The 72,089-nt window shown below is 42.8% G+C and overlaps 2 protein-coding genes across 2 annotated transcripts in view; both read left to right on the top strand.

The window, feature by feature from the left end:
• Positions 1-13,483, top strand: part of LOC118207048 (IgGFc-binding protein-like) — a 31,497-nt gene extending 18,014 nt beyond the window's left edge. The window contains exons 14-23 of the mRNA XM_035380330.1: positions 881-1,457; positions 1,890-2,491; positions 3,167-3,734; positions 4,138-4,553; positions 5,096-5,278; positions 6,941-7,508; positions 8,345-8,544; positions 9,055-9,435; positions 9,901-10,187; positions 13,104-13,483. Of these exons, the coding sequence (XP_035236221.1) occupies positions 881-1,457; positions 1,890-2,491; positions 3,167-3,734; positions 4,138-4,553; positions 5,096-5,278; positions 6,941-7,508; positions 8,345-8,544; positions 9,055-9,435; positions 9,901-10,187; positions 13,104-13,113 (3,792 nt within the window). The 3' untranslated portion in view covers positions 13,114-13,483. The remainder of the gene's footprint in view (positions 1-880; positions 1,458-1,889; positions 2,492-3,166; positions 3,735-4,137; positions 4,554-5,095; positions 5,279-6,940; positions 7,509-8,344; positions 8,545-9,054; positions 9,436-9,900; positions 10,188-13,103) is intronic.
• Positions 13,484-24,516: 11,033 nt separating this feature from the next.
• LOC118206988 (IgGFc-binding protein-like) lies at positions 24,517-55,758 on the top strand. Its single transcript, XM_035380223.1, has 24 exons — positions 24,517-24,522; positions 25,888-25,938; positions 28,397-29,632; positions 29,992-30,341; positions 31,552-31,821; positions 31,982-32,291; positions 33,724-34,322; positions 34,644-35,211; positions 35,586-35,851; positions 36,609-36,947; positions 37,392-37,965; positions 38,716-38,915; positions 41,058-41,199; positions 41,564-41,892; positions 44,196-44,772; positions 45,244-45,845; positions 46,525-47,092; positions 47,518-47,933; positions 48,443-48,625; positions 50,076-50,643; positions 51,475-51,674; positions 52,202-52,582; positions 53,053-53,339; positions 55,414-55,758. The coding sequence occupies exons 2-24, from the start codon at positions 25,890-25,892 to the stop codon at positions 55,421-55,423; spliced, it is 9,024 nt and encodes a 3,007-aa protein (XP_035236114.1). The 5' UTR covers positions 24,517-24,522; positions 25,888-25,889; the 3' UTR covers positions 55,424-55,758.
• Positions 55,759-72,089: the final 16,331 nt, after the last annotated feature.

Below are 72,089 nucleotides of genomic sequence, written 5' to 3'. Positions count from 1 at the left end.
TATTTGATTGGAACAAAAAAATCCCTTTCGACTGGTTTTAGTCTCTCTTTGGGATATCTCTGAACACTCAAGCAACTTGCATTTCTATTATTGAGGGTTTAAAGTAATCAGTGCTTTTTAGATTAAATTTATTCAGTCTGGATATTTGTCTGGATACTAGTGGAGACTAGTGGCTTAAATATTTCTAGCTTTCCTTATTTATTAATGACAAATTATACTGATTTATAGCATAAGGTCTTTTTTCCAATATTAACGCAGAATAACAGTTGATAGACACCCCATGGATATCGCAGGAGAGGAAGTTTGTTAAATGAAGAGAGTTACTTAATTAAAAAAAAAAAATCTTGTTGCCATTTTTCTCCCATTTTCTCCCCAATGTAGTCGTTATACCAATTCCCCGTGTGAATCACGGTCCTGGTCTAAGCGCTATCCTCTGTTGGGAGGGTGTAGACTACCACATGCCTCCTCCGATACATGTGGAGTCGCCAGCCGCTTCTTTTCACCTGACAGCGAGGAGTTTCACTGGGAGAGCGTAACGCGTGCGGAGGTTCACGCTATCTCCCCCAGATCCCCTCCCTGCTGAACAGGCGCCCCAAACAACCAGTAGGAGTCGCTAATGCAACGATCAGGACTCATAACCTCACCGGCTTCCCACCCGCGAATACTGCCAAATTTGTTCATAGGAACCTCTGACCAAGCCGAAAGTACTGCTGCCGGAGATTGAACCCGGGTCTCTGCGGTGGTAGGCAAGTGCTTATACCTCTACACTACCCAGACGGCCCCATTTAAAATATTAATTAAATGTTAATTATTATTCTTTTCTGTTAACACAACTATGAGTTGAGTTTGAAGGAATCTGGCAATCCTTTCTGTCCCACAGGTGGATAATGAGTTACTGAACCTCCCCCTGGAAATGGGACAGAATCTGGTGACGGTGACCCAGTTGGGCTACACGACGGTGCTGCTGACGAACTTCGGCCTGCGTGTTTCCTATGACGGATTTTCCATGGTGATCATCCAGCTTCCCAGCAGTTACTATGGCAGCGTGTGTGGGCTGTGCGGCAACTTCAATGGCGATTTCAAGGACGAGCTCCGCAACCCCGCTGGACAACCCGTCCCCTCCATCATCGACTGGGGCAAGAGCTGGAGGGTGCCGGACCCCCAGGACCCCAACTGCTGGGACAACTGTCAGGTCGGCTGTCCCACCTGCGATGGTAACCTCCTGAAGCTCTACGAGACGGAGGCCTACTGTGGGGCCCTCACCAACAAGGTGGACAGCGTCTTCCAGAAGTGCCACGACAAGGTGGATCCAAAGACCTTCATGGAGAACTGTGTCTATGACGTGTGCCTCCACAAGGGTGACAAAAAGATGCTGTGCCAGGCGCTCACTTCTTACAGCGAGATGTGCCTGAAGGAGGGCATCGTCCTGAAGGGCTGGAGGACCAAGTTTGGCTGCCGTAAGTGTTGGGGGGAGGGGGCGCATCTGATGAGATAAATACTTAAGTGTCGGGTAATACAGAAAGACTGTTTGCACATCCAGTTTGAGTATTTATGATGCAAACTCAACAAAAAGCTCCAGGGTCAAAATGAGAACTGGTTGTTTTTATTGCTCGATTCAATGGAGAAGTCAAATGTAGGAAGGCTATTTTCCTTTTTCATGTTTATCCTTGAAATGGTACAAAAAAGCCCACAAAAATGGCCCAATACCTTTATTTAGCCAAATGGTATAACTTTTAGTTACTCCTGATTTGGTGCAAAGGTGAATTATTGAGGTTTTGTTAATGTCCACATTTGTATCTGATCGGTGGCATGTATACCTCAGCTTTGACATGTCCTATCATAGTCAAGGGGTCGATTCCTCTTCTTTTCTTTGTCCCTGGTTCCCACAGCTATGAGTTGCCAGCCCCACAGTCATTACGAGGCCTGTGCCAGCCCCTGCCCCTTAACCTGCCCGATCACAGAGCAGGACCGTCCGGTCTGCCAGGGGGTATGCTCCGAGGGCTGTGTGTGCGACAAAGGCTACGCCCTGAGCGCTGGCAAGTGCGTGCCCGCCAAGGAGTGCGGCTGCTCCTACCAAGGCCGCTACTATGAACCCGGTCAGAGCTTCTGGGGCGATGAGGGCTGCCAACAGCTGTGCATGTGTGACCAGGCCCTGGGCATGGTGGTGTGTCGCCCGGCGGGCTGCAAGGCCACCGAACGCTGCACGGTGGAGGGCGGAGTTCGCGCCTGCCGCCCACTCAGCTACTCCACCTGCACGGCCGCCGGTGACCCCCATTACCGCACCTTCGATGGCCGACGCTTCAACTTCCAGGGCACCTGCATCTACCAGCTGGTGGCGCTGTGCTCCAAAGACCCAAGCCTCACAGCCTTTGAGGTGACAGTGCAGAACGACCACCGCGGGAGCAAGGCGGTGTCCTACACCAAGGTGGTGACGGTGCAGGTGTACGGCATTATCATCACGATCAGCAAGGACTACCCTTTCAAGATCATGGTGAGGGCCAGGGAGCGGTGGCAGCATTTGTGTGTCTGTGTTACAGATTAACCTCTTTTAATCAATCACAGATTTTTCCTAATTTGAAAATTGCTGAGGATACACTTGTTTTCCAAGACTCCTTTGAATGGTCTGTTAAAAGGCCCTCGGGGCTGGGTTTCTTTAGCTGATAATTATTTAAATGGTCCAGCCAAATGGAAACAGCTGCTGAAGTATTAAAATGATTAAATAGCACCTTTACAAGCAAAACTGCTTTATACCTTCTGTGCTCTGTGCAGCCTGTTGAAAAGAGAGTATTCAAAATGTAAACATTTTCAGCTCTCTTTTGAAGGTCCTTTTTAATCCACTATCATCTCTTAATGCATCAACTCCAGCAGTTCTGCTTCCAAGTGAAGGATTTTGTTTTGGGGGTTGAAAGGCTGTCTAGTCTGTGAAGCATATAGTGACTAATGTAGTAGTCACTTAGTCAAGTACATATCAATCAGTCCTGAAGAATTACTAACATTAATTACTAAGTTTCCTCGCTTGAAAGAAGAATTTAGATTTGACTGTTTGTGAAAATCATTTTTTTTGTTTCCACCTGTCAGTAATATTCTGAAAATTTCAAAAAGTTTGTTCTACTGAGTCTAGAGTGCTACTTTTCCCCTGATTGGTTCTCTCTCTCTTTCTGACTAGGTGGATGGCCAGTTCACCTCCATGCCATTCCAGTATGAAGATAAGTTGGTGGTGTTCCGCAGCGGCTGGACAGCCGTGGTGGAGACGGCGTTCGGCATGCGGGTGACCTTCGACTGGAACAGCGTGGTGACCGTCACCCTCCCCAACACCTACCAGGGTGCCGTCTGTGGCCTCTGTGGCAACTACAACCAGAACCCTAGCGACGATGGAACGCTGCGCGATGGGAAGGCAGCAGCGACCGAGTCCCAGCTTGGGGAGAGCTGGAAGGTAGGCGTGGTCCCTGGATGCACCTCCGGCTGCACGGGGCCCGAGTGCAAGGCCTGCTCCGACTCCCAAATCGACGCCTACCGGGCCCAACGCTACTGCGGAATCATCGCCGACAAGACTGGGCCCTTCCGAGATTGCCACGCCCGAGTGGACCCCGCCCTTTACCTGGAGGACTGCGCGTTCGACGCCTGCCACTATAAAGGCCGCAATTCTGCTGTCTGTGAGGCTATTGCTGCTTACGTGTCCGCCTGTCAGAGCGAGGGAGTGGTCATCCAGTCCTGGAGGAGTGATTCTTTCTGCCGTGAGTCTGGTCTAATCATCTGACCAGTAGGGCTTCTACAGCGCAGAAAGCCATTTTCTTTAAAGAAATCAGAAGAAATTTCTTATAAACAAGTAATAATTAATATTGGGAATATTGCCAATAGTTTTTGGTATCATTCTTGTTTTGAGATTATCTTGTCAAAAGGATAATTTTCCAAAGTGTATTTCGTATTTAAATGATCCTAAGTGGACACGTTGCACATTTTCTAATGCTCAAATCTGTTGTAATGTAAGTGTTGAACATGCCAGAATGACCCTACTGAAACTTCATTCACTTCAATGGTCAAAAGGTTTTAAAAAAATGCAATGCAAAGGGTTAACATCAAGAGCAGTGCTGAACACAGAATGACCTTTGACCCTTTGTGTCGCTTCCCCTCCTGTAGCGGTCTCCTGCCCCAAAAACAGCCACTATGAGCTCTGCTCCTCGGGCTGCCCCGCCACCTGCGCCAGCACGTCCGCGGCTGCCCGCTGCCACCTGCCCTGTCGGGAGGGCTGCCTGTGCGACGAGGGGCACCTGCTGAGCGGGGATGCCTGTGTTCCCGTGGCCGAGTGCGGCTGCTCCTACGGCGGGCGCTATTACAAGAAGTGTGAGGTGTTCTACCCCCTCGGCCAGTGCCAGGAGCAGTGCAAGTGCGGCGAGAACGGGGCCATCGAATGCCAGAAGTTCAAGTGCGGCCCCGGGGAGGCCTGCAAGGTGGTGGGCGGAGTCAACGGGTGTCACCCAGTGAGTGAGAGAAAGTGCGTGGCCTCCGGTGACCCGCACTACATCTCATTTGACGGGCGGCGCTTCGACTTCCAGGTAGGGTTGGGGAGGTTTTCCTGCCTCATTACATTGGCTGCCAGTTACTTTGGGAATAGACTTCATTTATGACACTGAAAGCACTGTGTGGCCAAGCCTCTGAGCACATGTAGAACTGCTGACTCCTACTCCGCCTGATCAGAATCTCCAGTCCTCATATAAAAGACATTATTTTTGTACATCTGATATGAGCCATTTAAAAAGGAAAGGTGACAAAGCCTTCGCTGTGCAGCCTCCTGCAATGTAGAGCTGCCTAAAGCTGAACACAATCATCTGTTTCCTTTAAGTCTCTTATACATACAAGTCACAGATTTCATTATTATTGATTATGTTACTATTGATTGTAGACAGCATTTGCGATGCACAGTATCCATATTGAAACCTAATCGTGATTGGGTCACCTGCTTTGTTTTTTTAGTGTGTGTCCCAGTAATTAAGTGAAGGCAGAAAAAATGTATGGGATGTTGCTTGGGAAATACGAGACAATGGCTGTTCTGTATGGGACACAAGACATTATTTTAATTTGCCCCCGCTACTTCCAGGGCACCTGCGTCTACACTCTGGCCAAGGTGTGTGACACGAACGGGAAGCGACTGGTCTTCTTTGCGGTGGAAGAGAGCAACGAGAAATATGGCAATGGCAAGGTTGCTGTTACCAAGGCGGTGGCGGTGGTGGTCTACGGCTATGTCATCACCATTGAGCAGGGCATGCGATGGAGAGTGATCGTGAGTTAACCGCCGTTTATTTTGTTTGGTTTTAATTAAAAATCAGAATACAGTATGTTCTATCTTACCTGAAAATGAAATAATGTGACCTGTAAGTTGTGTGTCAAAATCATCAGAAAAATCTATTTGTCTGCAAAAGCAAATTGAACTGATGTTTCTGGACGCAACTCTTCCTCTTATTTTTCATGCAGGCCATCTTATAAATTATAGAATATTGTGTAATGGCAACTAACCAATTTGTTTCCCAATATTGCTCTGTGTTGTCAGTCACAATATTTGTATAACAGAATATTTGGAGTACTTTTTCTCATATACAGACTACAGATTGACACGAATATGCATAAGTCAAGCCTACACTAAATTTTCTCCACTAAAATAAATCCACTACCATCAGTGTAAGAAAGTCAATTCATTTGTTGTGGGCTAAAGATTAATTTGTACTTTGTCGCACGACCCTCGCGACAAGTGTCGTGCATGACAAAAATGACGTATTTTCAACAGAAAAAAGTGTCACACACACCTCTAGAATTTTGTTATGTTGCAGAACTTCATACTCTGTCACACAGTGCTGATTGGACAGCAAGATGGAACACTGAAATTTATTGTCATGGATACGTGTTATTTCACTGAGCACTGAAAATGCAACGTTAAACTGTCAAACAAACTGTTAGGAGTTTGCCGTATCGTTACCATAGAGACAATAGAACCCTCATCAGAGGCCTTCGCAGAAGTATAAATGCAAAATGTTGTGCGACTTTCGTTTTTGTCTCACAACACTTGTCGAAATGGTCGTGCGAGGATGTATGAATCAGGCTTAAGGTTTTACATGTGATACACACAAGAGAGAGAAATAATTTTAAGGTAATGATCAACATATGAATAACTGAAGTTCCCCTTCCCCTTGAATTTAACCATACATTGGCTTATGATACAAGAGATTTGTGAATTTAACCATACATTGGCTTATGACACAAGTTATATGTGAAGTTAACCTAACATTGAAACAGATGCCGTTAGACCAACAGTTCTCCACCAAAACATGAAATAATTTGACACCCTTACCTATATAATGGTACCTTCTGTTACACATTTGAGGGACCAAGTAGAAAAAATAGTGACTCCCTTGGATCTGAGTGCAAAAAGGATTACCTGGGTTTCAAAAAAATTAATTACAGAATCACAGAGGACAAGCACAGCTGAAAAGCAGACCTTCTCAGCTACAGACTAAATGTCATGAACTCACCTTGTTCTTAGTAGTCTTTAGTAGGATTGTAGGATAGAAAGTCTTTAGTCTTTAAATGGTAAATGGACTGCATTTATATAGCGCTTTTATCCAAAGCGCTTTACAATTGATGCCTCTCATTCGCCAGAGCAGTTAGGGGTTAGGGGTTAGGTGTCTTGCTCAAGGACACTTCGACACTTTATTTTCTGTTGAGTGTTATTTTTGACTTGTAAATGATTGTCTTGGCTGTGCACTTACCCATTCCAACAGCTAGGCTGAAGTGTCTATTGTAGAGTGAAGGCAGTGCTTCTATATGGATCTGCATGCCTTATTGCATGCATTCAGACCCTTGTTGACCTGTCCGGTCTGCTGAATGACGCAGTGTCGCCTCTGTCAGTTTCCTCCGAGAGTCGTTACCTACTTTCTCTTTCGCGGACCAGGTTGATGATGAGGAGCTGAACCTGCCACTGTCTCTGGATGAGGGCCGGATCACCGTAAACCAGGAGGGCAGCAACATCATCGTGCGCACAGACTTTGGTCTGCAAGTGCTGTACGACACCGTGTACTATGTGGAGGTGGTGGTGCCCTCCACCTATGAAGGAAAGATGTGCGGCCTGTGCGGGAACTACAACGGCAACAGCAATGACGACTTCCTGTTGCCGAGCGGCCAACAGGCAGGCAACGTGGACGATTTTGGCAAAGCCTGGACCGCGGACCTCCCGGGGCTGGTTTGCGCGGGTTGCGGGGGGCAGTGTCCCGTCTGCAAAGCGGCCGAGGCAGCCAAACACAGCCAGCCCGACTCCTGTGGCATCATTGGCTTGGACAGCGGACCTTTCCGGGCCTGCCACAGCAAGGTGGACCCAAAGCCCTACCTCCAGCACTGCGTGTTCGATGTGTGTGCCCTGGACGGGGACCGGGGAATCCTGTGCAAAAGCGTCCAAGCGTATGCCATCGCCTGCCAGCATGCCGGCGCCGAGATCCGGCCCTGGAGAACCGCCTCCTTTTGCCGTGAGTCTAACAGGGGCGGAGCCTCTCTCAGCCTGCTCTTTTAAGTGGAGATGAAAGGGTTTGTGCATTTTGCGGTGATGTGGATTTCTTCGTTTCAGAGCTGGCTGTGCTGGTTGATTGAGTACTTTTTATACATTCACTTTTTTGGGGGGTGGAAGAGGGAGGTGGTCATTCTGCACACTATTTCAAAATCCACACATGCTGATAACTGTTGATACTGTTGGCTTGGTGGATTGTCAGTCAGGTGAATAGGTTTTAGGTTTTTATTGTGCAGTTATAATTGTTGATAATCTCGTAAATGGTGCCGGAGAGCTCTGAAACATAGAAATCCTGTCAGGTCTTCCTTTCCTGCTGAATTGGAGCTGAAATATGAATCACAGGAACAGAACTGAATCCGATTTTCTTCCTAATGAAATCATTAAGAGCACAGGTTTTCATGAAACCCAAAACTGGTACAGCCCCTTTGGCTCACCCCTATTCTATGAGGAGGGGGATACCACTCCTAGAAGAATGTGTCAGTGGCGCCATTTGACGGGAATGTTCCAATGAGCCCCCTTAGAGACACATTACATTCCCTATAAATCTGCCTCCCATGCTGGACTGGTACGTAAAATAAAAATCTTCCCGTATGACTGTTCCCCCAGGAACAATGGACATAATAATGTGGGAGAAGCACAGCATGAGGCACTGCACATTTCAGCAGGGCTAACTGCAAAATGGCCTTTAGTCTGGACAGCTGTAACGCCTCAGACTGTCATTGTCTCTCCCACCGCCTCTTTCTCTGTCTCCTCTTTCTCTACTCTCACACTCTCTCTCTCTCTTTCTGCTCCCTCCAGCGGCCTCATGCCCGGCGAACAGTCACTACGAGGTGTGTGCAGACACCTGTGGCACCAGCTGTGCCAGCCTGGCTGGCCCTGGCACCTGCTCCAACACCTGTTTTGAGGGCTGCCAGTGCGACCCTGGCTTTGTCTCTGATGGCGACAAGTGTGTGTCCATGGATACCTGTGGGTGCATCTACGAAGGCAGATATGTGAAGGTGGATTCATCTCTCTTTCTCCCCCTCTCTTTCCTTCTCCATTCCTCCCTTCTTTGTTTCCCACCAGGTTTGCTTGAATTGACATTGCAGAGCTCATGTTGGTGAAACAAAAGTCACTGAATTCTTTTTGTTTTGTGGTCTATCACTCCATTAAGTAACACATTTGCTCAAATGATAGGAGCTGACACTATTTTGCCCTGAACTACAGATATATTGTACTTAAGCAGCCATATTTAATCCTGTTAGCCTAGCTATTTTTAAATTACTTTTTAGCTGATTTGAGGTTTATTGGAATGTTTTTTCAAAATTCTAAGCCAATGTTCTGGAACTCCATTGATTTCAATTACCAGTAGTGATTGTTACATTAACATTAGAATTTTCAGTTATGAACATTCTAATCACATATTTGTGATCTTACACCCTAAAGGGTTTTAAATATAATGGTTATTTTCACTCAGAACATATATGCAAATACATAGCAGTGACATGATTTTGTTTTGTCTCTGCCAGTCTGGCCAATCGGTTGTGAGCAAGGACTGTGACTCAGTGTGTACGTGCCACCCCTCCGGGGCGGTGCTCTGCAAGAAGCTCCAGTGCGGCAGCGAGGAGACCTGTCGCGTTCAGGATGGGGCGAGGGGCTGCCACCCCAAAGAGGGCATCTGCTCTGTCAAACTCGGGGGCCAGTTTGCCTCCTTCGACGGCTTGGCGGGGACGACGAGCCAGCTCGGGGCCTTTGAGATGGCGGCGCTCTGCGACCAGAACTCGGCGCAGTGGTTCCGCGTGGTGGTGGACGTCCGGCTATGCGAGACGGGAGATCGGTCTGCTGTGGCTGCCGTCTACGTCTTCTTCAAGGACACGGTCATTGCTGTCAACAGCCAGCGGGAAGCCTGGGTGGGTGGCTACTGTCAGTCATGGGTGTGGGTGTGGAGAGTACTGTAGACTTAGCTGAGATGGGCATGTGTTTGGAACAAGTCGTGCGTGATAATGGTCTAGCCCATTTTTTTGGTTCTGTTTTGACCTTTAAAAAAATCACCAAGCAGATGCAAAAAAACACAGATATGGTGAGTTAACTGTGAACCACCGCTCTCCCCCAATCACCCCTCAAAACTCTCTGAAGAGTAAGTTTTTTTGGAATGTTTTCTAAATTCCAAGCCAGTGTTCTCCATTGATTGATACATCAGCATTAGAATGTTTAGTTAAGAACGTTCCAATCATATATATTTGTGGTCTTACATCTTAAAGGGTGAGGCTGAATTAAGCAGGTGATTTCGTATGTAGAGACTCTGATGTCAGGTAGTCATGTGATCACACTGACCAGAACCTCGCAATTCTCCTCTTCCTGTTGCCCCCACACAGGCTAACGGCAGGAAGGTGTCTCTGCCCAGCACGCCGGTAAATGACCTGTCTGTCCACGTGACTGACAGAGCGGTGTTGGTGGAGCGGTGGTCATCGATGCGCGTGTCGTTCTCCTTCACCCAAGAGGTCAGGGTGACCGTCAGCGTCCACCTGGCCGGCAAAGTGTGCGGCGCCTGCGGCAACTACAACGGCAACGCCAAGGACGACATGACCACTGCTGCTGGCAAGGTGACCGTCAGCGTGTCCGAGGTCATCGGGTCCTGGCGTGCCGGCGATTTCTCTGGCTGGTGAGTGTGCAGCAGAGCGGGGGTTTCCAAACTGCACTGGAGAACCGCGGGGTCTGCCGGTTTTTTCTCGCTAGACAGAGCTGGCCACTCCTGTTGCAGTGGCTATTTACCTTATTGTTACTACTCTTGCTGAAAATCAGAGTCATAACTTCTCATCTCTGGCCCCTGCTTCTTTATCTGCAAAGTCATTTAATATATTGTTGTGTTTTTTTGCTGACCGTTTGTACACTGCGTCTGTATGAAAGAAGGTACAAGCATCCGTCACACAGTGACTCTTTTCTGTTTGTGACCATGCACTGAGTGCAATTTAAGCCAAGCTTCTGCACTGCTGTGATCTGTTTGTGAGTCAAAGAACCTAGCCGCTGGCTGGCAGCAATCACTGGAGAGTGTGGGAGAATGTACGTGAGTGAGTGGTTCATTGTACAAGTTGGAAAAAAATGTGAATAATATGAACATTCAAGATGCCTTTTAATATCTACACGCAGTACACATTTTTAATCAGGTTGACACAGATAGCCAACTTATCCACAGCCAAACGCTTTAAATGCTTAGCAATTTTATGTCAGACTCGTGATGAAAATCATACCTAAAAATTGATACGTACTTAAACATGATTCAATAAAATTTTTATCTTTTTGCTGTGCATGCAGGCTACTTGCAAACTTACGTCAAACCCCTGTTTATGATGCTTTTGTTTAAATAAGGCACACAATTTAGGGAAATGTGACAAATAGGAATTTTTGATCCTGATTGATAATTTACAAGTGCTTTTAAGTGAAAAGTGAAAAGTATACTTTGTAGGACCTTTTGGAAAGGGACTTAAGATCAGCATTGATTTGACTTTACCCTATCCCAAAACTCGAGAATTCCCAAAACTGTAGTGTGGAAAAAGAAATTGGTAAAATAAACTTAACTGGTTAATGTCAGGCAGTGCAAGTTATTGGCTGAAACACCAACGGTCCACTTGCGAAGAAACCTGTGGCAATTTTTATATTCACTTAAAGGGGAATTGCACTTTATAACACTTCTGCTTCTCATGACTGATATGGTCCTTCTAATGAATGTGTCGCCCTTCATTTTTCAATTAGTTATTTCATTATGTTAATATTTTACGCTGTTTTGTTGTTCTCCTTTATAAATGCAGGAAGTAGACCCAGGCAGTTTAATGCTGAACTCGAGGATCCATATCGTTGCGTGACTTCTGATGTGGGCATACCTGCAGACAATATCATTAAGTTGGTCTAGAAATAGTGTTGTATGACTACTAGCTAGCAAAACCAAAAATATCTGAGGACAAAGGAGATTTTGTTTTTGATCATGGGATTGTTGTGCCCTATCGATTCGAGCTGGAATACACAGAAGAAGAGCTGGCTAATTTGCAGGCTGATCGTGCGAGAGCGAGTCAGGAGCGGGCCGAGATTGAGGAACCACAGGCTATTCCCAGGACAAACGGCAACTGGTGGTAGACAGACGCGATAGCGTTAGCCAGCCTGCATAGTACCTACCTCGAGCGGTTCAACCAACGATGGGAAAACGGTGGGTACAGCTCCAGGCTTCAGACGGTCACCTTGGTATTCGGTGCGTTCAAAGTGGTCACTGCATATCCTTAGTCCTCGTTTGCGAACTTCTTCGGCTGTTATGTTGGGGTGTCTAATTACATCCAGCCACGTCTGGCACAAATTTGCATCGCGTGGAAAACTATGAAAATGTGCTTTCAAGTGAAGTTTAACGGGGGCATTATAACAACCAGGAACAATGCACCTCATTATTACACCGATATCGCATCAAACAAAAGCTAGCAGACGTTAGTTTGATCGATTTCAACGCTAAGTTAACGGTATGTTTTGCTTCTCTCCTTCTCGATTTTGCCGCGAAACGAAACCGAAGAAGAAAAAACCAGAAACGGTACTACTATGTGGACTTGTGGTAAAAAAAAATAGGTCTTTGTTTCTAACGTCAAACATTTAAAATGAAATTACTAATCGAAAAATGAAGGACGACATTCATTAGGACAATATCAGTCACGAGAAGCAGAAGTGTTATAAAGTACAATTCCCCTTTAATTCACTAATCACTAAATTTACTACATTCCCAGCAGAGGAAAAAATGTGCTCTAACTGCAACAACCCATAAAGCCCAGCGACTTCCATTTTCAACAGAAAAGGTGATAAACCTAACCCTAACATAACCAAGCATGAAAGGAAGACTGCTGTTAAAGACATGCTGCATTCATTTCCTTTCAGATTTCAATATTAATGTTTATGCTTCATTGTCAGTTTTTCTAACAATTTGAATAGCATTCCAATATCAAACCATCGTTTGACAGGCCTAGTGTGCATCTGCCAGTGTGTATGTATGGTTCTCTTTCACTCTGCAGGCTTGTGTGCGTCTGTATGTGCGTTTGTGTGCATGCTTGTGCGTCTCTTGCAGTCCGGCCTGTGTTGCATGTGCTGTGTGCTTCTGCCTCATGGCTCTTTGCTAAACAGTCACGGGAATCTTGGCCATACTCCAGGTTCTCACCCTCTCAGCTTCTCTTTCATTCCCAATCCTTCCCATTGCACTTGCACCACAAAATGCTCCTGCTTTTATCCTCATGAGCCAATCTGCTGCCTGTCTTAAGCAGCTCAGCAAAAACACCATTACATCCTCTCAATAGACGTGCAGTCCTTCCTCTGTCTTTCATCACTTGTGCAACACATCTCATGTACAGTGGCCTACAGCAGTGGCTCACAGACTCTGTCCTGGAAACCCAGTATGTATTCTGTTTCCTGAGATTGGTTGCGGCAGAATCAGGCATGCCCACTGGGCCGAGTTTCAGAACCACTAGCTTACAGTACTGCACAGATGAGCACCATGCAAAAGGTCCCTTCAAAGCAAGCATATCGTGATCATCATTATGCTTCTCCTTTGTTCCAGTGGCCTGTGAGACCAACATGGATAACCCGGCTTCCAGAACCACCCACATCTGACATCACCGACTAAGCCACCTCCCCTTTATAATGTTGGTTTCATCATTAATTGCTTCTTGTAAAGCAGTAGGCTTGTCACTTTTTCACTCCATTTTGGTTTCCCCACCTGAGGGCCTTGTTTCAGAACTCTTCTCATTTATCACTATGTAAGGAGTGGGTAGGGCAGGGATTGGATGGAGTTTTATTGTACATCGTTTTTAACTAGGTTTTCTAATTGTATGGGGGTAGTGGACCTGAATTTTTCATTTTCTGTCTTCAGTTTATAGAAGTAGTAATTTCTTGTACTGTTTACTGGAACCAACAAATAAAGAGATACATGCCATTGAACCAGCTCCTCTTTTTTTTTTTTTTTAAAGACATCACTGTTATAAAATCTGAACTTGTAGGTTTAAACAGGATTCCAGCATGTCAGGTCTCCAGATGTGAGAAGTATGTTTGTGTTTTCATGTCTTTATACTTCATTTAAAAAAAAGATCTGGAATCAGAAATAAGCATATCAATGACGATGTCATTGAATGAAGACTGAACTTTTTATATGCTGTACCTGTAGTTTTATCATGACCTTGGGTAATATAGTCATAGATTTTTGTTTAACATAGATGCCTTCTGTTTAAATTCCCATTCAACAGATTTTGTTACCCAATCAGAACAAACTGAAACATGGATGATGTTTCCATCTAGTGGACATGCTAACAATTACAACAGTGAACATATGAGACAACCTCCAGGCATATCCATGCCGTGTATTTGCCGTGAAGTTACTAAATATACACACTTCACAAGTTATATCAATCATTTGGTTATAGACGTACCACTTTTGAGCCGATATAAAATTGTGTATTAACAGACTCTGAGGACACAGAGAAAATCTGGGGAAGAAAAATGGGCCACCAGGCTCAGCCAGGGCACTCAAACAGTCATGGAGGCCAGGAGTCTCTGCTGGTCTTTGTGATTTCCTTCAGACCAGTAGCCAATTTATACCCTGGAAACAGCCTTAATTTTGTTGAAGGCTAGTCATATTTAATCTCTGAGCAGATTGTTTATGCACTTATTCCCTCAGCAACAATTTCTTGGGTTCAAGTTCTGTAAGGTAATGAAATCCCTTGTTTTGTGCTACAGGCAAAAAAAACTGCAAGCATTTATAATTTTATCTCATAGAAAACATTGACCTACTTGCATATTTTTCATTTCAAGACCTGACAGTGTAAATAAAGTCACGAAGGCTCAGCTCAGTCTTCGAAGGCAACTGGAAGATCTGAGCACCAAGAGGCAGAGTTTGAACTGACAGAAATTTAGCCGATTTTTTTCCCCCTCTTGGGAATCCGCCGGCCTTGTCGCTTTAAAACCTTTCTGGAATGTTCCCCGGGGTCATTCTGGCATGACAGGACAACGGCTTATTCACAGACACTACAACTGCAGACGTTTCACCGCCGAACTGCCTCACACACCCTTTATTTGGAACGTTTGACCCCCGTGCTCCTTGTTTGGCATGACAATTCCAGATGTGTGTGTGTGTGTGTGTGTGTGTGTGTGTGTGTGTGTGTTGCATTAGCGGGATACATTTTATGCACAGCTGGTGCACACACAATGCAGGTGCCCATCTGACCAGCAGGGGTGCTGGTACACATACATTACATTACAGGCATTACATTACAGGCATACATTACAGTCAGGTACTGGTTGCATCTGAAATCTGCAGCCCTGGCACCTAGTAAAAAACTTCACCTGGTCCACATGCAGTAATTCAGAATAGTAAAATTAGGAAGAAAGATGGGGAGGCAGAAGACAGCTTAAGACTTAAGAGCATGCCTGTTTTACTTAGTAAAGCAGGCTTATTCTGTGTGTGGTTCACTGCTAAAGGGTAAGTTACTACGTACAGTGGATTGATTACCTTGCAAGCTCAAAACATGTTTTGCTTAGTTGAATGTTTTGAGGTAATCAGTTATTGTTCACAATACATTTGACAGCTAATTGCATATCACAATACATTTAACAGTTCATTGCATATCATGTCTGTGATGTACTGTCTGACGAGGATGTACACATCCACACTTGGACAAAGGTTTAGTCATTTTTCCACAGCTTCTGACTGCAAATCATATGCAACCATTTATCCACTTTAGCTTGTTAGGAGGTTTTTAATGCAAACAAGATAATCTGAGGCTATAACTTTAACCCATTATGGTGTTAGATCACAAATATGTGATTAGAATGTTCTTAACTGAAAATTTGAATGCTGATGTAGCCTGTCTACCCCTCATTTTGTATTTGATATGGACTTATAAAATCTACAAAATGACCTTGTGGAAGAACTGACATTTTTTGGGTCAAAATACATGTATAAGAAAATGGTGAATTATGCATTTAAGCAGAATGAGTCACCCAGCAGCCCCTGGACCTTTCAAAGGCATTGGGTTATAAATCATCGCCCACAAAGTTACAGGTCAGCAGGGCTTGCACACACTGTACTTAGGCACTTTCCAGGATTACCTACAGAAATGATTGTGATGACTAATTTTACCCAATTTTATCACATCGCCACCATAATCTGCTGTCAGTCCAGCAGTCCGCTTCATACTGCACCTCAAGGAGAACTCAAGGTCATGGACCACCACAAATTCTGATTTCAGAGTCACACCCTCCTAACCATACAGAATCCCAAATAAAGGTGTAACTTGTTCCTCAAGAAATCTTCTCTCGTTTCCTGCATCTCCACACACCCAGCCTTAGTTCAAAAATTGTTTTTTGCTACAGCTTATTTTCACTCAGTTCATTCAATTTAATCACTGCTTTAATTAAACATAAGCAGTGTATAATGCCCCCTCTGTAAGCTCACATACAGTGGCAATATGTACAGGCTACCTGTCCAGCCAACACATACAGCAAATGCAAAAAAGCATACTAACAAAAACAAAATAGAAAACTACACATGTACAGGTTGTCCGCTTTCATTAAGGAAACCCTTAATTATTATTTACTATTTTATTATTTTACTATGTATTCGAACTATGATTTTATAGCTTCAGTGACAAAAAATAATCATGTATGAATCCCCTGCTGAAAATTTTATTTTGAACCAGCCTAAACTGGTTTAAGCTGTGTTTTTGACACTTTTAGCTGACCAACCTATATATTCCACTAAACCACCAGTTGACCACCAGGTTACTCTACAATCTTTGACCAGCTATAACCAGCTAGAAGTGTTGAAAACACATCTTAAACCATCTTAAACCAGCGTGGAATCCCATCTGCTCTAAGCTGCCATCTTCAGCAGGATCTTGTCTATCAAAGGCCGGACAAATGTTTTCAGTATAAAAACGAAAGTCACTCCTATAAAAAGTTATGTACTCTACACATCTTCAATAAACCCATATGATACTTAGTGAAATTTGTCTTCCTGCAAAAATACCGCTTTAAAAATATCATTCCACGTTACACTACTTTTACAAAGCACAATTCCGAAGCAATGCTACAGGCCATTTCGCTACATTTGTTCATGTAACTTGTGATACGAATACTCCGTTGGTGAAAACCTACTCTGCTCAGAACATGTGGAAGTACTGAGAGCCCTGCTGACCCAGTGGTTCTGTGGAACACGTGAGTCCAGTCCATTGGTCCAGGAGTCAAATGATCCTGGGGAAGTGAACTTCATGACCATAGTGGAGAAGACGTTAATAATGCCTACAAGTAGGCCTATCAGTGAGCCAGCAATGGCCGCCCACAATCATAGATACTGTGTGTGGGGGTAGCGCAGGATGGCGCTGCGTATGAAGTATTCTTAATTTTAATTAGGTACAAAAAAAGGAACCACTATCTATTGAAATATACCGTATTCATCAAAACAGTATATCTTGCTGAACGTCTTGTGATAAGAAACAAAAAAACAAAAAAATGTTGTATGTGTGTTTGTAACGGGCTACACACCATATGGTACACACTGTAGATGGTAAACTGTAAATGTTAATGCAAGTATGCACGTCTGACCATGTGCATCACATTTCAAGTAATAACTCATAAAAATAGTAATAACTGCTGAAAAATAACTGCCATTATTTCCAAATGTGCAAAAATGGACATTGGTATTCAGAGTGTGTGTGTTTGTATTTCTGGAATATATATATGGTAATTTTAATGCTTATTTGATTAAATTAAGAAGTCAAATGGTCATTTTTCACATGGATGGAAATAACATAATTACCTTTTTATTTATGCAATTTCACTAGATACTAAAGTTTTACAGCCATATTTTCCATCAGTAGCACAATACATATTGTCTTTTTTTCCCCACAGACAATATTTCTGCACATTAATGAATAACCTTTCTAAAGAGGGACAAAGAACCCATGAAACTGTGTTAAATACTGAAAAATTAAACTGGTCTTGTCAACCGTCACACTGGTATGTATAATATGTGCCGAGCTTGAACCTTGGAAGCGCTTTTTCAAGTTATCGAACACGATTAGAGTTTATTCAGTTTTATTCAGGCTGCACCTCTCCCCATCCCTCCCTACCCCCCTGTAAATGACTGTCAGCTTAGGGTTGTAACTAGGCAGCTGTTTCGTAGGTGACTTAGGTGCATTAACTGTCTTAACTACTGCTTGTATTTTTTCCATAGACTGCGTTGTTGCCGTTCTCGTTTGCGTTAGTGTTAATCAGTTTAACCTTCGGGGTCCAAGTTGAACTACGCGGTTGTTCCCTGCACTCGGACCGGCACTTCTCTCTAGGGTTTTCGTCATACTTGCTCCTGGTGATGATTATACACTTTGTTGTACGTCGCTCTGGATAAGAGCGTCTGCCAAATGCCTGTAATGTAATGTAATGTTATTGCTGTGTCCACTTCAGCTAGTGGCACAGCAAGTATAGTTGAAAGGCTGTAGCTCCGTCAGTTGCAATATCCACCGTCAGGTGAAATATTTTTCATTTAACAAAACAAAATCGTACCATGTTGGTTTCCATTTGAAACTGAAACTGATTCTAAAATTACATTATCTATGTAGACAGTAAGATTTTCTCTCAGTGATTTCAATTAAATGTCACAGATTATATTCAAATGTAAAAGGAATGTGGATCTTTGTGCAACATATAGCCACGCAGTGTCTCTTGAGTGTTTGAGTTTCCTCCAAAAGTCAATAAAGCCATAAAACTTTCACAGGAGAGAAAACCCTCCAGGACACCCTAGTTAGAAGTCCTCCATGGTGACCCTACTTGCCCAAGGATGTTTCCTTGAGGTCTGTGGAACAGAGAGTGGGGAGAGAGAAAACAAAAACACTTATATGGTCACACAGGGCAAGTTTGCCTTTTAAAATGATATTGTCTGTTTCTCTAAGGTGATAATGTAAGAACTATATATCCGGCGGCAACCATACTAAGATGCCACCATAAAATAATACTGCAGCATGTCAGTTTTAAGGAGGACTGAAGGTGTAAATGTCTCATACTAAACATGACATTTGGCCACCCTGGGCTTCATCAGAAACTTTGTTTTCAATAATAAGTGAACACATTTTTTTTATGAGCAAAAATATATTTTTCTATGGGCACCTGTTATTCAAACTACATAGAGGATTGTCATTTTAAGACAGCACCCTCGTTGAACAGTTTAAGCACAAAGGCACTGATTCAGATATAGAATGGATATGGAAATCTTAAGCTTCTTTGCAATTTCTTACTCGGAACAACCTAGCCACAATATGTTCACTTTGTTCCGCACATCTAAGCACCCCCTCACCCCTTCCCCACAATAATTTGTTTAATTATAATTAAAGCGAGGAAAGTTGCATATAAAAACTTTCTAAGAATGCAGTTTGGAAATGAATAGAGCAAGATTTGTAAATGCTGAACTTAAATACAAAGCCGAACAGAATGGACTGAATTGTTCTCTACATTTTGAGAATCGTTTTTTCTTTACTTTTGAGTTGTGTTCAGATCCCATCTGATCCCACTGCTGGCACTGTGCCCTACGGCTGGCCCCGAAACCCTGCTTTATTTAATGTACTCATGATGGGAAAAATTAGCATTATCATTGACAATACAACTTTATTGTCCAAACAAGGATGGAAAATTGTCTTTGGCCTCAATCTCACGAGCATTAAAAATCGATCACATATCACAAACACATTTCATGTGACATTACATAAAATATGGCTTCTGAGAAACATTCATTAGTGTTTGTATGCTATATTAGTACATTAAAGCTTGCTTGTAGTGGGAAAAGAATAGGCAATGATGCAGCTCCCATCATTTCAAGTGGCTTTGGAGACTCGTGGAGCTTTGAAACCCAGCTGGCTGATGTACTTTAACCATGTGTGCACCGTTCTGTGAATCTGGTCATATGGTGCAATAAAGATTTTAAACCCATGCCCAGCAGTGTCCCTCTGATGTCCTGCCTCTGTCATGTCGATTGTCATGTCATGTCATGTTGGTAAATCCAGCTTTGGTTTCCCACTTGTTCCTTAACATCTTATATTTTGAATGCAAATCATCACCTGTAGCTTCTCCAGTGAGGTGATGAGGAAAGAAATGACCCACATGTGGTTTTGAATGCTCCCAGAACAACATTTTGACCTACAACTTTTCCTTGGGGAAAGCTATAACGTGAAACAAAGATGTTGTATAACTGGTCACAAGAAAAAGATGGATCCTCAAGATCCTCATCACATGTAAATGCAACATCATAAAAAATTTAATAAATACCCAATGCTAATGCACTGCTGAAGAAACAAAGTAGAAAAAAATTAAAAATAGTCTTGATATCCCCTTAGGGAATACATACCCACTGAAAAAACAGCCTATCTTTACCTGAATGTTGGCTAATTCATGGTGTGAAGGCATCATTGCCAAAAAATGATCGTGACTGCCAAAACTTTCACTGGGTAATGAGTCGGAACGAAAAGGAGGGGACAATATGCATGTAAATGCACATTAACAAGAAAGGTTATAAATCAAATTTCCAAATACAACGGCCATGAGGTCCCATTGTATTATTAAAAAGGAATCTAAAATGATTCCCATTAATTGGTATACCTTATGTGCTTATAAAAAGACTGTTTAAAAATCGATCCATATCCCTGCTCCCCAAGCATCCTTGTCTAAACGGCAAAGCTAAAGGAACTAGATATTTTCAATTCTGATTTGGGTGACATTTGTATGTAGTCCTAAATCCTATTCATATCTGACATCTGGACACAGGACTTGTCTGACCAGTCAAGTCAGTTCTTTTATTCCCCATCCTTTCATGAAGAAGGAACTGCGATCAAATACTTATTTATTTTTTGGTCATGTTTTATTTGGTTATGGGTTGTCCTCCCCTACTAAAACATCAGTGTGTATTTTACTTGGACCTTATCAAGTAAAGTACACATATGTCGAGGAAGTGAGGATTAATTCAAATATGTTTATTTTCTGAAGACAGCAGTTTTAACAGCTAACACCCTTGTTGAAATTCCGGCACAAGACAGAACTCAAGTATAAAACTTCACTTCTCCAACATGTAAAATATGTTTATTTGATTTAATTTGGAAATTATCAATTAAATTACCAAATTTGTTGATAGGCAAAGAAACCTGTTGGATCAACCTTTATTAAAATGTACAACTCACAACCAGATTAAAATGAAGAAATCTTTTAAATAACAACAAATATTCATGTCTAATCTAAAGACGACGTTCAGCTACCTTAAAAAACAACAAAGGGTACAGTCATGGACAGGATATAGTCACAAAAGGAATGAATGAAAAAACCCCAACCACAGCTGTTTCTCCCACGTTAATCCAAAGCTTGTGCCAAGACTGACATTCAAAACCAAAAGACAGCAGAAACACCAGAGATGAAATGTAGAATGCCAGACCTAGTTGTAGGACTCAGATGCCCACTTCCGAACACCTATTAAAAACTTATTCCAACAAAAACGAACACATTTTATTTACTGAAAGAGAGGAGGGGGATGACCTTCTCCTGGACTTCGCATACTTAACAATAAAGGGAAGATCCAAGGAGTACTGATTTATTTATTTTTATATATCATCATTGGTCCAGGTCAAGTTACAGTACAGCACATATTTTTAAGGTTACAAGGAAATTGACTCTCTGCTGGTAAGCATTACAGTGACATCGAATATTAATATTTTGAGATCTTTTTGAGAGGGACAGCTTCAGCCATTATGGGAATGTTTGTGAGCTACTATGTGGAGTCACTAGATTAGGCAACCTTTAAACCAAGCTACAAAGTCAGCAGTAAACCCTGTTATCTAACATAGTGCCTGTCAATGTATTAACCTATTTTTTTAAAGATACAGAATCCTATAAAGAATTCCAGGCCAGCCCTGTTGATACACATACACCCACTCACACACACATTCATAACTCAAATGGCTACCTCCCTGTAGGCTACCTGTTCTTTGTGTCGTTTCTCCAAGCTAGGTAGTTTCCCAACACACTTTAGTCCAAGCCTTTTATTATTCTGCTAACTCCTTCCACCCTCATCACAGGCCCTTAATCCTTATCCAGAAAGGGCTGGTGTGGGTGCAGCTTTCATTCCAACCAAGCAGTTCCATGCCTGATTCTACTAATCAACCACTACACTCTTTGCGAAGAACCTCGATTAGTACAACCTGGTGTGTACAATCAACTGCTTGTTGAGACAAAAACCAGCATCCAAACCAGCCCCTTCTGAACAAGATTGAGGACCCCATGCTCTACATCAACAGAATCTGCTGTTAACAATTTAGATTTTTTTTTTCATATGTCATGAAGCTGAACTCCTCTCCACCTCATGGATGGACTTGTCCCCTTATATTCCACACAATTCCAGGAAACTGCATTTGCCTTAAGATTTGAAAAGTCTGGTCCATGGTGCAGTGAATACTTTGGTCCTTTGTTACGCTATGTTCTGTTGGTGGTTACATCTTTCCGTTCTCTAAGTACTCAAAATGCACCAGTTCATGATTAAGAAACCATTGTCCCTTGACCTGGTTTGAGCGTCTTTCTACCTAACTTGTGTCTAATGATTCTAATGATTCAAAGTGCAGTTTATCCCCCTCTATGTGAAGGCTCTGATGGGAACATAATCATGCATTGATAGGGACCATTATAAAGAACCATTGCCATCACACAATTGGCACTCTTGATCCTTTGATCAGCTGAGGATTTTATGTACATTGTGCAGCCAATACCTACACAACTACATTAGCGTCGATGGCTTGTGGTTTAAAGGTTGACCATTTATTCTGTATCGGGGTGTGATACTCAGTTCCTGGAAGGCTTCAGCGTCTGCAAATTTTGTGGTTTCCTTATAATCGGCAAGCAATTTGGTTGTGTGAAACATGCTGGGCTGCAGCAGAAATGATTTTGGAGCCTTTTTCTGATGGCCGCTGAACTCCAAGCCAGAACAACAAGTTGCAGGAAGTCACATTTGTTTGCAAAGACTTTTCTCAGGGCCTCCCGTAAAACGTGTGAGGCGACCTGCCTCTCCCCGTGAAAAGTAAATGTAAACGCCCCACCGAGCAATAGCATGCTCCATTTCACATAAATGAGAAATATTTGGCCAATATATTGATCTAACACTAAATGAATATTTAGAAGGATTATGCGATTACACGGAACCGTATGAGACATGTTTGCCTTAAATGCAAATAAGCATAGCCTACGCCATGAATCAACTGCAGCTGCAATCCTTGAACAATATAGTCCGAAGAAGAGACTGGACAGTGATGTACCAAATATCTTAAACTGTCATTTCTGCAATGTTCTGCTCTATCAATCCAAAATTACATATGGTTTCCAAAGTATCTTTGATTTACTTGTCAATTTATGGTTTGTTGAAAGATATGAAAGGCTGTAGAGGGAAAGGACAAATTTAAACCTTAAAATGCTGATTTAACGTATTTGTCAAGTCAAGAGCCTGAAACTGGTGGATATACGAAAACACTAGTATTTTCCCCTTCCTCAGGTTTAAAAAACTTTCAATCAGTCTGGTCATATGGTACACTGTATGAAAGTGTTACATCTCATGGTTCTATCTCTATAAACTAGATTACCATGCCAATGTTTTAGTGACAACGGTTTCTAATTATGTAAGGTAGGGTGGCAAAACAAAGCTTGGGAGGTCCTCGTCTTCTTTATATTTTGGAACTCCACAGACAACACAATCACAATAAAGTCGATATGCTTGCCACAGCAATAATCCAGCAAAAAAAAAAAAAGGTTATTTTTTGTCCCAGAAACGTGCTAACTTGGAGAAGCCTTGATAGAATGTCCATTTTTTGCTTGGAAATTCACTGGAAAAATTAGCATTGTTGTCCGATTGACAATTGCATACACGCCAAAAATATTGTATCTCCAGTTTGTATACATTCTCTGGAATAAAACAAGCTGACCAGTACTTGCCCAGCAGTCCTTCAGTACAGCCAATGGGACCTGGAACTACTTGGACAGTATAACTTCTACCCAGTACACTGCCAGCCAGGGGCAAGCTATTATAGTGATGGCTGAGAAGAATTTTAGATAATGAGGTTACATTCTTAAACGAGTATCGGTTGTTCGGCTTGAATAATTTTTCTATACTTATCTTTACAAAAGTAAAAACTTAAAATTGAATTAAGTAGATTGTAGAATACTGGGTAAGGAACTGGTCTTGCAACCTGAAGGTTGCAGGTTCAGTTCCTGGGTAGGACACTGTTGTTGTACCCTTGAGCAAGGTACGAAAACTGCATTGCTTCAGCTTATATCCAGCTGTATAAATGGATGTAATACGCCACGTAAAAAGTTGTGTAAGTTGCTATGGATAAGAGTGTCTGCTAAGTGCCTGCAATGTAATCAGTAACGAAAGTAGCCTCCTACTAATCTGCTCATATAAATGTTTTTGTTCGGGTTAGATGTGCTGGGTCCCATTTTAGATGATACAGGGGTTTGTGCTGCGGGAGTGGAACACAGCAATCTTTTTTCTTTTCAATTCTGACCCCCTACGAAGTTGGAATGCACTGAAAATGAGTTGAAATAAAAGGTACCGTCTCAACCACAACGACAATTCATGGCAAGTATGCAAGTTATTGCTGCTTTCTGAAAGCATATTACAGTGTAAGCTTTATTTAAAATATATTGCAGTATATTCCATGAATATAAAATATGAGGGATAGGTCCCAACCCCTCCGCCTTTCATACTCGACAGTCTGTGTGTGTGTGTGTGTGTGTGTGTGTGTTTTGTTATGATTAAGAAAAGGAATGTGTCAACAGGTAGTGTGTTTATAGGGCATGTCATCTTTTGAAGACACTGGTGTTCAAGCATTCTGATTGGATGCCAGGACACAGCCCAGGAGTGTATTTAAGGATGGCACGCAAAGGGTTTTGTCATATCAGCGGGCCCTCTTCAAGTGAGTATGCTTTCATTCTTGCTACTGCAGTCTGTTCTATTGCATCCATCTCTGCCACTGATTTAAATTCACTAGTTAGCCAGGGTATTTCCTGGATCAAAATTGGGCTTAGGTGTTGACTGAGTGACAGTAACTATGGTCGGTCCAGCTTTACAGCCACTGTCAACTCAATGCATCGTATTGCTATATTTAGCTACATTTAGAATGTAAAGTTCTGGTCTTCAAGAGACCACCAAAATGCATTGAATTGTAGGCTATAATTTTTTTTTTTTTTTTTTACATGTGACATATACATTTTTAAAAATAATTTATTTATTGAAGGATTACATATTGTAACTGCCAGAATTTTGGGGGACATAAAGTCTATACTGAAGGATTTACACATTGTAAGGGGGTCAATCTACAGGAATAGTGGTCTTTGGAATTGTAATATGCCTTGAAATAAGTTTAATTTTTGTCACTCAAAACATAGGGTACAATATCATCCTTTCTGTCCCTGTGTTACTTGTACCTTACACAACAATAAAGGCTTTAAATTAAATTAAATTAAATTGTATTTTTCTGTTAAATCTGCACAGGCAAAACAGTGTAGGCTAATACAGTAGAATCCATTTACTGTACTTGCATAATGGATTATCACATAATTTGAGTATTTGCATATTATTTACCGAATCCTGAATCCCGATAGCATATTTGCACAAATCATTAACACAATTTCAGATATCTTCATGGAGTTATGTCTGATTACATCACAAAATGATCTATACGTACACGTTAAAAGTCTGCAGATGTTGCACAAGTAAACCTGTCCTATAGACACAACACCACTAATATTTTCAAATATAGGCAGTTTTTGAAAATCATGTTGATAGCAGATGCCTGAGTCCATTTCATTCTTTTATGCAATTAAGCAGATTCTACTGTAGTTAATTTAGTATGTCTAAAGTTGTGCATATACTTTAAAGCAGTCAAAATTTTTAAAACTTAAAATGCAGTATCATTCACGACCAAATTGTACCAATAAATTCACAGACCATTTCTGATAGTTCTACAGTTTTTTGCTCGATTTCTCCTATAAGCAGCTTGAAAAAACAACAAGGCAGCCTGTCTAATTTCATTTCAATGCAGGAAAAACCCTATGACCACAATTTTACTGTTTAATGTTCCATTATTCATGCATGTTTATTATAGGAATTGCTTCATCATCATGAGACATATTATACATTAAACAAGTCAGGACTCACATGAATTCATATTATGGGAGTGTATCAGTGTTCAGGTCTATGCTGACAGGGTTACATTGTCTGTCTATTGGCAAGAACTGCTGATGAACAGGGACATTAATATGTTGTTCATGTGTTTCAGCCATGGGGACCAAACTGTTACTGCCTTGTTTTGTGGCTCTGCTGTCATGTGGTAAGTGAAATATACATGTTTTAATTGGCAGTAGCCTGGGTAACACTGTAAATTCTTATTGTTTGATACTCAGCAATGAGACTAGTGCTAGTAAACTGATGAAAAACGCGTTTTCAACGTACAAAAATGGCAACTTACTTACAAAACAATGCTACCCAGTGTTTCCTAAATTGTTTCTTTATTTTAGATTGTTTTTGCAATTGTGTTACAGTTTGTAGTCCTAAAACCCGGAAGTAAGTTGGCATTGGGTTCTCTCGTCAGATTTCCAACGCATTTTTCCCTTGGGGATTTAGTTTTCTGCCGAAAGTAAGGTTTGTGGTGAACGTAAGCCTAAATGAGCTTCACGTTTGTTCTACGAGATAAAATACACCCATTAATAGCCTATGTCAACCGTAGATTTCTAAGCTGTCATGTGCGTTTGAAAAGTAGACTAAGTTTCTATATTGAAACTACAAGAGCGGTCACATTTTTGCAATAGCCACTCTTGTTTTACTAGCTTGCATGCACGCTGAGCGTCGAACGCTAAGCGTGAATGAGCGTCGAACCCCTAGAACTTGTAAAACAAAATGTAAAACTGTTTTAGGCATAAATTAACCATAGGCCTTATTTTTGGAAGAAAACTAAATCCCTATTGGAAAAATGCATTGGCAATCTGCCGAGGGAACCCATGGCGGAAGAAACGTCCGGGTCCGGCCTATAAAAATATTTTTTAAGATCACATATTTAAAACATTATATAATTTATTCTTCAAAATAAACATAAACATTTATTTCTAATAACAAAATAAATAAAACATTCGTACAAATAAAAATGCAACAGCGTGTCCACCTCGATGAAAAGTGAATCCTTGCGCCTCCTGGTGTGGTGAAGGAAAACTGACTCCTTAGTCTGAAGACGGCCGTAATTTAACAACACTGTTATAACACACACGGAAGTGAAATAAGGTGTTTTTAACATTTTCCAAACGTGACTTTGACATTCCTACTACGCTGGTACGTAAAGAACAAATATTTAGGAAAAGTCAGTGAATGCGGATGATGTAGCTTGCTAGTAACTAAATGAAAAAGAATCCTAAACTCCGAAATATCTCAGTTTGGGACAAACTGACCCGTCACGGCGCTTCTAGTGTTAAGGCTGTCCTATTGTCAAAACTGCTTTTCTGCGAGGGCTATCGTGCAGACTTTTTGTGCCCTCTGTCTACCCTTCTGTTAAGTCTGCATCATTGCCCAAAATTCAGATGATGACAATGACGTAGGACATACCAGGCTTTTTTGTTTTTTTGTAGGTAAGCAACGGATAAGATTTGCAAATAAAAATTGTGAAACATGCTCTTTCCTTTGGTGATGGACCAAACTGTACCTCCACTAGCCTATCAATTCATTTCACTCACATTTGTTACTAGCTAATTTTTTTTGTAACTTCAAGCACTTGTCAGGCAATTGCTAATACAGTTGCTGATGTAATTTCAATCATTTTCCACGGCTGCACATGAGATATTGGTTAATTTAATAACATATTTAAAGCACTTTAATTGCCTTGGTACTGTTTTCACTGCTGCACAACCAATTGCCCCCCTGGGGACAAATAAAGTTCTACTTGACTTGACTTGACTTGACAATTGATCTGTGATTTTTGTCTTTTTTCATTTTTCCGTGATTTTCAACAACTTTCCTATGACTGCTCCATTAGCCAATATTTTCCACTGACAAATATGCCCCGCCTCATTCATCTTGTAATTTCTTAACACTACATGAATTTGAAAAAAATGTCATGTCATTTTTCTTTCAATTTTCCTGAAACACTCATCAGTGCAACCCCTGGCAATTTACAGATCCTCTGAGCCTGGTTCAGGTGGCGGATGGCTCACCTTTTCCTTTGTTGTCATATAAATTTGAGTAAGGTTGTGTCTCCATCTCTCAGAAATGTGTGTCTCCATCTCTCAGAATGGGTGATGTCGGAAGTCTTGTTTAATTTCACCCTTTGTATATCTCTCAAGCCCTTGTCAAAACGTGGACTCATTCATCCCCAAAAAAATGCCATTTGTCAAAATGTCTTTGAGTCCATAGACCACGAGTCCAGAGAGCTCTGTCTGGGATTGGGTCACATTCTCTCATTCTTGACTCCGAACGGTCAAATAGTGCTTCCAAAGTGAAACCAACATTCCACCAAAACTACAGGCACCATATATCCGCTCGTCATGATGTCATAGAACTTTTTTGTAGAAGAGACATGCAAGGGCTTAGAATTGTAAAAAATAAAAATGTTTGGGTTGATAGTCAATACCTCAAGGTAAGAGCTTGACATCACTGAACTATCAATACTAGTTATATGCTACTGTAGTACTAAGCTTGATTTAAAATGGGGTTTGTTCTACCATAAACCTTTCCCCATTTGCAATGTCTGCTTCTGAATAAAGTTGAAGGAGTGTTTATTCATCCTCCCTTTGGGTGTCTTCCAGAACTCTGCCATGCTGGGTTGGCAGGGAAAGAGTTTGCTACAGTCTTCATGCAAAACAACCAGCCAGACTACAAGGATGCCTCTTTCCAGATCCAAATCTCTGCTCTGCATGCCAACACTAAGGTCAAGGTGAGCGTTCCCCAGATGGGCTTCGTTCAGGAGCGGACGCTCGGGGCTGGCGAAGGCACAACCATCCAGATGCCTTCCAAAGTTGAGATGTATGCCTCTCAGAAGTCATGTAAAACGGTCCAGATCGAGGCCACTCAGGAAGTTGTGGTAGCCTCCCTTAACTACAAGCTGTACACCGCTGACACCTCATTGGTCTACCCCGTGACAGAGTGGGGGACAGAATACTATGTCTTCACTCCCTCTACCTCCCCCGATCAAACCTTCAAAGAATTCTCCGTCACCAACCACAAGCAGCGCAACACAGTTCAAATCTTCCCCTTGGTGCCGGTGAGGTTCCAGGGAGAGACATTTATCCCCGGCAGTAAGATCAATGTGGAGCTTGAGCCTTTTGAGAGTCTGCAGATCCAGAGCTACCATGATCTAACGGGCACCCGGGTACTCTCCACTCTCCCGGTGGCAGTCTCCAGTGGCCACACCTGCACCTGGAAGTTCTCCAAGTGCAACCATGTGTATGAACAGCTGCTGCCTGTCCAGAACTGGGGCAAGAGTTTCCTGGTGGCACCCCTGTGCTTCCAGACCCGCTATGACAGTGTCTATGTACAGGCCTCTCAGACTACTCGGGTGGTGATCAAATCGGGTGGCCAGGACAAGGTGATGCTTCTGAACAAGGGTCAGATTGAAGAGTTCCGCATTGAGATGAACAACGGTGCCCTCATCACTGCCGACCAAGGCATCCAGGTCCTCTACCTGTTCAATGGAGTCCGTCTGAGAAGTTCCCTGATGTATGACCCGTTCCTCATGATGGTGTTGCCCACTGACCGCTTCTGCTCCTCGTACACCCTGAATGGGCAGGCCGGATTTGACAACAAGGCCCTCTTCCTGGTTCGTAATAGCGACCTGCCCGGGCTCAGGTTTGACAATGCCCCCCTGCCCAGCAATGTGCAGTTCACACCAATAGGCGGGTCCGAGTTCTCCTGGGCCGAGGTACCCTTCAAGGCTGATGCAGGCCAACATAGTGCCACCCACCCCACCGCGTCCTTTGCAGTCTACAGCATTGGCGTGAGGGAGCGAAATGGGTATGGAGCCCCAGCACTCTGTGGCCAATCAGGTAGGGCCACCATATTACCCCAACATGATGAGTCTCCAACTGCTGCTTGTCACTTTAATTCTTACCTTAATTGTTTCCTTTAGAGCATGAAAGAAATCATGTATACCTTTATTCTTTTTAAAATTTACAATGATCCTATTACACTAGTGAATGTATCTGTCTTTTATTCAACAACGTTGATCAATGGATCCAGTTCTTATTCTCAGTTATTCTCCAAATTTTGATTACCGTGCACCCTCCGTCTCTCACTCCCTCTCTCTCTGCCTTTTTCCCCTCTGTCTCTCTTGCTCCCACGCTTTCCTTCTCACTCTCTCCCTCTGTCTATTTCTCTCTATCCCTTTCTCATTCCCTCTCTCCAGGTGGAGGTCCTTCCCCACCTTCCTGCAGTACCATAACATGCAGCACAGACCAGGAATGCCAGATGAAAGACGGATATCCAACCTGTGTCAAAAAACGCCCACCAGGCACCTGCTGGGCAATGGGCGACCCGCACTACCGCACATTTGATGGGCGCTACTTCAACTTTATGGGCACCTGCACCTACATCATCGCGAAGAACTGCCAGGCCAACAATGACCTGCCACCGTTCGAGGTCGAGACTCAGAACGAGAACCGCGGGAACGTCCAAGTCTCCTATGTGGGCCTGGTCACAGTTAAGGTGTATGGAGTCACCATCAATGTGGCCCGCTCCGAGAATGGACTTGTTAGGGTAAATATTTCTTTTTGCATCAATGTTTATTGAAAAGGGTGATGGGCAAAAGGGGCCATTTAAGAGGGTGATGGGCACAAGGGGCCATTAACATTTCTGGATTTTATATCAACTTCTGCTCTCAATTATTTAACTAACCCAGTTGTTTACATCATCTGAAATTTTAGCTATATTACTTGAAAGTCTCAGAAATTACAGCTGAAGACTGCTGTTCTCATGCCTCTACACTATATTATGTACAATGGTCTAATCTACCGATGAACCAGTATTCAGGGTTTTTCCTGCATCGAAATGACAGTGCCACCTGTTGTCTCTGATGTTACCTTAGGGGAAGAAGCCCTAGGCATCAACACTGTTGACAAGGGTCATCAAACATCTGATTGAAACAAGGTTCAAGAACTGAAGAACCTTGATCCCAACACAGTCCAGAATTTGTTGATATTATTTTCTCGCAGCATTTGGCAAAAGGCTATTGTTGAAATGTGTAAGCCAATGCAAATGACACCGTTGGCTACATTAAAGTTAACAGTTACCATTAAAAACCCCTGAAAAATCACGGAAAGGACTAAAAATAGACAAAATCACGAAAATGGCAAAAAGTCACAGAATCTTTGGCACCCAGCCATACCAATATGTATCTCAATCACATCATGAGATCCCCATCTTTATTATTTTAAGCTATTTTTCTCATCATCATGCACATGCAATTTAAGTGTTACTTGGCCGGTTTCGTATTATTGGGGGGATTGTAACTCCCCTATTCCCTTGGGAATTACACCCTTGCATATTAAAATTCCAAATGTCATTATTCCAGTAGAATGAGCCCCTTTCAATGTGTAAAATCTTTCAATATAGGCTATATATTTCCCACCTACATCTCAATGTTTTGTGATGGGATCTTTAAGAAAATTTTACGTAGTAAATGTAGCTAAATATAGTGAGACAACACGTCAAGTTGATGAAAGCAGTACAGCTGGACCAACTGCAGTTGCTGGCACACTAAGCGACCACCTAAGCACCACTTTCAGCCGGGAAAATTTGGTATTGGTGTGTACATTTTTTTTAAATAGAGCCCATATAATTGGTTGAAATGCAACAGGTTGGCTACGTCCTAGTGGAATTTCCCACCCATTTCAGATACTGGCTTTACACATTCACTTTCAATTTCTAGACTATAATAATGGCTGCTCTGTTTTCTAATGTCTTCCAGGTTGACTACAGCCCCTACAGACTGCCAGTGGCCCTGAAACAGGATAAGTTGAAGCTGTTCCAGAGGGGGCAATCTGTAGTGATTGAGACGGAGTTTGGCCTGACGGTGCAGTACGACTGGGAGTCTTACATTGTGGTCACCCTCTCAGGTGCCTTTGCCGGCAAAGTGTGCGGCATGTGTGGCAACTTCAATGGCAATCCCAATGATGACTTTGCCACGCCCAGCGGCTCACAGGCACCCAATGATGTTGACTTTGGACGCAGCTGGAAGGTTCGTACCTTCATATTTCCAATTTGCACATGAATGAACTCCTATGTGCTCTTTGTGCTACTGGCTAAGGAGTTAGACAGTTTTCCACAAACTCATTGATAATCTTGGGTGGTGTTTGAGGGACACCCACCACTGATAACCCATGAGGTCAACATTACAGGTCCCAGGTCTGGCCGGTGATGTGCTCTGCCGAGACGAGTGCTCGGGACAATGCGAGAAGTGCGAGCACAACCTGCTGAAGCTCTGGGAGGGCGAGGTCTTCTGTGGCCTCCTCACCAGCATCACGGATGGGCCCTTCCACTTGTGCCACGCCGCCATCGACCCGCACATCTACCTGGAAAACTGCGTGTACGACGTGTGCATGGGCAACGGGCTGAGACACTTCCTGTGCCAGGCTTTGGAGGGCTATGTCAGTGCCTGCCAGGCAGCCGGCATCAAAGTGTTCGACTGGAGGAACAAGGCCCGATGCCGTGAGTAGCTACATTTGTGTATGTGTGCACTTGAATTTGGGTGTTCTGTGTGATCGGCTCCCTCAGTCTAAAGAACTTTCCTTTCACTGCCTACTCGGTTATGGTGCCTGTAGTCCTTATGTGACTGACAACAAGCAGAGAAAGACATCTAGGAAAGTTGTGAAACATGGGAACACCAAAAATGAGACAGTAAGCAAACAGAAGCCTAATGCTCCTGCAGCAATAGCTCCACCAAACATAAGTAGTCATTGTGATTAAAATATCAGTTTAACATTAAATTAATGCATTATGGACAAAATTCTTAATATGATATAGTCCACTGATGTTCTGCGATTTTTAAACTCACATTTTGCTCAATAATGAATCAATTATAAGAATAGGACTAAATAAAGTTACCAGAAACCGACTGCCCAGATGCTATTTAAATTACGTCACATCGCTTGTCCGCTTTCAAAGTCAATGACTATTCAGAAAATATATGGCATTTATGATAAATTGAATTTCATCTTCTACTGGGGCTTGTGCCGTTTATTAAGGGTGAGACATACATTTTTGTACTTGAAAGAGACACTAGCTGCTGTTTAATGTTAACTATTAAATTCTTGAAAGCTACATACCAGTTTTTGAAGTATAAAATTTTTTAGAATGTTTTCTCAAAACTTAAACCGTGTTCTAGAACAGCGGTGCACAAACTGAGTCACGACTGATATCTATTAGGATGTGAAATCATCATCAGTTTCCCAGGACTTACACCAAACACTGCATTCCTGCGAGGCTCTCACCGGAAGTCGTTTATCTTCAATGGAGAGCGAGGCGACCCATGCAATTCCTACAGTACTCTGCAGGATAGCGTCAATTAACCAAACTGCTTACAACAATTGTCCTTGATGCTCTTGCCAGGCTAGCGAGTAGGCTACAGCAACAATAGAATACAATCAGGTCTGTATGGAAAAAGTCGTTAGTATTCATTATTATTCTGTGTACAAATAAATGCTCAATAGGAAAACTAGTAAAACACATTTTTATTGTTTGCATTTTACGGTGTATTTCATATGATCACGTAAATGCCTGCATTATGTTGACTGGTGTGTCATTCCAGCTGCACTCCACGAGATAGAGCCGATTCTACCTAACTAACTTGTTTATGGCTCATACAACATCGTGACATCCCTAGTTCGGGGGAAATTCCGTTTCAATTGCGTCAATCTAGAACATTTATTGAATTACAATTGCTTGAAAAATTCCAGTAATGTTCTGACGATTTCAGTTTCTTTCCTGAACTGAATGAAATGACATGGAGTCAAACCCAACCCTAAACACAGTATGTAGCAACAAATTCCAATGCTGAACAACAGAGATCCAATTTTTTTTATCATAAGTTTCTCATTGTTTCCTGTTGCATATTAACTCTCCCATTCTCATGCCCTCCCAGCGGCCAAGTGTCCGGCACACAGCCACTACGAGCTGTGTGGGACTGCCTGCCCTGCCACCTGCGTTGACCCCAGCGCCCCATCCAAATGTAAAGCCCTCTGTGTGGAGAGCTGCACCTGTGACGATGGCTTCCTCCTGAGCGGTGGCAAATGCGTGCCCAAGCAGAGCTGCGGCTGCCCCTACGAAGGCCGGCATATTCCACCCGGAGAGTCCGTCTGGGCAGACGACGGCTGCCACAAACGGTGCTACTGCAACCCCACCAGCAATCAGGTGGAGTGCAAGGACACCGGGTGCAAGGCCGGGGAACAGTGCCAGGTGGTAAACGGCATCAGGGACTGCCACCCGGTGTCCTACAGCACCTGCTCAGCCATCGGGGACCCCCACTACAACACCTTTGACGGGCAACGCTACGACTTCCAGGGCACATGCGTGTACCAGCTGGTGGGCGTTTGCTCCAATGACCCCAGCCTTGTGCACTTCGAGGTGCTGGTGCAGAATGACTTCCGAGGCAGTAGGGTAGTGTCCTTCACCAAGCTGGTAGAGATTAAAGTGTACGGTCTGAGAATCGACATCAGTAAGGAGAACAGTGGGGAAATCATGGTGAGTCCTTCTCTTTTAAATTTGTGACTACTGATTTGTGCAGGCTAATGCTATCAAATCACACACAAATTCTGCATCATATCATTGTGTGCTAACATGACCTTCATTTGGCAGACCTCATCCAGAGCAACATAAAATATACCGTAACTCTTCAGTTGCAAAGCAAAATTAAATTTAGATTTCCTAAGTAAAGTTTATTAATTGATAAGCAGATGTTGCAAAAAAATGTATAAATGGGTGAATGTAAAGTTTTTTTTTTACCCTCTATGGGATAATGAACATGACATACACCATTTATTAAACTTGATATTTACCGTGCAGGTGAATGGAGAGCTCACACACTTGCCTGTGTACCTGGCTGATGGCAATGTGTACATCTACAAGAGTGGCTGGTATGCAGTGGTCAAGACTAACTTCGGGCTGAAGGTGTCATTTGACTGGAACAGCGCGGTCTCTGTCACCCTCCCCAGCACCTACAAGGGTGCCGTGTGCGGCCTGTGTGGTAACTACAACGGCAAACAGCAGGACGACCTGACAGAGAAGGATGGCAAGGTCTCAGCTAACCCCACCGAATTCGGCAAGAGCTGGCAGGTGGCGGAGATCCCAGGCTGCGTCCACGGCTGCAAGGGGGCCTGCCCTGACTGTGACATCACGCAGAAGCGCGAGTATGAAACCAATGATTTCTGTGGGCTCCTGCGCGATCCCAAGGGGCCCTTCCGTGACTGTCACGCCAATGTGGACCCCAGCGGCGCCTTCCAGGACTGTGTCTACGACGTCTGCCTCTACAAGGGCCGGAAGGACGTGCTGTGCAAGGCCATCACTGACTACACCAGAGCCTGCCAGGAGAGCGGGGCCAAGGTCTACCCCTGGCGCTCTGAAAAGTTCTGTCGTGAGTGTTTTGTCTGTAGGGTGCATCCTCTATCTTTTATTAGTCTCTTATTAGTTTTTACATTTATTATTCGGACAGAAAGCAGAGAGAGTAACAGATAGAGAAGGGAACGCAGCTCAGATGGTAGGGGATCAAACCCTCCCCTGCACATGGGTGTATTTGGCTTGAGAGTCAGCCACCCTATGGACTGTAGCACACGCCTCACCTTTTGCTGTTAAATGTAATTAATCAGTGTAACACAATAATGACTAATACTTATTAGCCAGAGTAAGCAGATCAAACCTTCGGGACCTTTAATGTGATTAAAATGGCATCTCCATCTCATATGAAATGTGATTATAAACGCAGTCCATTTGATTACTTCCATCCTTCAGCTACCAAATGCCCATTAAACAGCCACTACGAGGTGTGCGGTGCCGGCTGCCCAACCACCTGCCAGAGCCTGTCTCCACCCCTGGGCTGTGATTCGCAGTGCCAGGAGGGCTGCACCTGCGACGAGGGCTTCATCCTGAGCGGCGACCGCTGTGTGCCCTTCTCCCAGTGCGGCTGCGTCTACAATGACCGCTACTACAGGATCGGCGAGACCTTCTACCCCAACGGGAAGTGCGAGGAGGAGTGCACCTGCTCGCAGGATGGGGAGGTATGACCCGGTGGAGGGAGTGGGTTACACTTTCTTTCCCAGATTATCTCTTAACAGATGATCCTCAATGTGCCCATCGGCTTTATCGCCAATTCGAAACACACACTGCTAGACTAACTGCTGGGCTGCCAACATACCACCAATGGGAACCTGTATGCTTGCTAGCTCGTTTAAGGCACCTAACAAACTTAAAGGACTTTTTCCCTCCTTAGACTTTAATCATACTTGATTTTGAAGTTCCTTTATTTATTGTATGCATTTTATATAAAGATATATTGAAAAATCCCTATTTTTTGGGAATCCTATGGGTGTTTTTTTCAATTCACATAATTTTGCTTATAGCACACCCGTTAGTCCAGGGTTTCCCAAACCTGTTCCTGGAGCTCTACCATCCTGTACATTTTCATATCAGCCCTAATTTCACACACATGATTCTACTAATTAGCAGCTCAATAAAATCCCACTGTTGATTAAGGTGTTCTTTGTTGGGGTCAGAGTGAAACCTACAGGAATAGGGTTGGGCAGACCTGCGTCAGGGTATGGGATATTCAAAAAATCTATTCCAAATTCCTTTGTAAGAATAATAGGTCAATAGGTCATTGAGTCTTCCTCTTGCACCTGCGAATGCAGGTAACCTTATATTGTAGGGTGATGTAATGACTGCTACTATCAGCGGAGACACTGATAACCTGGTGTCATCTCTGCTCATAAATCGTTTTGAATGTATGGGGTAATGTCTTCATGTAAATGTTGGCAGGTGAAATGCAAGAAGTTCTCCTGCGGGCCGAATGAGAAGTGTGAGGTGGCGGACGGAGTGCGCAAGTGCCAGCCCGTTGGGTCAGGCGTGTGTGTGGCGTCCGGGGACCCCCACTACACCTCCTTCGACGGCTACCACTTTGACTTCCAAGGCACCTGCACCTACACCCTGTCCAAGGGGTGTGGCCTGGAGGGAACGCACCTGGTCCCATTCTCGGTGCAGGTGGAGAACGAGAGGTGGAGGCCTGCCTGGTGGAGTAAGGTCGCCGTCACAGAGCTAGTGGCTGTGGAGGTCTATGGCTACATACTGATCATGCGGGAGAACATGCGTGGCGTTTTGGTGAGTGAGAGGGTACCTCTGCCTTGGCTATGGAATTATTTTTAAGATATGTCATTTAATACTAAATTTATTTTAGGTGACCTAATTGTGTGACTTGTTTTTGTAAAACAATTGAATAACATGTTGATGGCCTGTCTTTTCATTAAATCCTCTTGTTTTTGGTTTATTTTAAGTGCCTTGGACAAACTTGAAAACCCATGTCCTAGAACACCTAATTTCTTTGATATTATTTTATTGCATATATCTTAATTAATCAAGTCTTGAGTTCTGAGTGTAATTTTGCAGTTGTCCCTGTCTGAAACAAGAAAAATGCAACATTTATTCCCAAACGTTGCGTAAAGACCAAGGTAGTAGAAAAACAAGTCGAGCAGTAGACAGTTGTGAAAAAATTTAGGAGAAAATAAATTGTACTGACAAGCTACCATCACCTCCCACCAAAACCAGGTCAATGGGGTGTTCAACAATGTACCACTGAATCTTAATGATGGAGCGGTGGAGGTCTACCTGGACGGCAGGGACTACACTGTGAAGACCAACTTTGGCCTCGTAGTGACCTATGACCTTGTGTACCACATCACTGTCACGGTCCCTGGCAACTACCGTGGGAAAACCTGCGGCCTGTGTGGAAACTTCAATGGAAATAAGAATGACGAGTTCCGCCTGCCTGATGGAAGGCTTGTCGGGGACGTCAATGTCTTTGGGGCAGCGTGGAAGGTGGCCATCCCTGGCGTAGTGTGTGATGATGGTTGCTCTGGCAACAACTGCCCCAAGTGCGACCCCAAGCAGAAGGAAGTCTTCCAGAAGCCTAGCTACTGCGGCATCCTCACGGATCCCAAAGGACCCTTTGCCGTGTGTCACGCCAAGCTGGACCCGGTCCCCTACTTCAACGACTGCATCTTCGACATCTGCACGTCCAATGGTGACCGCAAGGTGCTGTGTGACAGCGCCGCCTCCTACGCGCTCAACTGCCACATCGCCGGAACCGACATCAAGAACTGGAGGACTCCATCCTTCTGTCGTAAGTGAAACCAAACCTGCATTCTGAGCTAATGTATTGCAAAATATAACTTAAACTAATCAGGTTGGCTTGACCAAAACCAGCTTTCACAGTGGTCCCCTGGACTAGTTTTGAAAGCTCTGCTCTAACTTAAAGCCCGAGTCAAGCTGATAGTTTTGAGTGATCAGCACATGCTGGGATGAATTAGAATCAGAAGATAAGTGTCCAGTTCTGCTTTTGCCGGCGCTTTCCCCCTGCTCCATGCACTGTGTTCCTGTCATAGGCACTTCCGTGAGAAACGAACACAAACTGGTAATGAGCTAAAAGAAAATGCAGAATGATGAAACAGAAATATTGCTAGCTTGATTCCTGTTTCAGAATTGATTGCATTTTCTGTTAATAAAATTATAAAAATTTGAGGTGTTTATTGGCAACCACACTGAAGCACTGCTCTCTGGAATTGCTGGCTCAATGGCTCAAGTCTCAGTTACTGCTGAAGGGCTGCTGTCTGTTTTTGCATGTAGAGGGTGTAGTTTTCATGGTTGTTAATGTGGACTGATATATTCACATAAGTGAAAGCCGTAGGTTCAAGCAAAACAATTAGAAAAACTATAGCGACGTACAAATGCAACAAATGGGAGATAAATTTACTGATATCTGCATTTTAAGTTATTTCTTCCTTTCCAGAGAAAGGTTCTGTAAAACTGGAAAGCGTGATTCATTTTCAGTCTGCAGACCTTCTGAGGATCTCCAATCTTTTTCCCGTTCCAGCAATGTCCTGCCCGTCCAACAGCCATTACGAGATCTGTGCGGAAACCTGTGCCAACTCCTGCCCGGGCCTCTCAGACATTGTCGAGTGCTCCAGCACCTGTGCAGAAGGCTGTGACTGCGACGAAGGCTTCCTCTTCAATGGGGAGAGCTGCATCCTGGCCGAGCAGTGTGGCTGCTATGACAACGGACGCAGCTACAAGGTGGGCTGTGGTTCTTCTGCATGTGTGCACTACCCCAGGTTCTCGATAATAACCAGATGGTCACCTTTTATGTTTCATTTCTCTGCTCTCCTCTCCACACCATAAAGTCACATTTGAGAGTTTTGTTACTTGTGAATATACATTGACAAGCGTGCTCAAAGGCAACCTGCGGCCTCTGGAATCGTTCTTGGCCGCAACTCTTAGTTAATATTCATGTGTACATTTATGAAAATTTGAGCATCAACTGGAGAATAACGAAACCTTCTGGGTAGCATACATTACATTGCACTACAAAAACTTACTGTGACTTACTGAAGTGGAGAACATCAGTGTAACTATCAAAAATACAAAAATATAGTATTACCTGGAAGACATGACAGGCCATTAATAACCAATAAGTGGAAAAGACAAATTGTATTGTAACTAAAAAAGTAACACTAGACAGATAACATACAGCTGAGGCCAAAAATGTACGTACACCTAGGCTAAAGACATTCAAACTCAATTTTGTACGACTCCACACATTTCATATTACCATACATTTCCAGTGTTAAGTCAATTAGGGTATCTATTTTATTTCCAGAAGAGGACATTTCAAAATAATAGCTAAGAGACAGATTTATTTCAGCTTTTATGAACTGTATCAGATTTTTAGTGGGTCAAAAGTTTACATATACTTTGTTAGCATTTGGAGGCATTGCCTTTCAATTGCTTAACTTGAATCAAATGCTTGGGGTAGCCTTCGCATTACTTTGCCAGAATTTTTGCCAATTCCTCCAGACAGAACTGGTGTAACTCAGTCAGGTTTGTGGGCCTCCTTGCTCAGACATGCTTTTTTAGTTCAGTCCACAAATGTTCTATGGGATTCAGGGCAGCGCTTTGTGATGGCCACTCCAATACTTTCACTTTGTTGTCTTTAAGCCATTTTGTTACAACTTTGGAGGTATACTTTGGATCACTGGCTTGCTGGAAGATCCAGCTGCGACCAAGTTTTAACTTTCTAGCTGATGTCTTAAGGTGTTGTTGTAAGGTGTATTTCTAGATAATGCTCCTTCCTCATGATGCCATCTATTTTCAGAAGTGCCCTATTCCCTTTTCCAGCAAAACACCCTCACAACATGATGCTCCCACCCCCATGCTTCACAGCTGGGATGGTGTTCTTCGGATTCAAAGCCTCACCCTTTTTCCTCCATACATAGCTCTGATCATTATGGCCAAACTGTTCAATTTTTGTTTCATCTGACCAGAGAACACTCCTCCAAAAGGCTAGGTCTTCATCCTGGTGATCACCTGCAAACTTCATTCTGGCTTTTTTATGCTGGTCTTGGAGTAGGTGTTTCTTCCTCGCACAACAGCCTTTCAGGCCATGGCGATGTAGGATTCTCTTAATGATGGATGTAGATAATTTGGTACTTGATGCCTCCGACTCCTTCACCAGTTCCTTTGTTGTTGTCTTCAGGTTCAGTTGAATCTTTCGGACCAAAGTGCATTCAGCCCTGAGAGTTAATTTGTATAATGCAGTGTCCCATGGTATCAAGGGCAAAAAGGTAGTGGCTCTAAAGGTAGGCCCATAAATACAGGCACAGGTGCCAATGAACTCCCAGTTAACTCCTAATTATGGCAATTGGCCAATCATAAGCTTCTAAAAAGTCATTACATCAATTTCTGGAATCTTCCAGACTGTTTAAAGAGACAGTCAACTTGGTGTACGTGAACTTTTGACCCACTGGAATTCTGATATAGTGAATTAAAGCTGAAATAAATCTGTCTGTAATCGATTGTTTTAAAATGACCGTTGATATGAACAAAGTAGATGCCCTAATTGACTTGCCAAAAGAAATGTATGGTAACATGAAATGTGCAGAGTTTGAATATATTTATCCTAGGTGTACATGTAAACTTTTGGCCACAACTGTATTTTTAAACAGGTGCAACTAGCATTATTCAAAAAAAATTCCAAGAAAGAAACGATTATCTTGAAGGGTTTAGGAGCTATGGTTCAATCTGAATAGTCTCAATAGTTTCTGCTGTTGTAAATGCAGGGGGGGCCATCAGGGAGGAGGGAGGGGGCGACCAGAACCTGTGGCATTTCAGATCCAGGATGTGAGTCATGTGATCACTGTTGTTTGTGGGTTTCCTCAGCCAGGGGAAGTGGTGTACGATGACGACTGCAAGCAGGTGTGCACGTGCGACGCCGTTAAAGGCCTGAGCTGCCAGGCCCACACTTGTCCCAGTGGAACCAAGTGTCTCGTCAGGAAGGGGGTCAAGGCGTGCTTCAGTACAGGTAAGATCACAGAATCTCACCCAACAACCCTTACTGATGTGAAACTCACTCATCCTGCATCACATTAAGTGCAGCCAGCTTCCAAGAGTGGTAGTTCAGGGGTTACGCGTGGGTTTGCAAAGGAGATTGAAGGTGCAAATCCTAGGTGGGTGTACTGCTGTTGTACTCTTCAACAAGGAACATGCCCTGAATAGTTTCTGTAAGTTTCAGCTGTATCACTGAAATATTTATTTTAAAAATTCATTATAAAGCATCAGATACACAAATGTATAATGTAATAATAAAGATCTACAGTCAACTTCAATGCAAATGAAACTGAAAATGTATTTCTAGATGAGGATAATCTCTCTTTGGTACCATGCAGATCCTTGCAAGGACGCCAAGTGCCGTGTGAAAGAGACGTGCCGGGTAGAGAAGGGCGAAGCTGTGTGTGTACCCCAATACACCGGCACCTGCTGGGCCTGGGGTGACCCCCACTACCACACCTTCGACGGGTTCAACTATGACTTCCAGGGCACCTGCAAGTACACTATCTCCAAGACCTGTGGTGACGTGGCGGGCCTGGTGCCCTTCTCCATAGAGGAGAGGAATGACAACCGTGGCAGCACTGCCGTCTCCTTCGTCAGGGAGGTGGACGTGACTGTGTACGGCTACACTTTCACCATGATCAAGTATCAATGGGGGCGAATCATGGTAAGCACTCAAAGTTGGGGGCTTCCCTATAAGCAAATTCGTTACCAGGAAATAATGAGATTTCCAGCCCTAAATATCTCTCTGGGGGACCCATTGGAATCTGGATTTATTGCTGAATGTTCTCTCCTGGTTTCATCAATTAAGGCTCTTGATGGATGTGCTCATGACATACCCAAGCCTTCTGACTTTGTTGGTATGAAAATTGGCGTTTTCTCACTAAAAAAAACACATGCCTAATACTGCACTGCTGAACTCAAGCCAGGGCAGGCTTAAGGCTACGTGAGCTATGAAACCTTTAGCACAGAAAAGCATAAGTGTTAGGTTTAGTCCTGCCACCTAAGTTCCAGATCAAATGTTGCCAAATCAATAACAGCTCACATCTCAGAATTATTTCTACCATGAGTCAACCGTGTACGATGGAGGAGCAACAGCTCCTGAATGTGAATGCATAATCAATACGCTGCCTATGTGTAAGCCTAAGCTGACTGCTACTCAACTAACAGCTCACACACAAAGAGCACATCAATCAGAGCTTGCAGTCAGTTGCAACTCAACAATATAATCATCAGCACAATAATATTGCATACCATAAGAATCAGCACGGAGTCAAATCCAAATGAAAATGGACACCAGCACAATAAGCACAGGCCTATACAGCAGAGCAGTCACCTGCTTATAAGCCCAAGTCTGATACACCGAATAATCTAAATAATAACATTGCATTAACATTCCAAGTAGGTCAGGGCTTTAATAAAACACGACAAGGGTAGCCTACAAATTTAGAAGCTCTTGCTTTTCAAGCTGAGAAGTCTGTAATGATATCACTAATATCAGTGAGTTTAGAAAATTAATGGTCCCCAGATGCTTATGTCACAGGCATAACTGTAAACAGATTCTCAAGGCAATGTCAACATTCGGTAAAATATGGGGTAATGTTCCTTTTTATAAGCTGTGTTGTAAAACTTCCCGTGCACCTTCTTGTAGCTCATTTGGCTGGTGGTTATGAGTGAAACGTGACATCAGCAGGGAATTGAGTGTGCAATCTAGCTAAGGTTTGGGCAATTTGCTGAAATCGTGAAATAGCTAACATTTGCAAAATTATGTTTATTATGGGATGCAGTGGATGTTTTCAGATATTAGTTTGAGTCTGCCCTCTTGGTTTCCCAGGCAAAGAGTGTAGGAGGTGTAGCTTGGCTTGATCACTAGTACAGTACAGTAAAGATGAGGTGAAGTGAAGGTCTTGTAGCAGGTTACTGTGACAACACTCTCTGGCAATGCAACCCTCAAATGGAAAAAATGACTTTGCCCTTGTCTAGGAGTCGTTTTTCATTTAGCTGACTGGCAATTCATTTGCCTAGGAAATTAGCTAGCTAGGTGGATACATGTATAAACCAAGTGTTTTTTCATGAAACCCCAAAAGCAAGCTAGAATTCAAGTTATTAGTTTGCTTGCTATCTATCTGCTATCTAACTTTGCTATTTCAGTATCCATTCAGCTTTGACTAACTACTTAGCTTGTAGTGCTATACTTTTATCGAACAGACTAGTGACTTTATGCATTTTTATTTTGTTAATAACATTTTCATTCTGGGACCAGTCTGTGCTCCTTAATGTTTTGGGCCCCTTGGCAGCAGCCTCTGTAGGCTATTAGGATAAGACAGCCCTGCTACTGTCATAGTGGGTCTTTAAAAAGGAAAAAAATAAGGAAGCAATACTTCCATAAATACCATAATTGTTACAATGCAAGAATATTTGTGCTTTGTTCCAGCATAACACAGCAGTTTACAGTTTGCATATTCAAACATGCATGAACATAAATGTTTGACTGTTTGACAAATCCAAAAAATCACTTTCAACTTGTTTTAGTACATTGTAAAAGCACATCCATTTTCTCTTTGGGATATCTCTGAACACTCAAGAAACTTGCACTATTGTCATTGAGGGTTTAAAGTAATCCATGTTTTTTAGATTAAATTTATTCAGTCTGGATATTTGTCTGGCTACTAGATCAGACTAGTGGCTTAATTTTTTCCAACTTTCCTTATTTATTAATGACACAAATCCTTATTTATAACATAAGGTTTTTTCCCATACTCACACAATTTTAATAACAGTAGATAAGACACTCCATGGCTATCGTAAGACAGTAAGTTGGTTAAATGAAGAGAGTTACTTCATTTTGAATATTCATTACATGTCAATTATTATGATGACAAGTAAGGCAACCAAAATGATTCTTTTCTGTTAACACAACACAACTATGAGTTGAGTTTGAGGAATCTGGCAATCCTTTCTGTCCCACAGGTGGATAATGAGTTATTGAACCTCCCCCTAGAAATGGGGCAGAATCTGGTGACGGTGACCCAGTTGGGCTACACGACGGTGCTGCTGACGAACTTCGGCCTGCGTGTTTCCTATGACGGATTTTCCATGGTGATCATCCAGCTTCCCAGCAGTTACTATGGCAGCGTGTGTGGGCTGTGCGGCAACTTCAATGGCGATTTCAAGGACGAGCTCCGCAACCCCGCTGGACAACCCGTCCCCTCCATCATCGACTGGGGCAAGAGCTGGAGGGTGCCGGACCCCCAGGACCCCAACTGCTGGGACAACTGTCAGGTCGGCTGCCCCACCTGCGATGGTAACCTCCTGAAGCTCTACGAGACGGAGGCCTACTGCGGGGCCCTCACCAACAAGGTGGACAGCGTCTTCCAGAAGTGCCACGACAAGGTGGATCCAAAGACCTTCATGGAGAACTGTGTCTATGACGTGTGCCTCCACAAGGGCGACAAAAAGATGCTGTGCCAGGCGCTCACTTCTTACAGCGAGATGTGCCTGAAGGAGGGCATCGTCCTGAAGGACTGGAGGACCAAGTTTGGCTGCCGTAAGTGTTGGGGGGAGGGGGCGCATCTGATGAGATAAATACTTATGTGAAGGGTAATACAGAAAGACTGTTTGCACATCCAGTTTGAGTATTTATGATGCAAACTCAACACAAAGCTCCAGGGTCAGAATGAGAACCGGTTGTTTTTATTGCTCGATTTAATGGTGTCAGATGTAGGATGGCCATTTTCCTTTTTCATGTTTATCCTTGACCTGGTACAAAAATTGCCCAATGCCTTTATTTAGTCAAATGGTATACATTTTAGTTACTCCTGATTAGGTGCAAAGGTGAAATATTAAGAGATTTTGTTAATGTGCACATTTGCCTCTGATTGGTGGCATGTATACCTCAGCTTTGACATGTCCTATCATAGTCAAGGACTCAATTCCTCTTTACTTCATATGTCCATAATGGTCCATGAGGATTTTTGGTTTGGATTTCAGGCCTTTTCTTTGTCGCTGGTTCCCACAGCTATGAGTTGCCAGCCCTACAGTCATTACGAGGCCTGTGCCAGCCCCTGCCCCTTAACCTGCCCGATCACGAAGCAGGACCGTCCGGTCTGCCAGGGGGTATGCTCCGAGGGCTGTGTGTGCGACAAAGGCTACGCCCTGAGCGCTGGCAAGTGCGTGCCCGCCAAGGAGTGCGGCTGCTCCTACCAAGGCCGCTACTATGAACCCGGTCAGAGCTTCTGGGGCGAAGAGGGCTGCCAACAGCTGTGCATGTGTGACCAGGCCCTGGGCATGGTGGTGTGCCGCCCGGCGGGCTGCAAGGCCACCGAACGCTGCGCGGTGGAGGACGGAGTTCGCGCCTGCCGCCCACTCAGCTACTCCACCTGCACGGCCGCCGGTGACCCCCATTACCGCACCTTCGATGGCCGACGCTTCAACTTCCAGGGCACCTGCATCTACCAGCTGGTGGCGCTGTGCTCCAAAGACCCAAGCCTCACAGCCTTTGAGGTGACAGTGCAGAACGACCACCGCGGGAGCAAGGCGGTGTCCTACACCAAGGTGGTGACGGTGGAGGTGTACGGCATTACCATCACGATCAGCAAGGATTACCGTTTCAAGATCATGGTGAGCAGCCGGAAGAGCATGGGAAGAGGTGGCAGCGTTTGTGTGTCTGTGGTACCGATTAACCTCTTCTAATCGATCACAGATTTTTCCATTTGCTTCTAATTTGAAAACCACTGTGGCTACACTTGCTTTCCAAGACTCCTTTGAAGGCCCTCGGGGCTGAGTTTCTTTAGCTAATTATTTAAGTGGAATCTTTGGGGGTCTGGCCAAATGGAAACAGCTGCTAAAACATTAAAATTATTAAATTGCACCTTTACGAGCAGAACTGCTTCATCCCTTCTGTGCTCTGTGCAGACTTTTGAAAAGAGAGTATTGAAACATTTAAACATTTTCAGCTCTCTTTTGAAGGTCTTTTTTAATCTGCCATCATCTCTTAATTAATCAACTCCAGCAGTTCTGCTTCCAAGTAAAGGATTTTGTTTTGGGGGGTGAAAGGCTGTCTGGCCTATAAAGCATATAGTGACTAATGTAGTAGTCACTTAGTCAAGTACATATCATATCATGAACATCAGTTCACCAAACATGCCTTACTTGAAAGAAGAATTTTGTTTTGACTGTTTGTGAAAATCATTTTTTTGTTTCCACCTGTCAGTAACATTCTGAAAATTTTCTGGAATTAAAAAATGTGTTGTAGTAAGTGCTACTTTTCCCCTGATTGGTTCTCTCTCTTTCTGACCAGGTGGATGGCCAGTTCACCTCCATGCCATTCCAGTATGAAGACAAGTTGGTGGTGTTCCGCAGCGGCTGGATCGCAGTGGTGGAGACGGCATTCGGCATGCGGGTGACCTTCGACTGGAACAGCGTGGTGACTGTGACCCTCCCCAACACGTACCAGGGTGCCGTCTGCGGCCTCTGTGGCAACTACAACCAGAACCCTAGCGACGATGGAACACAGCGCGATGGGCAGGCAGCAGCAAGTGAGTCCCAGCTTGGGGAGAGCTGGAAGGTAGGCGTGGTTCCTGGATGCACCTCCGGCTGCACGGAGCCCGAGTGCAAGGCCTGCTCCGACTCCCAAATCGACGCCTACCGGGCCCAACGCTACTGCGGAATCATTGCCAACAAGACTGGGCCATTCCGTGACTGCCATGCCCGAGTGAACCCCGCTCCTTACCTGGAGGACTGCGCGTTCGACGCCTGCCACTTTAAAGGCCGCCATTCTGCTGTTTGCGAGGCTGTTGCTGCCTACGTGTCTGCCTGTCAGAGTGAGGGTGTGGCCATCCAGTCCTGGAGGAGTGATTCTTTCTGCCGTGAGTCTTGTCTAACCATCTGACCAGTAGGGCTTCTACACTGCAGAAAACCATTTTCTTTAAAGAAATTAGAAGAAGTTTCTTATACACAAGTAATAATGAATACGAGGAATATTCATTTGCTCATAGTGTTTTAAATAATTCTTATTGTGAGATAACCTTGTCAGAAGAATAGTTTTCCAGAGTGTAGATCTTATTTAAATTATTTGAAGTGGAAAGGTTTGCAAGTTTTATAATGCTCAAGAGCTGTTGTAATGTCAGTGTTGAACATGCCAGAATGACCTTTGAGTCCCACTATTCATTCACTCCAAATGTCAAAACGTTTTTAAAAGTTTCACTAATTCAAAGGGTTAACATCAAGGGCAGTGTTGAACACAGAAGAATGACCTTTGACCTTTTGTGTCACCTCCCCCTCCCTCCTGTAGCGGCCTTCTGCCCCAAAAACAGCCACTACGAGCTCTGCTCCTCGGGGTGCCCCGCCACCTGCGCCATCACGTCCGCGGCCGCCCGCTGCCACCTGCCCTGCCAGGAGGGCTGCCAGTGCGACGAGGGGCACCTGCTGAGCGGGGATGCCTGTGTTCCCGTGGCCGAGTGCGGCTGCTCCTACGGCGGGCGCTACTACAAGAAGTGCGAGGTGTTCTACCCCCTCGGCCAGTGCCAGGAGCAGTGCAAGTGCGGCGAGAACGGCGCCATCGAATGCCAGAAGTTCAAGTGCGGCCCCGGTGAGGCCTGCAAGGTGGTGGGCGGAGTCAACGGGTGTCACCCAGTGAGTGAGAGAAAGTGCGTGGCCTCCGGTGACCCTCACTACATCTCATTTGACGGGCGGCGCTTCGACTTCCAGGTAGGGTTTGGGAGGTTTTCCTGCCTCATTACATTGGCTGCCAGTTACTTTCGGAATAGACTTCATTTAGGACACTGAAAACACTGTGTAGCCAAGCCTCTGAGCACATGTAGAACTGCTGACTCCTACTCCGCCTGATCAGAATCTCCAGTCCTCATATAAAAGACATTATTTTTGTACATCTGATATGAGCCATTTAAAAAGGAATGGTGACAAAGCCTTCGCTGTGCAGCCTCCTGCAATGTAGAGCTGCCTAAAACTGAACACGATCATCTGCTTCCTTTAAGTCTCGCAGATTGCATTATTATTGATTATTGACAGCATTTGCGATGCACAGTATCCATATCGAAACCTAATCGTGATTTGGTCACCTGCTTTGTTGTTTTAGTGCGTAGCCCAGTAGTTAAGTGAAGGCAAAAAAAAAAAATTGTAGGATGTTGCTTGAGAATTACGAGGCTGTTCTGTATGGGACACAAGCCATTATTTTAATTTGGTCCCCCTACTTCCAGGGCACCTGTGTCTACACTCTGGCCAAGGTGTGTGACATGGGTGAGAAGCGGCTGGTCTCCTTTACTGTGGAAGAGAGCAACGAGAAATACGGCAATGGCAAGGTTGCTGTTACCAAGGCGGTGGCAGTGGTGGTCTATGGCTATGTCATCACCATTGAGCAGGGCATGCGATGGAGAGTGATCGTGAGTTAACCGCCATTTTGTTTTGTTTGTTTATTTTAAATTAAAAATAAGAATATGGCATGTTCTATTTTATATAAAAATGAAGTAATGTGACCTGTAAGTTCTGTCAAAAGCAACTTATAAGAAAAATCTATTCATTGTGTCTGCAGAGGCAAATTGAACTGATGTTTCTGGATGAAACACTTCCTCTTATTATCAATGCAGGCCATCTTACAAAATGTAGAATACTGTGCAATGGCAATTAACCAATTTTGTTCTCCAATATTGCTCTGTGTTCTCAGTCACAATATTTAAGACATAACAGAACATTTCAGAGTATTGTTTCTCACATACAGACTGCAGATTCACACGTACAAACATACGAATATGCGTAAGTCAAGCCTGCACCAAAATTTATCAGTCCACTCCCATCAGTGTAAGAAAGTACATATAGGCTATTTATTGTGGACTAAGGTTTCACATGTGATACACATTAGAAATGAGAGAGAAAACACTTTAGAGTGAGGACCAACGTATGAATAACTGAAGTTCCCCTTAAACCAAATAATACATGAATATATTCACTTCTCAATTCAAGAAATGCAATTAATTTTGAATGAAACTAGTACAAGCCTAATTCGAGAAGAAAACGTGACTGTCATCAAATACAAATTGCTTTACACAAGAACCATCAGAACAGTATTTTATGGTGATTGTAATGAATTTTCTATTAAAATAAATTTCTGAAACCCTATAATCACATCCTTTTCTGCAGTGCATTTCATAAAGGGATGCTGATATCAGTTCAGCACTAAAATAATAACTCTTCTGATATTTTTTGTTTCCCGTGGTTTATGCTTAATTGACCAAATGAGTGATATGTGAATTTAATCAACAAATACCATTAGACCAACACTTCTTCACCAAAACAACATGAAATAATTTGATACCCTTATCCATATAATGGTACCCTCTGTCACACATTTGAGGGACCATGTAAAAAAAATAGTGACTCCCTTGGATCTGAGTGCAAAAAGAAGGGTTACCTGGGTTTTTAAAAAATGAATTGCAGAATCAGAGGATGAACACGGCTGAAAAACAGAGAGATTTAAAGCTACAGACTAGATTTCATGTAGAAGAAGACTGAAGTTTCAATGACTGCCATGGCTTCTTTAGATTCAGGCTTGAACCGATTTCCTCATTCTTAGTAGCCTTCAGTTAGGATAGTCTTTATTTTCTGTTGAGTGTTATTTTTGTCTTGTAAATGATTGTCTTGGCTGTGCATTTAGCCATTCCAACAGCTAGGCTGAAGTGTCTATTGTAGAGTGAAGGCAGTGCTTCTATATGGATCTGCGTGCCTTATTGCATGCATTCAGACCCTTGTTGACCTGTCTGGTCTGCTGAATGAAGCAGTGTCGCCTCTGTCAGTTTCCTCCGAGAGTCGTTACCTACTTTCTCTTTCGCGGACCAGGTTGATGATGAGGAGCTGAACCTGCCACTGTCTCTGGATGAGGGCCGGATCACCGTAAACCAGGAGGGCAGCAACATCATCGTGCGCACAGACTTTGGTCTGCGAGTGCTGTACGACACCGTGTACTATGTGGAGGTGGTGGTGCCCTCCACCTATGCAGGAAAGATGTGCGGCCTCTGCGGCAACTACAACGGCAACAGCAATGACGACTTCCTGTTGCCAAGCGGCCAACAGACAGGCAACGTGGACGATTTTGGCAAAGCCTGGACCGTGGACCTCCCGGGGCTGGTTTGCGCGGGTTGCGGGGGGCAGTGTCCCGTCTGCAAAGTGGCCGAGGCAGCCAAACACAGCCAGCCCGACTCCTGTGGCATCATTGGCTTGGACAGCGGACCTTTCCGGGCCTGCCACAGCAAGGTGGACCCAAAGCCCTACCTCCAGCACTGCGTGTTCGATGTGTGTGCCCTGGACGGGGACCGGGGAATCCTGTGCAAAAGCGTCCAAGCGTATGCCATCGCCTGCCAGCATGCCGGCGCCGAGATCCGTCCCTGGAGAACCGCCTCCTTTTGCCGTGAGTCTAACGGGCGGAGCCTCTCTCAGCCTGCTCTTTTAAGTGGAGATGAAAGGGTTTGTGCATTTTGCGGTGATGTGGATTTCTTCGTTTCAGAGCTGGCTGTGCTGGTTGATTGAGTACTTTTTATACATTCACTTTTTTGGGGGGTGGAAGAGGGAGGTGGTCATTCTGCACTCTATTTCAAAATCCACACATGCTGATAACTGCTGATACTGTTGGCTTGGTGGATTGTCAGTCAGGTGAATAGGTTTTAGGTTTTTATTGTGCAGTTACAGTTGTTGATAATCTCGTAAATGGTGCCGGAGAGCTCTGAAACATAGAAATCCTGTCAGGTCTTCCTGTCCTGTTGAATTGGAGCTATGAATCACAGGAACAGAACTGAATCCGATTTTCTTCCTAATGAAATCATTAAGAGCACAGGTTTTCATGAAACCCAAAACTGGTACAGCCCCTTTGGCTCACCCCTATTCTATGAGGAGGGGGATACCACTCCTAGAAGAATGTGTCAATGGCGCCATTTGACGGGAATGTTCCAATGAGCCCCCTTAGAGACACATTACATTCCCTATAAATCTGCCTCCCATGCTGGACTGGTACGTAAAATAAAAATCTTCCTGTATGACTGTTCCCCCAGGAACAATGGACATAATAATGTGGGAGAAGCACAGCATGAGGCACTGCACATTTCAGCAGGGCTAACTGCAAAATGGCCTTCACTCTGGAAAGCTGTAATGCCTCAGACTGTCATTGTCTCTCCCACCGCCTCTTTCTCTCTCTCTCCTCTTTCTCTACTCTCACACTCTCTCCCTCTCTTTCTGCTCCCTCCAGCGGCCTCATGCCCGGCGAACAGTCACTACGAGGTGTGTGCAGACACCTGTGGCACCAGCTGTGCCAGCCTGGCTGGCCCTGGCACCTGCTCCAACACCTGTTTTGAGGGCTGCCAGTGCGACCCTGGCTTTGTCTCTGATGGCGACAAGTGTGTGTCCATGGATACCTGTGGGTGCATCTACGAGGGCAGATATGTGAAGGTGGATTCATCTCTCTTTCTCCCCCTCTCTGTCCTTCTCCATTCCTCCCTTCTTTGTTTCCCACCAGGTTTGATTGATTTATTTACTAATTGACATTGCAGAGCTCACGTTGGTGAAACAAAAGTCACTGAATTCTTTTTGTTTTGTGGTCTATCACTCCATTAAGTAACACATTTGCTCAAATGATAGGAGCTGACACTATTTTGCCCTGAACTACAGATATATTGTACTTAAGCAGCCATATTTAATCCTGTTAGCCTAGCCATTTTTAAATTACTTTTTAACTGATTTGAAAAGTAGGTTTATTGGAATGTTTTTTCAAAATTCTAAGTCAATGTTCTGGAACTCCATTGATTTCAATTACCAGTAGTGATTGTTACATTAACATTAGAATTTTCAGTTATGAACATTCTAATCACATATTTGTGAGCTTACACCTTACAGGGTTTTAAATATAACGGTTATTTTCACTCAGAACATATATGCAAATACATAGCAGTGACATGATTTTGTTTTGTCTCTGCCAGTCTGGCCAATCGGTTGTGAGCAAAGACTGTGACTCAGTGTGTACATGCCACCCCTCGGGGGCGGTGCTCTGCAAGAAGCTCCAGTGCGGCAGCGAGGAGACCTGTCGCGTTCAGGATGGGGCGAGGGGCTGCCACCCCAAAGAGGGCATCTGCTCTGTCAAACCCGGGGGCCAGTTTGCCTCCTTCGACGGCTTGGCGGGGACGACGAGCCAGCTCGGGGCCTTTGAGATGGCGGCGCTCTGCGACCAGAACTCGGCGCAGTGGTTCCGCGTGGTGGTGGACGTCCAGCTATGCGAGACGAGAGATCGGTCCGCTGTGGCTGCCGTCTACGTCTTCTTCAAGGACACGGTCATTGCTGTCAACAGCCAGCGGGAAGCCTGGGTGGGTGGCTACTGTCAGTCATGGGTGTGGGTGTGGAGAGTACAACTGTAGACTTAGCTGTGATGGGCATGTGTTTGGAGCAGGGGGCATTTTTTTTTGGTTTTGTTTTGACCTTTAAAAAATCACCAAGCAGGTGCAAAAAAAACACAGATGTTGTGAGTTAAATGAACCACCCCCCTCCCCCAATCAACTTGCAAAAGTCAATGTATTTAACTCTTTGAAGAAGAAGTTTTTTAGAATGTGGTTTTCTGTCTTCCAAGCCAGTGTTCTAGAACTCCATTGATTGTTACATCAGCATTAGAATGTTCAGTTAAGAACATTCCAATCATATATATTTGTGGTCTTACATCTTAAAGGGTGAGGCTGAATTAAGCAGGTGATTTCGTATGTAGAGACTCTGATGTCAGGTAGTCATGTGATCACACTGACCAGAACCTCGCAATTCTCCTCTTCCTGTTGCCCCCACACAGGCTAACGGCAGGAAGGTGTCTCTGCCCAGCACGCCGGTAAATGACCTGTCTGTCCGCGTGACTGACAGAGCGGTGTTGGTGGAGCGGTGGTCATCGATGCGCGTGTCGTTCTCCTTCACCCAAGAGGTCAGGGTGACCGTCAGCGTCCACCTGGCCGGCAAAGTGTGTGGCGCCTGCGGCAACTACAACGGCAACGCCAAGGACGACATGACCACTGCTGCCGGCAAGGTGACCGTCAGCGTGTCCGAGGTCATCGGGTCCTGGCGTGCCGGCGATTTCTCTGGCTGGTGAGTGCGGGGGTTTCCAAACTGCACTGGAGAACCGCGGGGTCTGCCGGTTTTTTCTCGCTAGACAGAGCTGGCCACTCCTGTTGCAGTGGCTATTTACCTTATTGTTACTACTCTTGCTGAAAATCAGAGTCATAACTTCTCATCTCTGGCCCCTGCTTCTTTATCTGCAAAGTCATTTAATATATTGTTGTGCTTTTTTGCTGACCGTTTGTACACTGCGTCTGTATGAAAGAAGGTACACGCATCCGTCACACAGTGACTCTTTTCTGTTTGTGACCATGCACTGAGTGCAATTTAAGCCAAGCTTCTGCACTGCTGTGATCTGTTTTTGTTTGAGTCAAAGAACCTAGCCGCTGGCTGGCAGCAATCACTGGAGAGTGTGGGAGAATGTACGTGAGTGAGTGGTTCATTGTACGTGTTTGTACTTGTGTGTGGGTCCGTGTGTATGTGGCTCTCTCTCATTCTTTCTGTGTGCACGAGTGTGTCTGGGTGCATACGTGCATGTGCTTCTCTCCCTCTGCAAGCATGTGTGCGTGCGCGTGTGTCTACATAAAAGCGTGTGTGCATTAGGGCCGTCAACCTTGGCCAGAAATGAAAATTTGCATATTCCTTCAAAAAAAAAAAAAAAAAAAAAAAAAGGCCAAAAGTTTACATAAACCTTGGATATTCAAATTCAGTTTTTCACAACTCTGTACAATTTGTTACCATACATTTATTTTGGCAAGTCAATTGCGGCATCTACTTTGTTCACATCAGAGGTCATTTTAAAACAACTGATTAGAGACAGATTTATTTCAGCTTTAATTCACTATATCAGAATTCCAGTGGGTCAAAAGTTTACATACACCAATTTGACTGTCTCTTTAAACAGTCTGGAAGATTCCAGACATTGATTTAATGATTTTTAGAAGCTTCTGATTGGCCAGTTGTCATAATTAGGAGTTAATTGGGAGTTGATTGGCACCTGTGGCTGTATTTACCTTTAGAGCCACTGCCTTTTTCCCCTTGACACCATGGGAAAATTCATGCAACTCAGCCAAGACCTCAGAAAAAAAATTGTGGACCTCCACAAGTCCAGTTCCTCCATAGAAGCAATTTTCAAACAACTGAAGGTACCACAAGCATCTGTACGAACAACTGTATGCAAATATAAAAATCTTGAGACCACACAGACACTGCATCATTCAGGAATGAGGCACAAATTAACTCCCAGGGCTGAACGAACTTTGGTCCAAAAGGTTCAACTGAATCTCAAGACAACAACAAAGGAACTGGTGAAGGAGTTGGAGGCATCAGGTACCAAAGTATCTACATTCACCATTAAGAGAATCCTGAAAGGCCATGTCGCACAAGGAAGAAGCCCCTACTCCAAGACCGCCATTAAAAAGTCAGAATGAAGTTTGCAGGTGATCACCAGGATGAAGACCTAGTCTTTTGGAGGAGTGTTCTCTGGTCAGATGAAACAAAAATTGAACTGTTTGGCTACAATGATCATACATAGTTGACATAATATGCAATTGCATGCGTGTGTGTGCGTCTGTATGTGCGTGTGTGTGCATGCTTGTGCGTCTCTTGCAGTCCGGCCTGTGTTGCATGTGCTGTGTGCTTCTGCCTCATGGCTCTTTGCTAAACAGTCACGGGAATCTTGGCCATACTCCAGGTTCTCACCCTCTCAGCTTCTCTTTCATTCCCAATCCTTCCCTTTGCACTTGCACCACAAAATGCTCCTGCTTTTATCCTCATGAGCCAATCTGCTGCCTGTCTTAACCAGCTCAGCAAAAACACCATTACATCCTCTCAATAGATGTGCAGTCCTTCCTCTGTCTTTCATCACTTGCGCAACACATCTCATGTACAGCGGCCTACAGCAGTGGCTCACAGACTCTGTCCTGGAAACCCAGTATGCATTCTGTTTCCTGAGATTGGTTGCGGCAGAACCAGGCATGTCCACTGGACTGAGTTTCAGAACCACTACAGTACAGCTTGCAGTATTGCACAGATGAGCACCATGCAAAAGGTCCCTTAAAAGCAAGCATATCGTGATCATCATTATTCTTCTCCTTTGTTCCAGTGGCCTGTGAGACTATCAAGGACAGCCAGGCTGCTGGAACTACCCACATCTGACATCACCGACTAAGCCGCCTCTTGTAAAGCAGTAGGCTTGTAACTTTTTCAGTCTATTTTGGTTTCCCCACCTGAGGGCCTTGTTTCAGAATTCTTCTCATTTATCACTATGTAAGGAATAGGTAGGGCAGTGATTGGATGGAGTTTTATTGTACATCGTTTTTAACTAGGTTTTCTAATTGCATGGGGGTAGTGGACCTTAATTTTTCATTTTCTGTCTTGAATTTACTGAGGTAGTAATTTCTTGTACTGTTTACTGGAACTAACAAATAAAGGGATAAATTCCACTGAACCAGCTCCTTTTTTAAAAAGACATCACTGTTTTAAAATCTGAACTTGTAGGTTTAAAAAGGATTCCAGCATGTCAGGTCTCCAAATGTGAGAAGTATGTGTTTTCATATTTCTTTATACTTCATTGCAAAAACTGATCTGGAATCAGAAATAAGCATGTCAATGACGATGTCTTCAAATTTTAAAAATGAAGACTGAACTTTTTATATACTGTACCTGTAGTTTGATCATGGCCTTGGGTAATATAGTCATAGATTTTTGTTTAACATAGATGACTTCTATTTAAATTCCCATTCAACAGATTTTGTTACCCTAACAGAACAAACTGAAACGTGGATGATGTTTCCACCTAGTGGACATACTTACAATTACAACAGTGAACATACGAAACAACCTCCAGGCATATCCATGCCGTGTATTTGCCCTCAAGTTACTAAATATACACACATCACAAGTTATATCAATCATTTGGTTATAGACGTACCACTTTTGAGCCGATATAAAATTGTGTATTAACAGACTCTGAGGACACAGAGAAAATCTGGGGAAGAAAAATGGGCCACCAGGCTCAGCCAGGGCACTCAAACAGTCATGGAGGCCAAGAGTCTCTGTTTTTTTGTGATTTCCTTCTGACCAGTAGCCAATTTATACCCTGGAAACAGCGTTAAATTTACTGAAGGTTAGTCATATTTAATCTCTGATCAGAGTGTTCATGCACATATTCCCTCAGCAACAATTTCTTGGGTTCAAGTTCTGTAAGGTTATGGAATTCCTTGTCTTGCGCTATAGGCAAGAAAACTGCAAACATTTATCATTTTATCTCTTAGAAAACATTGACCTACTTGCATATTTTCATTTCAAGACCTGACAGTGTAAATAAAGTCACGAAGGCTCAGCTCAGTCTTCGAAGGCAACTGGAAGATCTGAGCACCAACAGGAAGAGTCTGAGCTGACAGAAATTTTGCTAGTTTATTTCCCCCCTCCTGGGGGTCTGCCGGCCTTGTCGCTTTAAAATCTTTCTGGAATGTTCCTCGGGGTCATTCTGGCATGACAGGACAACGGCTTATTCACAGACACTATAACTGCAGACGTTTCACCGCTGAACTGCCTCACACACCCTTTATTTGGAACATTTGACCCCCGTTCTCCTTGTTTGGCATGCCAATTCCAGATGTGTGTGTGTGTGTGTGTGAATACACTCACCGGCCACTTTATTAGGTACACCTTGCTAGTACCTTGCTGTAGCCCATCTGCTACAAGGTTCAACGTGGTGTGCGTTCAGAGATGGTCTTCTGCATACCTCGGTTGTAACGAGTGGTTATTTGAGTTGCTACTGCCTTTCTATACGCTCAAACCAGTCTGGCCATTCTCCTCTGACCTCTGCCATCAACAAGGCATTTTCGTCCAGAGAACTGCCGCTCACTGGATATTTTCTCTTTTTCGGACCATTCTCTGTAAACCCTAGAGATGGTTGTGCGTGAAAATCCCAGTAGATCAGCAGTTTCTGAAATACTCAAACCAGCCCATCTGGCACCAACAACCATGCCACGTTCAAAGTCACTTAAATCACCTTTCTTCCCCATTCTGATGCTTGGTTTGAAATTCAGCAGATCGTCTTGACCATGTCTACATGCCTAAATGCATTGAGTTGCTGCCACGTGATTGGCTGATTAGATATTTGCGTTAACGAGCAGTTGAACAGGGGTACCTAATAAAGTGGCCAGTGAGTGTATACCCCTTGCATTAGAGGGATACATTTTATGCACAGCTGGTGCACACAGAATGCAGGTGCCCATCTGACCAGCAGGGGTGCTGGTACACAATCAGGTACTGGTTGCATCTGAAATCTCCAGCCCCGTCGCCTAGTAAAAACCTTCACCTGGTCCATATGCAGTAATTCAGAATAGTAAAATTAGGAAGAAAGATGGGGAGGCAGAAGACAGCTTAAGACTTAAGAGCATGCCTGTTTTACTTAGTAAAGCAGGCTTATTCTGTGTGTGGTTCACTGCTAAAGGGTAAGTTACTACATACAGTGGATTGATTACCTTGCAAGTTCAAAACATGTTTTGCTTAGTTGAATGTTTTGAGGTAATCAGTCATTGTTCACAATACATTTAACAGTTCATTGCATATCATGTCTGTGATGTACTGACTGATGAGGACGTACACATCCGCACTTGGACAAAGTTTTAGTCATTTTTCCACAGCTTCTGACTGCGAATCATATGTAACCATTTATCCAATTTAGCTTGTTAGCAGTTTTTAATGCAAACAAGATAACCTGTGGCCATAACTTTAACCCAATATGGTGTTAGATCACAAACATGTGATTATAATATTCTTAACTGAAAATTTGAATGCTGATGTAGCTTGTCCACAGGCTACCCCTCATTTTGGATTTGATATGGACTAATCAAATCTACAAAATTACCTTGTGAAGAACTGACATTTTTGGGTCAAAATACATGTATAAGGAAATGGTGAATTATCACCCAGCAGCCCCTGGACCTTTCAAAGGCATTGGATTATAAAGTTAAAGAGGAAGTTAAGGGCATTAAAAATAATGACGGAACACTTCTTCATAAGAATAAGGATATTGCTGATGCCCTAAATGGCTACTTTGTTGAGAGTTTTACCAGAGAAGAGGTTACTAATAGGCCGGAAGGCGTATTCAATACTCAGAATGTCTTTGCAGATATTGAGATAGGGGATATAGAAGTATTAGATAAATTACATAAACTAAAGACAAATAAAGCGGCAGGCCCTGATGGCATATACCCAAGGGTACTAAAGGAGTTAAGTGAGATCATTTTTAAACCACTGGCTAGTATTTTTAGACAGTCTTTAGAAACTGGAGAAATACCGAATGACTGGAAACAGGGTATTGTAATACCAATATATAAGAAAGGGGACCGTACTGATCCAGGAAACTACAGGCCTGTCAGTTTAACTTGCATCACATTATTACTTGAATCTATCATTAGAGACAAACTAGAATTATTTCTTGAAAACAATAACATCCTAAGGGATAGCCAACATGGTTTCTGCAAGGGAAGGTCATCCCTGACAAACCTTCTGACATTCTTTGAGGAAACTACCAAGTGTCTGGATGAGAGCAAGGCTTATGATAAGGTGCCACATGACAAACCCATTATCAACATGAGGACAGTAGGAATTACAGGAGGCATTTCAGAGTGGGTTCGGAACTGGTTACGGGATAGAACACAAAGGGTAGTAGTAGGAGGGATATTATCTGAGCAGGGTATTGTGGGAAGTGGAGTTCCACAGGGATCGGTGCTGGGTCCACTGCTCTTCCTCATTTACATAAATGACCTTGACACGGACATTGAAAGTACACTTGTTAAATTTGCAGATGATACAAAACTGGGAGGTTTAGCCAACAGTTTGGAATCTACTAAAGTAATCCAGGAGGATTTAAACAGAATCCAGAAGTTGGCAGAAACCTGGCAAATGAAATTCAATATATCTAAATGTAAAGTTCTACATGTGGGGAATAAAAACATAGGGCAGGATTACTATGGGTGGTACAAAATTAGAATGTACACATGTAGAAAAAGACTTGGGAGTAATAGTTGATCAAAGCCTATCAGGGTCTGGTCAATGTGCTGTAGCAGTAAAAAAAAGCCAACAGGATGCTGGGATACATAGCCAGGAGTATTGAGTATAAATCTAAGGAGATCATACTCACCCTATACAATACCCTTGTCAGACCACACTTAGAGTATTGTGTGCAGTTCTGGGGACCGTACTACAAGAAAGATATAGAGGCGCTGGAAAAGACGGGCAACCAGATTGATTCCAGGTATAAAAGATAAGTGTTATGAGGAAAGGCTTGAGATGCTTGGACTTTTCAAGCTTAGTAAAAGGAGACTTAGGGGAGATTTGATTGCGGCTTTTAAATTTATTAAAGGGATGAGCAAAGTGAACTACAGGAAATTATTCAAGTTGAGTTCAGTTAGCAGAACGAGGGGGCATAAATGGAAACTGGAAAAGGGTAAATTTCACACAGACGTTAGGAAATATTTTTTCACACAGAGAGTGGTCAATGTGTGTAAGAGCTTGCCTGGACATGTAGTGGAGGCAGAAAAACTGGGGGTATTCAAGGCCCGGCTTGATACAGTGTTAGATACTATTTAGCTTTTAGGTAAGCTAAGCATTAAGTACAGTTTAGTGGTAGGAATAGACGAGCAGTGTTGGGCTGAATGGCCTGTTCTCGTCTTACGTTATGTTATGTTACAAATCATCACCCACCAAGTTACAGGTCAGCATGGCTTGCACACAATGTACTCGGAGAACTCATGGTCATGAACAAACAGCACCACAAATTCTGATTGCAGATTTCAGAGTCACGCCCTTCTAACCATATAGAATCCCAAATAAAGGTGTAACTTGTTCATCAAGAAACTTTCTCTCGGTTCCTGCATCTCCACACACCCAGCCTTAGTGCAAAAATTGTTTTTTGCTACAGCTTATTTTCACTCAGTTCATTCAGTTCAATCACTGCTTTAATTAAACATAAGCAGTGTATAATGCCCCCTCTGTAAGCTCACATACAGTGGCAATATGTACAGGCTACCTGTACAGCAAACACATACAGCAAATGCAAAAATGTATTACAAACTATAGATGTAGCCTACAGGTTGTCTGCTTTCATTAAGGAAACACTTAATTATTTACTATTCATTCGGACTATGATTTTATAGCTTCAGTGACAAAAAATAATTGTGTATGAATCCCCTGCTAAAGATTCTATTTTTAAACCAGCCTAAACTGGTCTAAGCTGTGTTTTTGACACTTTTAGCTAACCAACCTATATACTCAACTAAACCACCAGTTGACCACCAGGTTACTCTACAATCTTTGACCAGCTATGACCAGCTAGAAGTGTTGAAAACACATCTTAAACCATCTTAAACCGTGGAATCCCATCTGCTCTAGGCTGCCATTTTCAGCAGGATCTTGTCTATTAAAAGCCGGACAAACGTTTTCAGTATAAAAACGAAAGTCACTCCTATAAAAAGTTATGTACTCTAGTACACATCTTTAATAAACCCATTTGATACTTACCGAAATTCGTCTTCCTGCCAAATTACTGCTATAAATATCATTCCAAGTTACAAGAAAGTAGGCCTATCATTGTGCCAGCAATGGCTGCCCATAAGCATAGAAACTGTGTGCAGGGATAGCGCAAGATGATGCTGCGTTGGAAGTATTCTTAATTTTTATTAGTGAAATTACATAATCACCTTTCTATTTATGCAAACTTACTAAATACAAAATTTTTACTGCTCCATTTTTCCACAGACAACATTTCTGCACAATAACGAATAAACTTTACATTGTTTGTTTACGGTCACATTTTATAACGAGGGACAGAAAGACCCTATTAAATTGTGTTAAATACTCAAAACTCGTCAACTGTCACTGAGAGCATTCTCATTTTAAGATAGCACCCTCGCTGAACAGTTTAAGCACAAACTTACTGATCCAGATACAACATAAAGCCATTATCTGTTGCACACAGAAAACTACAGTACACAATATGCTGTACATGCAGAGACTTATGGTCCAGGCTCTAGGATTTCTATATACCTGGCCCCCAAATCTGTTGCTTGCAGCTATATATTTCTTTCTTTCCCTTTTGGTTTTTGGTCCTCACCAGCACACTGTTGAGAAGGTAATATACATTATAATTCTATTTGTATTGGTTTCATAGTGAGAGAGCAGGACAGGGCCCACTGGGGGCTAAAGCCTTTCTTAAGGTCAGCATTGGCTACTACTCACACATGTCTGATTAAACTTTCAGGACTAACTTCCATTGTGTCTTTGGTTTGCTACAAAGTTTGACATCTTTGTAATGGGCTAGAAATGAGCAGTCTATGTTTCTATGGTGCTGCCACTTAAATTGGTGATTGCGTGCACAAGCTAGCGTGCGTGTGAGTGTTTGCTGTCCCCCAAAAAATAATCTTATGCACCAAGAATTAGCCTAATTTCAATACAGTGAAATAACAACTATGATCTACTGGTCTGAAAGTATGTGTATCATGCAAAAAAGCTTGCTATGTGCTGTTAACAAGAAGAAAAGTTTCCAGTGGGCCAAGCACCATCAACACTGAACCAAAAAGATTGGGAAAAGGCAGATGCACAATCATTTAGACCAGGAAATAGCTGCCATTTCACTGTAGTCAGGGAAACTGGTTTCTCTCTAGTCTCTGAGGTCTTCCTGTAGTTGTGGTGAAATTTTCCAATGGTTGTAAAGTGCCCATCTGCTGGACCCTTCAGAATGTGGCCTGAACACTGTACCTGTAAATCTTAAGCTTTGCTATTTCTCAAAGGGAATAACCTTGCCACAATATTTTCACTTTGCTCCGCACATCAAAGCCTCCTTCTTCTTTGAATTGCATATTTCTTACAGCTTTAGTGCCTACTTTACTTAAACTACAGGCTAATGGTATTAGACTGCCTGTGGTTTAAAAAAAGAAAAAAAAACTTAAGGTCGATAAAATTTCAGTCAATTTAACTACTCTTCCACCTCCTTCTCACCCCTCCACAATAACTAGTTTAACTATTAGCCTATTAAACCCAAAGGAGGCTATTTTGAGGAATATTGTGCCTAAGATTATTTTTAAGTAAAACAAATCTATTTGTGTAACTGTAGGTAGAAACTGAAAAGAAATGTTTATACTTTGATTTGTTATTCAATAAATGTGCATATATTAACTGAATTATTCTCAAACTAAAGATTTAAAATGTAAATCACACCACCATTGGACTCTGGAGCAGTGGAAACGCAGTCTCTGGAGTGATGAATCACACTTCACCATCTGCCGGGTAGATTTTGGTTTGACGGAATGCATAATGGCAACTGTACCGGTCCGAATAGTGCCAACTGTAAATATTGGTGGAGGAGGAATAATGATCTGAGGCTGTTTGTTTCATGGTTTGGACTAGGTCCCCTTAGTTCCAGTGAAACAAAATCTTCATGCTACAGCATACAATGACATTCTAGATAATTGTGCGATTCCAACTTTGCGGTAACAGGTTGGGGCAGGTCCTTGCCTGTTTCAGCATGACAATAGCCTGGTGCACAAAGCAAAGTCCGTAAAGAAATGGTTTGCTGAGTTTGGTGGGGAAGAACTTGACTGGCCTGCACAGAGCCCTGACCTCTACCCCATCAAACACCTTTGAAATGAATTGGATTGCCAACTGTGAGCCAGGCCTTATTCCCAACCTCACGACCTCACGACCCGACCTCACCTTGCAGCCATGTTCCAAAACCTATTGGAAAGGTTTCCCAGAAGAGTGGAGGCTGTGACAGCAGCAAAGGGGAGGGTCTAAGTCCATGTTAATGCCCATGGCTTTGGAATGAGATGTTCAACAAGCACATATGGGTGTGATGTGCACATACTTTTGGTAATGAAGTGTATATATATTTAAGCAATGCGGCAGGAGAGGCCATGCTATATTGTGAATATAGTGACGGCTAAAGGGCGTTGTTAGCCATGATGCAAAGCGGAGTGCCTGCCACCCCTTTAGCCCTGACTATATTCACAATATGGTATGGCTTCAAGTGCCTTATTGTTTTTATAAAACGGACGGTGGTAATGTCATTAGCGGTATTTAAAAATAAAATACAGTAGCATTCTTCGACCAAGCAATATAGTTCTATAACATTACTGGATGGTTGGATTTAGATTTGGTTGCAGGGAAGAAAATAAGTTTATCTGACTCCATTCACTTCAAAACCTGTAACGTGGATGGATATAAATACAGGTTTGCGTATACGTGCAATGACTAGGGAGTGCTGAAATAATGAGCGGCAAGACTACTGCTGCCAGGCAATCATATAATTGTTCTCTGACATTAAGACCTATCCTAGCAGATAAAGGTGCTACTAATCTGAGAATCTTGCCAATCATTTTTTGATGAAGCGACTTTAACTTGAAAAATATGTAGGCTATGTCTGGGTACCAAATATAACTAAGCCCTAACTGAGGTTACTCCATCTGGTGAGTGAAATTATCCAAATATCCCAGACTATGGCCCCTCTGTTATTTTATGAAATAACTATGCAACCCATCTAGACGCTGACTCAAACAGGCTCACAGTGTGTTAGTGCAATATGGCCTGTAGGGGGTGCTTTTTGCAAAATACTAATAAGGCTCTAAAAGGCCAAATTGTACAAAATTTGACAGGACCACTCAGAAAGCTTTTCTCCAACAGTCCTGAGACGTATGTCCCCCTCAGTCCAAGATATGAATCAAATCTGAATATGCAAAAATTGTGGAAAAGATATTTGGACACACCTCTGTTAAATCCAGCCACTGTTCAAACTTTGGCAATATACAAAGTGTAAAGGGACCAATGTAGGTCATGTGTATCACATTTCATGCACGTACCACACAAGGTAGCACCACATCAAAACTACAATATTCATATCACTATTAAAGATGTAGCCTTACATCCAATACACATCAACATTAGTATAAATGATATTTGGACAAGGTTTGCAGTGCATGACAACGTATAAGTTTAAGCTACGATAAATTATGGCTGAAAAACAACTTTTCTGATAGAACTCAAAAACACAGACTGTCTTCTATGTCTGTCACTCATAGAGCTCCCCTCCCCCACATTCTCTCCGAGGGTAGCTGCAAGCAGGCCATCAAAATACCCCTCCACCCCCACCCCACTCCCACACACACAACTGCAGTATGCAGTTCCTGATCCTTGACATGTAGCCTACATTGTGTTACATCTACAAATATGACGGCCATGAAAATATATGCATTCTTTATTTAAATAACTAAATTGGACTATTTAAGGTATAAAAAATGTCTGACCTTTGGATTACATCAAAAGAAGAATACTGACATTTCTATATTCATTAGGATGAAAAAACACAGGGCCAATTTACTTGAAATAATTTAGGAAATATTGGATAGCAGTATTGCTTTGCAGACAGAGATTCTAGGGTGGCCATATTTATCACGAGTACCTCAGCTGACCTGTGGGTAAAAATGTGAATGCTTGTGGATTACGGTTATCCTTATGTGAACTTCTACAGTGTGATCAAGGTTTACCATAGCACTGCCACTTTGCTATATAAACATCGGCCTATATATTTAAAAAAAAAAAAAAAAAAAACTAGAAATACCGCCTCACGGTTGTATGCCTCCGCCTAGGCAAAAACGTGTTTTGTGAGGTCACAGTGACTTTGACCTTTGACCACCAAAATCTAATCAGTTCATCCTTGAGTCCAAGTGGACATTTGGCCCTCAAGGCGTTCCTGAGATATCGCGTTCACGAGAATGGGACGGACGGACGAACAGATAACCCGAAAACATAATGCCTCTGGCCACGGCTGTGCCGTCGCGGAGGCATAAAAACATTTGCAGAGACAAACGGTGTGGTTGCCCATTTCAAAGTATAACAGGCTCGCACCATGAGAAACCACCCCCTTGAAACCACAAATCCCCTTGAAAGGTACTTTATGAACTCACTCAAATGACAGGTATCCAACGAGCCTTCATTTACAAAATTATCACCAATCTCCTTCAAATTCAGCTCCTGAGCGGGGAACTTGTCTACCCTTCTCTCCTGCTCAGTTTTCTGTTTCTCTATTGAGATCCACTTTTTGTGTTTATAAGGTTTATAAGGCACACCCTTAGTTGTAGCAAGGACTCCTCTTTGCTCTCTTCCTCAACGAGCCAACTGACCTTACAGTTTGACTACAAAACTGCAGCTAACAGCTGTGGCAAATACTCATTTGACACTGGACAATAGCATACAGACCTATTTCCCAGAAATCTTTTCATATCAGAAAATAACAGCAGTACCAAAGAAATTACCATTCATTATTTAATAGAATAGAATTAACCTATATGTTTGCTGCAGAATGGGCATGTAGATTAAGTTTGACATAATCACAGACTATTGTACAAAGAAAGCATACTAACCATGACCAAGATGAGTTTTCTTATTGAACTATATATAAAACATATAGGCCTATAACCCTGCCATGTTCTCTATTTATAAAGAGTCTCAATTACAATTAAAAGCTTGAGCGCAAAAGTACTATATTTACATAGACTACTGCTAGTTATGAAATTGTTTGTCATGTTTCTAAATGGAAGTGTTTTTAATGGGGTGTTGTAGACACGACAGACATACTGATTGTTTGCATGTCGCTAGCGAACATTAATTTAGAAACGTGGCGTTTGCAGGTAACCTTAGCAACAGTAGCCTAGTTAAAAAAAGTAGTTAAACAGTAGAAACGCCACAGCAGTCAGCCATTGTCACTATATAAAAAATCTATAGGCTATATAAATTAAAAGCAGTTTTCATATCCCCTTAAGGAATACATACCCACTGAAAAAACAGCTAAAAAAAACTTTTACTGGGTACTGGGTCCGAATCAAAAGGAGGGGACAGTATGCAGGGAAATGTACATTATCAAGAAAGGTTCTAAATCAAATTTCCAAATACATGAGGTCTCATTGCATTCTTAAAAATGAATCTAAAATGGTTCCCATTAATTGGTATATCTTATGGGCTTACAAACAACTCTGCGTAAATTGATCAAAATTCCCGCTCCCCAAGCATCCTTGTCTAAACGGCAAAGCTCATGGAACTGGATGTTTTCAGTTCTTACTGGGGTGATATTTGTATGTAGTCCTAAATCCTATTTATATCTGACACCTGGTCCCAGGACCTGTCTGACCAGTCAAGTCAGTTCTTTTATTCCCTGTCCTTTCATGACGAATGAACTGCAATCAAATATTTTTTTTAACGTCATGCTTTATTTGGTTATGGGTTGTCTTCCCAAAAAATAACATCAGTGTCTATTTACTTGGACCTTATCGAGTAGAGTACACAGGGCGAGGAAGTGATTAATTCAAATATATTTAGGCCTATTTTTAGAATCAAAAATATTTAACATCTAACACCCTCGTTACAAATCCAGCACAATACAGATCTCCTCTGTGAAGTATAAAACCTCACTTCTCCAACATGTAAAATACATTTATTTTATTTAATTTGGAAATTATTATCAAAGATATCAATTAAATTACCAAATGTGTTGATAGGCAAAGAAACCTGTTGGATCAACCTTTATTAAAATGTACAACTCACAACCAGATTAAAATGAAGAAATCTTTTAAATAACAACAAATATTCATGTCTAATCTAAAGACGATGTTCAGCTACCTTAAAAAACAATGAAGGGTACAGTCATGGACAGGATATAGGCCTAGTCACAAAAGGAATGAATGAAAAAACCCAACCACAGATGTTTCTCCCACGTTAATCCAAAGCTTGTGCCAAGACATTCAAAACCAAAAGACTGCAGAAACACCAGAGGTGAAATGTAGAATGCCAGACCTAGATGCAGGACTCAGATGCCCACTTCCAAATAACTGTTACAAACTCACTTCCAACAAAAAGAAGGGCACACATTTTATTTACTGAAAGAGAGGATGGGGCTGACCTTCTCCTGGTCTTTGCATACTTGATGAAAGGGAAGATATAAGGAGTACTGATTTTTAACACATATTTTTAAGGTTATAGGGAAATTGACCCTCTCCCTAGTAAGCATTATGGTGACATTGAATATTAATATTTTGAGATCTTTTTGAGAGGGACAGCTTCAGCTATTATGGGAATGTTTGTGAGCTCGTATGTGGAGTTACAAGATTAGGCAACCATTAAACCAAGCTACAAAGTCAGCAGTCAAACCCTGTTACATTACATTACATTACAGGCATTTGGCAGACGCTCTTATCCAGAGCGACGTACAACAAAGTGTATAACCATAACCAGGAACAAGTATGACGAAACCCCTAGAGAGAAGTACCGGTCCAAATACAGGGAACAACCGCATAGTTCAACTTGGACCCTGATGGTTAAACTGATTAACACTAACAACGAGAACGGCAAGAACGCAATCTATGGAAAAATAAAAATAAATAAAATACAAGTAGTCGTTAAGACAGTTGATGCGCCTAAGTCACCTATGAAACAGCTGCCTAGTTACAACCCTAAGTTTAGTCATTTACAGGGGGGAAGGGAGGGATGGGGAGAGGTGCAGCCTGAAGAGGTGGGTCTTCTGTTATCTAACATAGTGCCTGTCAATGTATTAACCAATTTTTTTTTTTACAGAATCCTATAAAAAATGCCAGGCCAGCCCTGCTGATACAGACAAACACACACATACACATCCACTCACACACACATTCATAACTCAAATGGCTACCTCCCCAGTTCCTGTTCTCTGTGTCTTTTCTCCAAGCTAGGTAGTTGACCAACACACTTTAGTCCAAGCCTTTTATTATTCTGCTAACTCTTTCCACCCTCATCACAGGCCCATAATCCTTATCCAGAAATCCTTATCCACTCAACCACTACACTCTTTGCTAAGAACCTCAATTAGTACAATATGGTGTGTACAATCAACTGCTTGTTGAAACAAAAACCTGCATCCAAACCAGCCCTTTCTTCAAGCTTGAGGACCCCATGCTCTACATCAACAGAAACCATAATTTGCTGTTAACAATTTAGATTTTTTTTTCATATGTCGTGAAGCTGAACTCCTCTCCACCTCATGGATGGACTTGTCCCCTTATATTCCACACAATGCCAGGAAATTGCATTTGCCTTAAGATTTGAAAAGTCTGGTCCATGGTGCAGTTCAAGTGAATACTTTGGTCCTTTGTTCTGTTGGTGGTTACATCTTTCTGTTCTCCAAGTACTCAAAATGCACCAGTTCATGATTCAGAAACCATTGTCCCTTGACCTGGTTTGAGCGTATTTCTACCTAACTAGTGTCTAATTGATTCAAAGTGCAGTTTATCCCCCTCTATGTGAAACCTCTGATGGGAACATAATCATGCATTGATAGGGACCATTATAACAGAACCATTGCCATCACACAATTGGCACTCTTGATCCTTTGATCAACTGCGGGTTGCAGCCAATATCAACACGACTACATTAGCGTTGATGACTCGTGGTTTAAAGGTTGACCATTTATTCTGTATCAGGGTGTGACACTCAGTTCCAGGAAAGCTTCAGCATCTGCAAATGTTGTGGTTTCCTTATAATCGACAAGCAATTTGGTTGTGTGAAACATGCTGGGCTGCAGCAGAAATGATTTTGGGGCCTTTTTCTGATGGCCACTGAACTCCAAGCCAGAACAATCAGTTGTAGGATGTCACATTTGTTTGCAAAGACTTTTCTCAGGGCCTTGCTGTGCACTCCCGTAAAGGTGTGAGGTGACCTGCCTCTCCCCGTGAAAAGTAAATGAAAACGCCCACCAGGCAAATAACAAGTTCTGCATGTTCCATTTCACATAAATGACAAATATTTGGCCAATATATTGATCTAACATTAAAGGAATATTTAAAAAGATTACACGGAACCGTATGAGACATGTTCGCCTTAAATGCAAATAAGCATAGCCTACGCCATGAATCAACTGCAGCAGCAGTCCTTAAACAATATAGTATGAAGAAGAGACCGGACAGTGATGTGCCAAACATCTTTAACTGTCATTGCTGCAATGTGGCTTAATCAATCCAAAACTGCACATGGCTGCCAAAATATCTTAGATTTACTTATGAAGTTTATGGCTTGTTATAAGATATCAAAGGCTGTACAGAGAGAAATGAACATACGTACTGTGCATCGGTTTGCCAAATAAATGTAATGGAAATGGACACATTTAAACCTTAAAATGGCAATTTAACACATTTGTCAAATTAAAAGCCTGAAACTGGTGGATATACAAAGGCATTGAACAAAAAACTAGTATTTTCCCCTGCCTCTCATTGAAAACACTTTCTGCTGCACCAGCCAGTATTTGGGCCAAAATTATTAGCATTAATTCCGTTTTTATAAAGTGAGAATTACTGTTTGAAGGTGTTAAAACTCATGGTTCTATCTCTATAAACTAGTTTACCATGCCAATGTTTAGCAATGACGGTTCCTAATTGTGAAACATGTGGGGTGGCAAAACAAGCTTGGGGGGTCCTCATCTTCTTTGTATTTCGAAACTCCACAGACGACACAAATCACAATAAAGTCGATATGCCTTTCATAGCAAGAATCCAGTGAACAAAATCCAGTCATTCTTAGTCCAAAAAACGTGCTAACTCAGCGAAACCTTGATATAATGCCTATTGTTTTGCTTGGGCGGGCACAGTGGTGCAGTGGGTAGCACTGTCGCCTCACAGCAAGAAGGTTGTGGGTTTAAATCTCAGCTTCGGGCCTTTCTTGTATGGAGTTTGCATGTTCGCCCTGTGTCTGCGTGGGTTTCCCCCGGGTACTCCGGTTTCCTCCCACAGTCCAAAGACATGCAGGTAGGCTAACTGAAGAATATAAATTGCCCATAGGTATGAGTGTGTTGTTTATCCTGTTTATTAAATTGCACTGTAACTATTAAGAAGTTATAAAATTTTGTTGCGCAGACACAGTTCACATTTTATGTTCAGGCACTTAATTTATTTATATATATTTTGTGCAATTGCATTCACTTACTTTTACTCTGTCCGTGTCTCCAGATGGAAATTAAATCTGTATGGCACTTTTTGCGCCAAGTTGTCCCGGCAACAGAAAGAATGAACAGAGTGCAAAAGGAACTCAAAATAAAACTATTTTTGCAGTAACTGACTCAGTTACAGTCAAAAATTATGCTATCAGAATGACTTGGAGGATACTAGAATCACATAGAAATTCTAAACATACGTTAAGGGCTTTAAAGTCATTGATGCCTGATATCTAAAATGCCCTCATTTCTAAACACAATGAATTTCATCAATTTTAACTGAAGCAGGTAGGCCTAACTGTTAACCATATTTTATTTTTGACAAAGGTAAGTATAGAAAAATTATTATTTTAAAAAAGAAGGCTCGAGGAGTACAGAGGTTGCCATTTCATTACCGTTTCATTAACAGTTAACGTTTTCATAAGCTATCAAAGCTAACGTTAGCTGGGAGAACGCTAATGCTTGCAAGATGCTAGCTAACATTAAGATTGAACTAGAAAGGTTACAATTCCTGAAGGAATTGCGTGGGCTTGCTTTGCTGAAAATCATTACCAGAATACTTGAAGTAAGGATAAAGTAAGGACAAAGTCTGAAGTAACTGCCACTGTCCTCAAGCCTCAATGCATTTCAATGCATAGCTCAGAGAAAGTGCAACATCAGCAAAATGATAAAAGGAAAAGTGTAGATATCTGAATGAGTGCAAGGAGGAGTTGAAGAAGGTTTGTGTGCAATTATGTGTAATTCCATTGAAAATTGTGGCTTCTGTGATGATCTAAAAACGTGGCAAAACTGTAAAATAACCAACTTCAGCGAAAGTGGGCAGTCCACTCATGTGTATGTGGAGCGTGACTGTCAAACAAATGCCAATCCTGAGAGACTGAAACATGCGCTTCCATAAACAATTTTTTAGTGAGAAAGTAGACAAATAGCTGAACGTTTTGATGTCAAAAAAGCCTAGAAAGGAGCTGTGACGAGTGCTTTCCTATGGGGAGAAATTGCTCACAAAAAGTTCAATATTTCAAAAAGTTTTGAATATTTCAAAATCTGAATACAAGCAACAATGTCTGGAACTAGCCGGTCATTTTGGTGTAAAAAGTTTGAATGTAGTGCAAAAACTGTAGGACTAGTTAGAGCTAGAAAAATTGGACGGAAAGTGCAGATGACAAAAAAAAGCAAGCCCACTAATTAAATAATTCAATGTTAATGTTAAAGGTTGCAGGGTATAACATTGCGTGGTACCCTTGAGCAAGGTACCAAAACTGCATTGCTTCAGCTTATGTCCAGCTGTATAAATGGATGTAATATGCCACGTAAAAAGTTGTGTAAGTTGATATGGATAAGAGTGTCTGCTAAATGCCAGTAATGTAATCTGTAACGAAAGTAGCCTCCTACTAATCTGCTGATATAAATGTTTTTGTTCAGGTTAGATGTGCTGGGTCCCATTTTAGATGATACAGGGCTTCGTGCTGTGGGAGTGGAACACAGCAATCTTTTTTCTTTTCAATTCTGACCCCCTACGAAGTTGGAATACACTGAAAATGAATTGAAATAAAAAAAGTATTGTTTCTACTGCAATGGCAATACCTGGCAAGTATGCAAGTTGTTACTGCTTTCTGAAAGCATACTGCAGTGTAAGCCTTATTTAAAATACTGCAGTATATGCCATGAATATAAAATATAAGGGATAGGAGACTATTAGCTCCCAACCCCCCCGCCTTACATACTTGACAGTCTGTGTACGTGTGTGTGTGTGTGTGTGTGTGTGT

Source organism: Anguilla anguilla, chromosome 1 (genome assembly GCF_013347855.1).
Source record: "Anguilla anguilla isolate fAngAng1 chromosome 1, fAngAng1.pri, whole genome shotgun sequence".
NCBI classification, from domain to species: domain Eukaryota; kingdom Metazoa; phylum Chordata; class Actinopteri; order Anguilliformes; family Anguillidae; genus Anguilla; species Anguilla anguilla.
Note: the sequence above shows the minus strand (reverse complement) of the source record. Positions and strands in the feature narration are given on the sequence as shown.

Bases quoted from the DNA above. Each gene is read 5' to 3' on its own strand.
- LOC118206988 (XM_035380223.1), top strand. From the start codon at position 25,890: ATGGGGACCAAACTGTTACTGCCTTGTTTTGTGGCTCTGCTGTCATGT. The intron at 30,342-31,551 runs GTAAATATTTCT...AATGTCTTCCAG, and splicing joins CCGAGAATGGACTTGTTAGG to GTTGACTACAGCCCCTACAG. The intron at 31,822-31,981 runs GTTCGTACCTTC...TCAACATTACAG, and splicing joins ACTTTGGACGCAGCTGGAAG to GTCCCAGGTCTGGCCGGTGA.